This window comes from Silene latifolia, chromosome X, assembly GCF_048544455.1.
Source record: "Silene latifolia isolate original U9 population chromosome X, ASM4854445v1, whole genome shotgun sequence".
In the NCBI taxonomy this organism is placed as follows: domain Eukaryota; kingdom Viridiplantae; phylum Streptophyta; class Magnoliopsida; order Caryophyllales; family Caryophyllaceae; genus Silene; species Silene latifolia.
The window spans coordinates 223,833,257-223,905,345 of record NC_133537.1 but is presented as its reverse complement, the minus strand read 5'-3'; the positions used below and the strand labels follow the sequence as shown (position 1 = coordinate 223,905,345).

At 36.3% G+C, this 72,089-nt stretch overlaps 3 protein-coding genes and 1 pseudogene across 3 annotated transcripts; 1 reads left to right on the top strand and 3 right to left on the bottom strand.

The window, feature by feature from the left end:
- Positions 1-38,523: 38,523 nt before the first annotated feature.
- Positions 38,524-39,924, bottom strand: LOC141619419 (uncharacterized). Its single transcript, XM_074436432.1, has 4 exons — positions 39,473-39,924; positions 39,271-39,422; positions 38,925-39,160; positions 38,524-38,820 (listed from the first exon to the last, which is right to left on the bottom strand). The coding sequence occupies exons 1-4, from the start codon at positions 39,922-39,924 to the stop codon at positions 38,524-38,526; spliced, it is 1,137 nt and encodes a 378-aa protein (XP_074292533.1).
- Positions 39,925-44,620: 4,696 nt separating this feature from the next.
- Positions 44,621-45,124, bottom strand: LOC141619418 (uncharacterized). Its single transcript, XM_074436431.1, has one exon. The coding sequence runs from the start codon at positions 45,122-45,124 to the stop codon at positions 44,621-44,623; it is 504 nt and encodes a 167-aa protein (XP_074292532.1).
- Positions 45,125-48,374: 3,250 nt separating this feature from the next.
- LOC141619417 (U11/U12 small nuclear ribonucleoprotein 31 kDa protein-like) lies at positions 48,375-49,295 on the top strand (annotated as a pseudogene).
- A 9,827-nt stretch (positions 49,296-59,122) lies between these two features.
- On the bottom strand, positions 59,123-60,274 carry LOC141619416 (uncharacterized). The gene has a single exon (XM_074436430.1). It carries the CDS (start codon positions 60,272-60,274, stop codon positions 59,123-59,125), a length of 1,152 nt encoding a protein of 383 aa, XP_074292531.1.
- Between the last annotated feature and the right edge of the window lie 11,815 nt (positions 60,275-72,089).

Here is a 72,089-nt window from a genome sequence, read left to right as displayed (position 1 = left end):
TCATACAATTTATAATCAAAAACCCCCAAACCAATTCTAGGGTTACGAAAATTATCCCAATACTACTATAATTATGCTAATAATTGAATAAAGAGGTAATAGGATAGTCTACTTACGAAATAGGATGAGAATAGGCTGAGAAATCGCCTCGCAATTCCTCACGCGGCTCCCTTCACACACGGCTCCCTCTTCTGTCTTTTCTCTCTTTTCTCATGGTTAAAATGAATATGGTGATAGGGAGATTAGGGTTTGGTTAGATGGGTTATACATATAGGATAGGTGCTATTAAGACGATACGGGCCTAGCCTAGTTAGATTAATTAAAACCCGAGTCACATAATTACCCGAGTCACAAATACACTACACGACCCAGCTGGTAACTCGGCCTAATATAATATCATATTAAAATACCGGGTATTACAGTCTACCCTCCTTAAAAGAAACTTCGTCCCGAAGTTTACCCTCTCTACCAACCAACGCAAACGAATTATGAAACGCATATACAAAAGTATGTAAGGCACCCACCAAATTGAATATTAAACGCAGTATTACATTCCACCCTCCTTAAAATAAACTTCGTCCCCGAAGTTTAACCATAACAAAAACACATCATGTAACACTCCAACATAACCCACACAACGCATAACCAATATAGCCAAACCGAGAAATCACACATGAAAGTATAAAGATTTTACAATCCTACCCTCCTTAAACATGGTTACGTCCCCCGTAACCTTCATTATTATAACAAAAGTTCTCAAACTACTGCTAACAACCGAAAGAGGATAAAAGATTCACAACTCACGTTCAAGTTAACTAATCCCTACTAAAGACAATCAATATACAAGCTCTCTCAAGGAAGCTACGAGAATCGCCGCAAAGACATCGCCACGGATCGGAGCAAAAGCCACGTTGAATAACTTAAGACATTTCAGTATTAATCTAAACACTCTTCATATCAATCAATACATGCAATAACATTCACAGGATTCGCTTGTCAATCTAATTTATACATTACTACTCAGGTTACAAAGATGAAGATGCTTAGGTGCTCACATATGGTTCATGTCAAATAGCATATTTTCCAAGAAATATTGGTCGAATGACGAATGACGAATGCACATTGATTGGCAAATTTTACAAGCTTATTGGTCGAGTCAGTCAAGCGAGTAAACAACGATATTGGAAAGTTAACATACAATACTATCATACATAAAATTTCATTCTTGGTGCTAAATATATTTAAACCGCACCCAACACCATGACATAAAAGATTAAATGTATTTAACTACACCAATTTTACAAATATTCATTACATATCATGCTAATATCAACATACCATGTTAACACACAACTCACTTAAATCACCACATTACATTTCCCGTTTTGACATTCGTAACTAACCACAACCCACTAATTCACTACATGAACGAACAACATGACTAAATTAACCCACTATTTGTGACTCCGTTCTAGCTTCATTCCCCCACTAGCAAATATCATGAAACCATACAACTAGACACCGATCGAAATCTCATTCCGAATTTATACTCACACGACAAAATTTAACTTCATTTTCAAAACTTTTACTTTCATACTTTGACGGTGAATAACTTTCTTAACATAAATCTTATAACAGAGCCGTCCATAGAATCCATTTGACTCAAAATCAGATAAACTTAACTCAATTCCTTCAAACAATACAAGCTTAGGTGTCGACTCATATTTCGTAATTTACTGGGTTCATCTTATTCATTTCAATCCTATCTTTACTAATGAACGACTATTACCTCAACTTCAGGATTTTAGTTGCACTTCTTTACTCGCTTATATTCACTAACACGACTACAACATTTAATCGGAGACCTTTTAGATAGTACACATTCCCCGGTGATGTCTCAAAGAAAGCATACGATTCGTACCATGATGTAAAGCAAGTAACTACAAATTAACCGTGTTCAATCAAAATTTTACCTCTTTATTACAGATCTATTTATCACGGGTTGCATGGTCACACAAAAGTATAAGTACCAACTCAATCACATGTTAAATTTTAAAACGATTTATCACGTCATAAGAACTAGACAAGAGTCTAACCATATAGTCAATATAAGAAGATTATTAGTTTAGATCGGAGGCACATTATAAAATTTCTGTTAAACTCCTTACGGAACCATCGATCGTAAGTCATGAGTAATTAACTTAATAATGTAGAAGTCAAACAACTGAAATTACAATTGAGTATTAATGGTTATATGATTCACAATAACAACAAAATTACTTCCATATCACACATATGTTTAACATTTTAGCAACCATACTATTCAATTGTATCCATCAACTCAAGATAATTCATTTTCAAAGAAAATAAAAGATATCGCATAAACAACTTAAACATGTACATATACCATCATATAACTTGTAAAACATTATCTATGACAAAAGATTAGCAAGGTGAACAAGTTCTCTGGTTTGCACGGTTTGAACAAATAGGCAACTCGCGGCTCAATTAAACGTAACTATAACGACTATCATTTAAACATACGCATAACATGTGAATCATCAAAGGGTTATCTCATTATAATTCATAGCGACGGTTCGAGAATATATTCCAAATATCGTAACTATATCGTAACTATATCAAACTATATTTCAAATATCGTGACAATTGCAACAATCACCTTAGCATTTCATGACAATACAACTATGAACATATCCAATAAGGAGCAACAACACTATTTTATTATCATACCATAAGTTTAGGTTCAACTGAAATAAATTAATGCAATGAAAGTAATAAGTATAACTATAGGCACACAGACTCACATAAAAGACATCAGAACTCAGATGACATCCTACATGTGTGAACATTAAGACATACTCATTACTACCATCCATGTGTAAACATTTGAACATAATTATTATAAATATTCATGCGAGTATATTAGAACAATCACGTTAACATTTAACGCCACCAACTTTACCAAGATATGACAATATAGTTTTATATTTATATATATCCGACCACTATACAAATATGATGAACACACCAGAGATATTATAACATGCCAAGCATAAAATATGCAAACAACTGGACTCGTATAAAATATTTCACCCTCGATTAAGAATCAAATTAAGCTATTCAATTTCACTCATACTATCATGCCAACAATGTTATAAACTAAACTTTAATTTTTTTTTATCACTAGTTAAGATACATAACCAATGAATATGTGTGCTACTATCATCATATAAGGACACCATAATTTCACATTAATAAGGCTCATGAAATAATCGAACAACCGCATGAAAACTCAACATAGCATTCACATTTTAAAAGTTATGATTCACGTTGTAACTTCCAAAAAAATCACGAATAAATAACCGTTCAACGAAAACTTGAGTTATATTACTTTTTATAACATACAGAGAGTTAATAATTCGTGAGAAAAAGAATGAGGTCCAAAGCTCAAGAATTCAATTTTTAAAGGATTTTACAACTCAGTTGGTTCAAACAAGTATGTGACAGCAATTGGTCCGAAACTTGGGTCAGTTTACAAAACTTACCATTTAATATAGAGACATCAAGAATTTTCGTGGCTTATCAATTTGAAAACATAAGCGAATCTTCTGATCGATGGAGTTGGAATTATGCAAAAATTATTAATACAATTTAAATGAGGATTTTTACAAAATCGTTGGTCGAAACATCACTGCACAGGAACTTCCTGACCACAGACCACTAAAATATTTATTACTCCTAATCCATATATCCTATAAGCATGAAACCAACGCCAAATGAACCTAACTCATGAGGCTATCTCTCATAAAATTTTCATCCATAGGAAATAAACAGAAAATAAATGGCAGTAAGGTCAATTAAAGAGTAAAATCAAACAAAACGAGTTTCAGCACTAGGTCATTCTTTACTATGTTACAAGCTCTTATGAACATACTATGTATACTAACCCATCCCAACTTAAATCTCACACTTTGTACTTACGTAAACATCTATCCCATAGAATCCCTTCGCATCTCGATCTACTCCTTACATCTAAATCACGATTGCTATGACTAGAAACAAGCAATTCAATAGTGTTTCTCATTACTATCACAATACTATACTAGCATGGCTTCGGGATCACATAACCGCATATCACTAGACATAATAACACTATCAACACGTCATTCACATCCATCCAGATAAATATCATCAATTCGCAATTATTTTCACGCTCACGATTACCACAATCCAACACTTCATTGATTATCAATCTGAACACGAAAATTTATTTCTCATCTCCACAACATCATATGATCACGTCATCATTCATACAAAATACTTACCGTGACGTTGTCCTACAGAATGGTTAGAATATATGGGTCTCAAGGTATACATCAACTCGATTATATCCAAGGTTTTCCTTCTAACTACCCCATTCACTAAATTTTCTCTCGGGTTACCTGGTTCAAAACTGAGAGGGCAAAAGAGCACGTATTAAGGGCGCCTTCTTAACCGCACTGTGAGCTCCTAACATTTTATTCCCAGGGGTTCATTTTATTTAGACACATCCTACGTTCATTGGGTTCATTGGTTTAGGCCTGAGGATCGTTCGCTCTGATACCACTTTGTAACACCCCGATTTATGAAGGAGCCTTTAGCAAGACATTCCCTAATAAACCGGATCATTACCATCTCTCGGTTTCCCGAGGTAAGGAATAACAAATTAAACTCCAAGGCAAAATATATAATTACTTTAACTTAATTATTACAAAACCTCTTTTACATCAAATTACAAGGAACTAACATAAATGAAAGTGAAAGTCTTCTAAATGATGATCTAGCTACTAAGTTTTCTGATCCAGTGTCTCACGCCCATCAAGCTCCCACCTATCTCATAAACCCGTTAAGCCCGCTCCCAATATTTGGATCGTCACCGGTGTTCACGAATACACAGGGTCAACCACGAGGTTGAGTAGGGAATACAATGAAACAACAAAGTATGATATGCATGCTCCTCCGTCACCTCCATCTCCATCTCAACTCATATCTCATAACCCGAACACCCAAACATACCGATCCCCTTAGACTACATATCGACCGTAGCCGATCTGCGCTCCGCACTGAGGACACCAGGGCAAGTCCTGCAGAACCCGCCTGGGCCTTATCACAACATCATCTTCACCACACCACATCACCACAACATCCTCCATCTCCAATGCATATGAATTCTCAAAAGAAATTAATGCAACACAATATATATATCTTTGAACTGATCAATCATAAAATCATGCCGGTTACCAAATGTTGTGATTACATACTAAATACGATCAATTCAGTCAATCACCTTCCAGTATATGAATCATAACGTAAATCAACAGCCACGAAGCAAGTCAACGTTCACAGTTTGGTCATACGAAACACAAACAAGTCAACACAATTCAACATCAACGATAATAGGTAAAGTGTATTTCCCTACCTTTTCGCAATCCAAGCACACACAAGCAATCACTTATGATCCTTCACTTATCCATCACCTACATAATATAATTATGTATAATTACCATCTACTCAGTCAATTAATCATGCACATAACCTAGACTCATCATAACTTAATAGGAATATCAATTTAAAGAACAAACACGACTTTTCCTGATTTTCCTGCTCATGGCAGACTCGGTATAAAATGAATAACTAATTCCAGAAAATTCGAATTGATTCAAGGCCAATTGAATTGGAACCCCATGAGTCTTAGCTACAATTTATATCTAACTTGTTTTTCTCAAATCCAAACTTATCAAGGGTTTTCAGACTGATTTCCAAAAACTGACAGAAACCGTCGCATAAAAAGTATTGATTCATAAAACGAGTTTGACAAATGATTCTTAAGTAAAACCAACGCCTAACTCATCTAAACTCTTTAAATTAAATATATGAAAAAGACCCAGCACCAATTCAATATCTAAATTATGTTTTAGAAGTAATCTTTCAGCCTCTACTGATTTGCGGACTTTTTAGATAGACGTTCACAAATAATTTCTTCAGGAAAAACTACACAGTGAAATGCTACCAATTTTCACAGGCATAAACTAGGCTTGGAATAAACATGAGTCTCTTCTTTAACTTTTTGCATCCCACGGCTTTAAGACAGGTAAAACACTCAAATAACACAGACCAACGAATCTGTAAATTGCTGTAACTATTCCATTCATTTATCTCATACAATTTATAATCAAAAACCCCCAAACCAATTCTAGGGTTACGAAAATTATCCCAATACAACTATAATTATGCTAATAATTGAATAAAGAGGTAATAGGATAGTCTACTTACGAAATAGGATGAGAATAGGCTGAGAAATCGCCTCGCAATTCCTCACGCGGCTCCCTTCACACACGGCTCCCTTTTCTCTCTCTTCTCATGGTTAAAATGAATATGGTGATAGGGAGATTGGGGTTTGGTTAGATGGGTTATACATATAGGATAGGTGCTATTAAGACGATACGGGCCTAGCCTAGTTAGATTAATTAAAACCCGAGTCACATAATTACCCGAGTAACAAATACACTACACGACCCAGCTGGTAACTCGGCCTAATATAATATCATATTAAAATACCGGGTATTACACCCTGATGGTCAGGTCGGGATAGAATATCATCCTGGGATAAGTGCGAATTTCCAGGCCTAACAATTGCCCCTTATCTCCTTATTTTCGCTGGGCCAGGCCAGAAATAAGGACATAACTTCTAACTTTGGAAAACTGCTCTAAACGGTTGGATTATGACTGATTGGATCCTGTAACGGCTAATTGGCGGTTTGATGACGCGTGTTGCAATTACTGCAACTTCTTCAATAATTACTTTTGCAAGTTGCGGTTGAAACTCAAAATTCACCGAGTATAAATACTCTTTACTCCGTTGAATTGAACTTCACCAAAAATCTGATCATTTCCTCTAAAAATCTTCATCTTCAAGTTCCCTTAATTTCCAGAATTTAATCTTTAATAAATCTTCAACAAACTTTCGTTAATGGCCGCAAAGAATAAATCTTCCAGGGGAGTGATGTCTCCTGGAACTCCATTCGTTCCAAACCCTGAAGAAACCACCTCTGAAAATCTCCCTGCATCTTCTGCTACTCAACCTCTTGTGGTTGAAAAACCAATTGATCCTCCTCTTGAGATGATTTCAATTTTCCACAGTGAATTCGAATTTAAACCCACAAAAGCTCTAAAAGATGATCAGTCTCTTCCAAACCGTCTGAAACCTGAATTCGAAAAGGTGCTGATGGATAAGGGAATCATTCCTGCTGATTCCGAAGTCTGGATCCCTAAAAATTCCCCTATCAGGGCTGACTGGGCATGTCCTGGTTGGTTCTGTATTCATGATTGGGCCTCTAGGGCTGGTTGCAAGCTTCCTTTCTCTCCACTTATGGTGGATGTTATTAAAGAAATGGGTGTGCCTTACTCCAATTGATGCTCATGGTGTGGAAGGTAGTCTGTTCCGTTGAGTATCTATGCAAGAGACACAATATTTCCTTCTCCTTGGGGGACTTGAAGGCTTGTTACGCTGTTAAGACCAATAGTCATGGCCGCATTAGTTTCAAGGTCAGGCCTTCTACTACTCCTCTTCTCAGCAATCTGGACAACGGTTACGACAAGAATTGGGCTGCTGGATACATGTTTATCAGGACCAATTCTGTGGGCCCTGATCTGGCTTGTGCTGGTGATTACTCTGACTTTTCCCTTTATCCTGCATATTTATTTGTTAGTTTTAAAGAAAATAAGTAAATTAAAACGAGTGATATCTCCCTTGCTTGCAGTTGATGATTGGGTTTCTGAAATTGAGTACCCTACTGCAAATATCTCTGCCTTTCTTGCCATTCCTCAAATGTAGAGGACTTTGTTGGAGTATGTGTCCTCGACAATAATGCGATCACATGTTTAAATCTCATAATAAGAATGCATGAGGGAAATTAATTTTTATTGTCAACTGATCCACATTAATCGGTAATGATTGGCTGGCTAGAGTTTGACATTACTGTCGTATGACGGTGGTGATCAGTTGATCCCTTAAGGTCATACCTCTAGGATAACACTCTTAATTGATTAATTAATTAATTGTATGTTGATACTGTTAATTAATTCCATAAAATTGAACGGATGATTTTGTAAGTGAAAATACGTATCTTATTGTAATTGGATTAAATAAGATTCGTGCTAAGTAATTAAATTGTTTTATTACTTAGGTTTATTTATTGTTTATGAAACAATTAAAATAAGAATGAATGATTTATTATAAATACAAGTTGTTGTGATTTATAATTCTATGACCCATTTTAAGTACTTGTAATCATGAATTACAAGTTAATTTTTGTATGTGATTTATTTTGTTATATAATGATTTTTAATTAGTTAAATATGCATTATTAAACAACATGTCTAGTAACATGTCCAATATGTCACAGTATACAAATTAACAATTGACAAACTTAAAATGGACCATTTTAAGTCCCCTTGAGCCGTGTAAATGAAGAATATAGGAGTTGGTTGTGTTGTGTTCATTTAATTGAAGGGAACATAATCATACCCTACTAATCATAGGGTTTCATGCCTAAACTCTTGAGAAGAGAAACTTGAAAAAGTATTGGGCATTACTACCCACACAATCCGGCCAACCATTTTATAAAGGAGAGTTTTCTCTTCCTTTTAACATGATTCATTCTCACTAAAATTATGTAGATAATTTTTACACATTCTCTCTAGATCTTGTGAAGAACTAATAAGAAATAAAATCACAAAATCACTAATATTATTTGTAATACCCCGTATTTTTTATATAATAAATTAAATGGATATTATTATATATTAATTATTATACATTTTATATTACTAATTATATCGGGTTAATTGTTGAGTCGATAATTACGTAAATTATTTTAATTAACTCGCGTTGTATCGATATAAGTTAATTGTGACGGGTTTATAAGAATTCGAATTTGTGAGCTAACCCATGTGAGTTGGCCCAATAACTATTCAGCCCATTTAACCCTAAGCCCATTTAAACCCTAACCCTAACCCTAACCCTAAACCTAACCCTAATAGTACCTCAACCCGCCTCCCTCCTCTCAGATTCCCTCAACCCGCCTCCCTCACTTCACCAGCTTCAATCTCGGCTTTCACGCATAGAGAGAGAGAGAGTAGTCGTGGGTGATTGAGGGCACTGCAAGGAAGAGCTAGAGGTCTTTGTCGACGGCCGTGGGTGTCCCTGGTGGCGGTTGTGGTGGCGGAAAAAGGTATGAGTCAACCCTTTCCTCTGTTTTCATCTTTTCAGTCGGGTTTTGGGTGTTGTTCGTGTCTTAGGGTGGGGATGCTGGTGGTTGGTGCCCGGGTATAGGTAAAGGGTGGTTAGTGACGAGTGCTTTGGTGGTGGTTATGGTGGTTTTGGGTGGTGTTGGTGGCCGTGAAAGGCGGCTTTGACAGGGGGTAGCAAACGGGTAAACAGGGGGATTTGATGCGGGTTTAGACGGGTAGTTTTGGGGTGGCGCCACCGTGGACTTGGGGGAGGTCGAAATGGTGGTGCCACGTGTGTCAGAATCACTGTTCTACGGTGGTGTCAAGGGTGGTGGTTAGGCGAGGTGTCACGGGTGTGTCGTGGTGGCAGACGAGGAAGAAATGGGTCTGTTGTGGCGGCAGAGTTGCAGACAGGGGGTGTTGGTGGTGGTGGTTCTGACCCCCGGCGTGGGTCGACCACGTTGGTGGTGGTCGGAGGTGACCAGGCCAGACCTGGTGTCAGGCCTGGTGGTCGGCGGTGAGGGCTGGTGGTTGTTGGAGGGAGTTGTGTCGAGTTGAAGGGGGTGCGTGTGTTAGTCGGGTTTGATTCGCTTCATTATTTTTTTAAGTTATCGTATTCTAAATTAATTAATTAATTCCCGAGTGCATTAAAATATTTAAAGACGGGTTTTTGAGTCGGGATGTTGGAGTTGTTTAAAGTTTGATTCGGGTATTTCTTAATCGTATAATTCGTTTAATCTTTTATTTATCACATTAGTTATTTAATTTAATTTCCGAGTCATTTGAATAAATTATTCCCGAGTCAATTAAATAATTTATTTAATTTAATCCCCGAATCGTTTAAATAATTAGAGATGGATTTCGAGTCGGGACTGGTTAAAGTGGAAAGTTACTATATCGGGAAAGTTTCTATTTTGGGAGATTTCTATATTTAGTAGTTAGTAATTATAAATATTATAATTGTTCTAGGTGACGAATTCGTGAAGGATCGATAATCAAATGCATTGCTTTGTTTTCTGGACTGCTTAAACTGCTTTATTGGAATTGCTGACACTTTGAGGTAGGGAAATACACTTGTCCTATTATCGTCGTTGTTGAATTGTGTTGACTAGATTCCTGGTTGTTGATTTACGTTATCATTTATATTCGGGAAGGTGAATGACTGATTTGATCGTATTGAGTATGATATCACAACATCGGGTAACCGGCATGATTTTATGATTTATCAGTTCATTATATATATATATATATTGCGTTGCATTCGTTTCTTTTGAGCATTCATATGCATTGGAGATGGAGGATGTTGTGGTGACGTGGTGCAGTGATGATGATGTTGTGATAAGGCCCAGGCGGGTTCTGCAGGACTTGCCCTGGTGTCCTCAACAAGGAGCGGCGATCGGCTACGGTCGATATATATAGTCTACCGGGGATCGGTATGGCTGGGTTGTCCGGGTTATGAGAATGAGATATGAGTTGAGATGGAGATGGAGGTGACGGAGGAGCATGCATATCATATTTTATTGTTTCATTGTTTTCCCTACTCAACCTCGTGGTTGACCCTGTGTATTCGTGAACACCTGTGATGAACCTTTTAATGGGGAGCAGACTTGACAGGTTAAGAGATAGGACGGGAGCTTGATGGGCGTGAGACACTGGATCAGACGACTTAGTAGCTAGATCATCATGTAGAGGACTTTCATTTTTATTTATATTAATTCTTGTAATTTGACGTAAAAGAGATTTTGTAATAATTAAGTTAAAATAATTACATAAATTGCCTTGGAGTTTAATTTGTTATTCACTACCTCGGGAAACCGAGATGGTAACAGTCCGTTTTATTAGGGAATGTCTTGACGAAGACTTCTTTTATAAACCGGGGTGTTACAAAGTGGTATCAGAGAGAACGATCCTCAGGCCTAAACCAATGAGCCAAATGAACATAGGATGTGTCTAATTAAAATGAACCCCGGGATAGAACTGTAGAAGCACACTAAGGTAAGGTATGAGTTAGGGGCCCCCTCACACCGAACCTGTGGCCCTCTCAGATGACCGGAAACCATGAGTGTATACGAGAGAAAGGGTAGAATAGTTGCTTGAGGATGAGCATGAAATTCGAATATCGTTGCCTAAGTGTTAATTGATTGATACATTGATTATTGCAGGACAACGCTACGGTAAGTAATTTGTATGAATGATGTGTTGATAGCACTACTAGGACTAAGTAATATGCGGTTATGTGATCCCAAAGCCATGCTAGTATAGTCTTGTGATAGTAATAAGAAACGCTATTGAATTGCATGTTTATAGTCATAGCAATCATGATTAGACTTAAGGAGTAGATCGAGATGCAAAGGGATTCTATGGGATAGATGTTTACATAAGTACAGTGTTAGATTTAAGTCAGATAGATTAGTATCGATAGTATAGTTGTAAGAATTGGGACATAGAAAATGAATGACATAGTGCTCAAACTCGTTTCGTTGATGTTACTCTTTAATTGACCTTACTGCCATTTCTTTTCTGTTTATTGCCTATGGATGGAAATTTTATGAGAGATAGTCTTGGGAGTTAGTGATCGTTTGGCGTTTGTTTCACGCTTATAGGATATACAGACTAGGAGTAATAAATATTTTAGTGAGCTGTGGTTAGGAAGTTCCTGTGCAGTAATGTTCGACCAACGTTTTTGTGAAAATCCTCATTTAAATTGTATTAATAATTTTTACATAATTCCAAATACATCGATCAAAAGTGTCGCATATGTTTTCAAATTAATAAGCCACGAAAAATCTTGATGTTTCAATATTAAATAATAAATTTTGCAAACTGACCCAAGTTTTTGAACCAATAGCTGTCACATGGTTGTTTGGACCAACTGAGTTGTAAAATTCTTTAAAAATGAAATTCTTGTGCTGTAGACCTAATTATTTTCCCCTGCGTTTTTAACTCTCTGTGTTTTATAAAAATAATATGAATCAAGTTTTAATCGAACGGTTATTTATTCGTGATCTTTGAAAGTTACAACGTGAATCATGACTTCTAAAATGTGTGTTCTAGGTTGAGTTTTCATATAGTTGTTTGAGTAATTCACGAGCCTTAGTAATGTGAATTTATAATGTTTTATATAACGATAGTAACACGCATGTTCAACAGTTATGTACCTTAACAAGTGATAAAATTACAACTTAGTTGATAACATTGTTGGCATGATAGTATGAGTTAAAAAAAAAAAAAAAAAAAAAAAAAAATTGGATAGCTTAATTTGGTTTTAATCGAGGGTGAAATGTTTATACGAGTCCAGTTGTTTGCATATTTTATATACATTTGGCATGTTGTAATATCTCTGGTGTGTTCATCATATTTGCATAGTGGTCGGATATATATAAATATAAAACTATACTGTCGTATCTTGGTAAAGTGATGGCGTTAAAAATTTAATTTGATTGTTCTAATATACTCGCATGGATATTATAATAGTTATGTTTAAATGTTTACACATGGGTGGTAGTAATGAGTATGTCTAAATGTTCACACATGTAGGATGCATCTGAGTTCTAATGTCTTTCATATGAGTTGTGTGCCATAGTTATATTTATTATCTTCATCGCATTAAATGATTTCAATTGAACCTAAACCTATGACACGATAATAAACAGTGTGTTATTTCTTATTGGATATGTTCGTTATCATATTGTCATGAAATGCTAAAATGATTTTTGCAATTGTAGCACGACATTTGACATATCTATATTCTCGAGTCGTTGCTATCAAATATATTTTAATAAAGATTGTTTATGATAATTATATTAGCAATTATAATGGGATAACCCTTTGATGATTCACATGATACGCGTCGGTTTAAAGGATAGTCGTTAAGGTTACGTTTAATTGAGCCGTGAATATAACTGAATAAAGAAGTGCAACTAAAATCCTGATGATTGAGGTAATAGTCGTTTATTAATAAAGATAGGACTGAAATGAATAAGGTGAACCTGTAAATTACGATATATGAGTCGACACCTAAGCTTGTTTTGTTTAAAGGAATTGAATTAAGTTTATTTGATTTTGAGTTTCGTAGTAAGCTGTAAATGGATTCTATGACGGCCCTGTTATAAGATTATGTTAAGAAAATTATTCACCGTCCAGTATGAAAGTAAAAGTTTTGAAAATGAAGTTAAATTTTGTCGTGTGGGTATGAATTGAATGAGATTTCGAAAAAATGTCCGTTGCATGGTTTCATAATTTTGCTAGTCTGGGGGAATGAAACTAGAACGGAGTCACAAGTAGTGGGTTAATTTAGTCATGTTGTTCGTTCATGTAGCGAATTGGTGGGTTGTGGTTAGTTACGAATGTCGAAACTGGTTGTTTTCATTTTATTGGTGATTCTGTGTCTTGACCTAAATCTGTACAATTAAGTAAAGGAAAGTCAGACTGGACCTATTAGGTTATAAATTTTCATAAATCGATTTATTAAGTTTTGACCCTCATTCTTTTCTTATGTGATTGATCCCCTATGTTTCTAAGGTACGAGATTTCAATGATTGGTAAAATAAATAATTACTAATGATTTTACTGGTAACGGTAGCTTCCTTGAGAGAGTTTATATATTGATTGTCTTTGGTAAGGATTAGTTAACTTGGGCGGGAGTTGTGAATCTTTTATCCTCTTTCAGTTGTTAGCAGTAGTTTGAGAACTTTGTTATAATAATGAAGGTTACGAGGACGTAACCATGTTTTTAGTTGGGTAGGATTGTAAAATCTTAACGATTAATTTGCACTTGTTTGTAGGTTATAGTTGACCAAGTTGACGCTTAGTTGTGGGGTACCTATGCAAATGAGTTCTATATGTTTTGTTCCTACTTCGGTTAGTTGGTTGATGTGTAAAAGGAGAGTGTGATTAAACTACTGGTATGGAGTTATGAGTTGTGGGGCCTTTGTGCCGAGTTACGTTTGCGGTCCAGTGAGACCATGGTTATTGAGTTACTTGAGTTTGAGATCGGAATTTAGATGGAAGATGACGGTGTTCTCAGGTGATTATTTAGTTGTTATACAATTGTGTCTCAGGTAGTTATTAGTTATAATTAGTGGTTAAGTAATGATGAGTTAAACTTCGGGACGAAGTTTATTTTTAGGAGGGCAGAATGTAACATTTCGTGTTGTCATGTTTAATTGATGCGTCAAGGGTGTGTTAACCGTGTTAGGAATACGTGACGTCCGTAAATACGAGATACAATACCCTTCTGTTGTTTGAGTATGGGAGCGAACTTCGGGACGAAGTTCATTTTAAGGGGGGAAGACTGTAATACCCCGTATTTTTTATATAATAAATTAAATGGATATTATTATATATTAATTATTATACATTTTATATTACTAATTATATCGGGTTAATTGTTGAGTCGATAATTACGTAAATTATTTTAATTAACTCGCGTTGTATCGATATAAGTTAATTGTGACGGGTTTATAAGAATTCGAATTTGTGAGCTAACCCATGTGAGTTGGCCCAATAACTATTCAGCCCATTTAACCCTAAGCCCATTTAAACCCTAACCCTAACCCTAACCCTAAACCTAACCCTAATAGTACCTCAACCCGCCTCCCTCCTCTCAGATTCCCTCAACCCGCCTCCATCACTTCACCAGCTTCAATCTCGACTTTCACGCATAGAGAGAGAGAGAGTAGTCGTGGGTGATTGAGGGCACTGCAAGGAAGAGCTAGAGGTCTTTGTCGACGGCCGTGGGTGGCCCTGGTGGCGGTTGTGGTGGCGGAAAAAGGTATGAGTCAACCCTTTCCTCTGTTTTCATCTTTTCAGTCGGGTTTTGGGTGTTGTTCGTGTCTTAGGGTGGGGATGCTGGTGGTTGGTGCCCGGGTATAGGTAAAGGGTGGTTAGTGACGAGTGCTTTGGTGGTGGTTATGGTGGTTTTGGGTGGTTTTGGTGGCCGTGAAAGGCGGCTTTGACAGGGGGTAGCAAACGGGTAAACAGGGGGATTTGATGCGGGTTTAGACGGGTAGTTTTGGGGTGGCGCCACCGTGGACTTGGGGGAGGTCGAAATGGTGGTGCCACGTGTGTCAGAATCACTGTTCTACGGTGGTGTCAAGGGTGGTGGTTAGGCGAGGTGTCACGGGTGTGTCGTGGTGGCAGACGAGGAAGAAATGGGTCTGTTGTGGCGGCAGAGTTGCAGACAGGGGGTGTTGGTGGTGGTGGTTCTGACCACCGGCGTGGGTCGACCACGTTGGTGGTGGTCGGAGGTGACCAGGCCAGACCTGGTGTCAGGCCTGGTGGTCGGCGGTGAGGGCTGGTGGTTGTTGGAGGGAGTTGTGTCGAGTTGAAGGGGGTGCGTGTGTTAGTCGGGTTTGATTCGCTTCATTATTTTTTTAAGTTATCGTATTCTAAATTAATTAATTAATTCCCGAGTGCATTAAAATATTTAAAGACGGGTTTTTGAGTCGGGATGTTGGAGTTGTTTAAAGTTTGATTCGGGTATTTCTTAATCGTATAATTCGTTTAATCTTTTATTTATCACATTAGTTATTTAATTTAATTTCCGAGTCATTTGAATAAATTATTCCCGAGTCAATTAAATAATTTATTTAATTTAATCCCCGAATCGTTTAAATAATTAGAGATGGATTTGAGTGGATCTGGTTAAAGTGGAAAGTTACTATATCGGGAAAGTTTCTATTTTGGGAGATTTCTATATTTAGTAGTTAGTAATTATAAATATTATAATTGTTCTAGGTGACGAATTCGTGAAGGATCGATAATCAAATGCATTGCTTTGTTTTCCTCGCTTAAATCGCTTTATTGGAATTATTGACACTTTGAGGTAGGGAAATACACTTGTCCTATTATCGTCGTTGTTGAATTGTGTTGACTAGATTCCTGGTTGTTGATTTACGTTATCATTTATATTCGGGAAGGTGAATGACTGATTTGATCGTATTGAGTATGATATCACAACATCGGGTAACCGGCATGATTTTATGATTTATCAGTTCATTATATATATATATATTGCGTTGCATTCGTTTCTTTTGAGCATTCATATGCATTGGAGATGGAGGATGTTGTGGTGACGTGGTGCGGTGATGATGATGTTGTGATAAGGCCCAGGCGGGTTCTGCAGGACTTGCCCTGGTGTCCTCAACCGAGTGGTGCGGATCGGCTACGGTCGATATATATAGTCTACCGGGGATCGGTATGGCTGGGTTGTCCGGGTTATGAGAATGAGATATGAGTTGAGATGGAGATGGAGGTGACGGAGGAGCATGCATATCATATTTTATTGTTTCATTGTTTTCCCTACTCAACCTCGTGGTTGACCCTGTGTATTCGTGAACACCTGTGATGAACCTTTTAATGGGGAGCAGACTTGACAGGTTAAGAGATAGGACGGGAGCTTGATGGGCGTGAGACACTGGATCAGACGACTTAGTAGCTAGATCATCATGTAGAGGACTTTCATTTTTATTTATATTAATTCTTGTAATTTGACGTAAAAGAGATTTTGTAATAATTAAGTTAAAATAATTACATAAATTGCCTTGGAGTTTAATTTGTTATTCACTACCTCGGGAAACCGAGATGGTAACAGTCCGTTTTATTAGGGAATGTCTTGACGAAGACTTCTTTTATAAACCGGGGTGTTACATTATTCCACCATTACTAGAAGTAGTAAACTATAATATTAGTTGTTATTTTAGGGCACTTATACTAATTTCTAGTAACAAAATTAGTAAAAGTATTAAGTGGGTTTTCTTGGTACAATCCTTGAGGAGTAGATCCTAATATTGGGTTTAAATTCATCCTTGGAGCACTCGGTTTTTACGAAGACTAATTTGGTAGGAGATCAAATTAGTATACCCATTTGCCCTCAATGTTAGAACAATCGATTTCTTCTTACTTTGTATATTTATGTTATGCATGCATAAGATCCTTTTAGTTTAGGACTTAACTAATCATCACATAGTTATTAGAAGTGTCTAATATGAGATATATATATCTTTCAATTGGTATCAGAGCAAGAGTTGTTGCATGGATATTCGGTTTTGTTTTTCCGAGTTAATATGTTAACGTATAAAACTTAAAATTTGTGATTTATGAAGATAAATGCCACGAAAATTTTGCATGTTAAACCTTATGATCCTAAATTGATTTTAGGTCATTTTGATTATTTATGGTAATTAATTGCTCTTTAAAATGATTATTAGTATTTTTATTACATTTTATTGAGTAAATTGACAATTAAAATGCAAAAATAGTTAGACTATGATTCTGACCTTAAAATTTTTACACGACCTCACATGCATATTTTACAAGTTGTATGTAAAATGTCATATTAAATGGTTTTATATAACATGATTTATGATTTTTACATGTTAAAAGTCGATTAAATAGAGGTATTTATGTTAAAAATAATTAGACTTTGTTCCTACCCATGAAAATTGAGTATGTTGTCACATGAAATATTTAAACATTGTATGTATATTTTTATATCAAATGGTTTAATTTTCCATGATTTATGATTTTTTGATGTAAAAATCGAATAAATAGTGACTATTTTGGAAAAAATAGCTAAAATAAATTTTATGGCATGAAATTTTTTCCCAATGTTGTATATATGATATGAATTCACATCTAAAGTTTTATGTTAATTTTCGTATGATTTTAATGGTTAATAATTTTTATGGGATATAAGTTGATAAATAGCAACTTTAATAGTCAAAAATATAAAAAATCGATTTTGGCTTAAAATTTTTCATTTCCAGGTTCTAGAAACTTGTTAATAATATTCAAAATTTTAACTTTGATTTATTGCATAATTTTATGTTTAATTTGGAATTAAAAGGTTAAAATTATGTTTTATGCGATATATTTGTGAAATAAATTAATATAATCTAAAGGCATTTTTAATTATAATTTTGGGATGTTGGGAATTTTCCAGAATATAAAAAATTATGATTTTTGATTTTTTCGAATTTTTTATGACTTTTTGGGAATTATTTCCTTATTATTATGAATAATAGTGATTAAAGAGCAATTATTTAATATCAAGTTGAATTATTGTCAAATATTTAGTGAAAACTAAATTTTGAGTCCTAAGAGGTTGGGGTAATTAACTTGGACATATACGTTATTTATGTAATATTTTGTGATTTTAATAGGTTAATTGTCACAATAATCCATAAAACCGGACCATATATATGATATTAGCTTAAATAGGGCGATTTGGCACATAACATGGCATGTTTCATACATATATTAATGCTGAATTTCTAGTATGATTGTCATATTTTATTTTATGTAATTTTGAATTATGTAATTTGTACTTAGTATGGCCTTAGTTTTTAATTGGTATTTCCCGAAATGAATAGAGATATCGATTTGGTTGTAATTAATGTGATCTCATATCACTTTTATTTTATTTAGTTTTGTTTTATTTTATATTGTATTAAGTAGAAAAGCTATGTAATTTATTTATTTCGGAGTTCCTTGATGACGGTGCAATTCGAGAAGGTGGTCCGACAAAGACGGTGTTACCTTGAAGTGCGTGCCATATGAAGTTCAAGGGACCAAAGGAGTTGGTTCCCAAATTTGTAAATAGTTTATTTGATTTACTATTTTAGGAAGGCCATACTAGGATTTTATTGTTTTTGTTTAGCATTTGTTTTATATGTTTGCATGCATAGCCAAATTGCCATAACTACACATGCATATCATTTTATCGAGTCATCGAACGTGTCAATTATAATTATCGTAGTTCACCGCTTTAGTTCACTTAAAATGAGATAGATAATAAATTGACATGACCTCTCATAAAATAATAATTGAGAATTAGCCTTACCAAATAGTAGAACCATGAGCCCCAATTTCATAAGGAAGTAGGCTCGGCTCACTGGGGTGCTAAACTTGTTACGTTGGGTAAGTGGGTGGTAAATTGTTACTACATCAAAATTTGGATTGAGCTCAACAGAAGTATTTGTGACCGTAGTCGCATGTGTTCCGGGCTAAAGATAAATATTAAAGTAATTTTATCGACCGAGAGTTCTAGAAGTAGAATTGATTAAATAGTTAATCCACCGAATTATATTGATAAGGGATGAATCGGCTCACCGTGCCCAAGTTGATATGAATTTGGATTTCGAGATCATTTATAATAGTTGGGTAGAGGTCACTATATAAATGCTAAAACATTCTTAAATGTTCTATAATATAACGATGAATGTTTGATTTTCCAACTATTTCGTTGTTTTATATTGTTCTTTATTATCGCTCCTACTCATATATGATATCAATTCGATTGTAACATGAGTCTCCATTAAACCACTATTCCTAAACGACAAAGAATCTCTTTCTAAAACTGAACCGTATCATAGGTTGTGGACTAACTCCATAGGAATCGTTCTATTCCATAGAACTAGATAGGAGTCGTCCTATGCAAATACAAGATTAGCATCTTAAATTCCTAACATACCTATGTATGATTTCTTGTGAAGAAATATGAATACAAGTAGTACTTAGTCAAAAGATGTTTTGATAATATCTTCTATACATACATGGTTCAAAAGTCTTATTGCTCAAACCAATCACTTGTCATCAAGCACTTAAGTTGTTAAGCACATGACATTGTAAAATTGGTAAATTAATTTGTTAGATATTTTGATTAACCAAATACCACAATAGAGCTTATCCTTGTAAAGGATTAACTAGGAATTTATATGTAGATCAGTCTTCATCAAGTAGAAATTCTTGAAGTGGGTAGGAGCAATAAGAAGTAAAGTATCTATCTTAATTGTTAAGGATAGAACTAGGCTTGCAAGAGAAAGTGTTAAGACACTAAAAATAGAGACAAATTTCTAAATAAGTAAAGATTAAGGAAGTTGGTTGTGCGACACCAACATAGTCCTTCGTAAATATGTATGACATTGTCATAGCCTTCTTGCCAAATACCACATCATGAGTATTTGATATAAATTAGTGGATTTCATCATCATATTTGGCATTATCATGTGATGACTAGCAAGAATAAGTTCAAAAATTTGCATGAACAGAACTAGGGTAGTTGCCATTTCATCAATGAACATATGAATGTTGTAGTGTACACATTTTAGTTTTGTATTTAGATATATACCTCAATAATTGTTATGATGTATAATATGTCTAAATAAGAATATAATTTGGAGTTTTGCACAATAGGTAAAGGGTTTTACCATTTTACAATTAAAACAAGTGTTATGCCCTTACATACCACGATTAAGTTTATGGTGAGACCATACAAATCAAGGTAATTATATTCAAACTAAAATAAGTGTCATACATATTGTATAAGACTCAAATTGGTGAACCCCATTATTTCTCGATTCTCGATTGAAATTGCTAATAGAGACTAGTTGTGACTAGTGTCCCAAACAACTTGACTGTGAATCTCTGAAATTTTGATTAACCAAATACCACAATAGAGCTCATCCTTGTAAAGGATTAACTAGGAATTTATATGTAGATCAGTCTTCATCAAGTAGAAATTCTTGAAGTGGGTGGGAGCAATAAGAAGTAAAGTATCTATCTTAATTGTTAAGGATAGAACTACGCTTGAAAGAGAAAGTGTTAGACACTAAAAATAGTGACAAATTCCTAAATAAGTAAAGATTAAGGAAGTTGGTTGTGTGACACCAACATACTCCTTCGTAAATATGTATGACATTGTCATAGCCTTCTTGCCAAATACCACATCATGAGTATTTGATATAAATTAGTGGATTTCATCATCATATTTGGCATTATCATGTGATGACTAGCAAGAATAAGTTCAAAAATTTGCATGAACAAAACCAGGGTAGTTGCCATTTCATCAATGAACATATGAATGTTGTAGTGTACACATTTTAGTTTTGTATTTAGATATATATCTCAATAATTGTTGTGATGTATAATATGTCTAAATAAGAATATAATTTGTAGTTTTGCACAATAGGTAAAGGGTTTTACCATTTTGCAATTAAAACAAGTGTTATGCCCTTACATACAACGATTAAGTTTATGGTGAGACCATACAAATCAAGGTAATTATATTCAAACTAAAATAAATGTCATACATATTGTATAAGACTCAAATTGGTGAACCGCATTATTTCTCGATTCTCGATTGAAATTGCTAATAGAGACTAGTTGTGACTAGTGTCCCAAACCACTTGACTGTGAATCTCTTGGTATATGTGAATCTTGTATTCAAAGCAAGATTAATTCATGACTTCTTTCTAGAAAAGAATTATGAATATAGCAAGATATTCGCCCTATTTACACTTTGAAGTGTATGGTCGAATACAATTCCAATGAAAAGAGGTTATTACTTCTTCATCTCTTTTACCAACGAACTAGGTAGATACTTGGTATCCACTTAATGAGGTAAGAAGAGAAATTCTTCGAATAAGTTCAATGAATGTTTAAAAGTATCATAATCTAGAGATTATGACCAATGTATTAGTAGTTTGTTAATATTGGGAACAAAAATGTGAAGACATTTATTTGCACCAAAAGGAGTGTGATATGGTATCACAAGTTCACCTTCATAATATTAAAAGGTGGCTAAGAATCCTATACGATATGATTGTATCTTTACTATAAAATTGGAAGTTGTTTCTATCACAATTTGTCTAGTATCTATTTATTCCACTAAAACAAAACATAGTTAAAGCAATCAAGTACAATTCATATATGATATGATTAGGCATGGTACCTAATTTGTAGCTTGTTTCGAATGAATACATGTGGTCTCTCTTCCTACATGATCACGAGAACAAAGGGTTTGTGGCTAGTGATGCTGTCTATTAGAGAAAAGAGGATTATCTCTTATAGACAGAGTGGGAGAAAATGTTCAAGAGCCACAAACTGAGAATAAGACGTAGGAAGATGTTCCTTCCTGGTCAAAATCAGTAAATATTTCTTCGAAATCTAAGTGGACATGAGTTATGTTATTTTAGAAAATAACAAACCTGTAACTTATTATGATGCTTTATCTAGTTTCAACTCCGCAAAAGTCCGAAGCAAGCATAAACATGAAAATGTTTATTTAGCTTGGTTGGTTGGTGGCAAGGGTTTCGCACACAACAACAATGCTTCATTGAATTCGGATATGATTTGGTATAGTTGGATTTTAAAATCATCTTGCATGAGTTTTTTAAATCGCAACTATCCTAATGTAGGATGCGAACTTGAGAGAAAGTCTTAAGTAGATATCAAAGAGTTGAAATCATGTGATAAACATTTCTCGAATTGCCAAGTAGTTCTGTTTATACATGGAGTTTAGTGGGAGTAATGTGGTGATATTAGTCTTATATGAAAGGGACATATTGATCATTGTGAATGTTGGAAGACTTAGGAGAAGAATAATACATCTCTAAGGTATCTCTAAGGTATCCAGACCTATAAAGATAGTTCTGAGAGGATATTAGCTTTAAATGAATATTCTTATATTGATAAGAGTCTAGTCAAGTTCAAATGTATTGAACATGTAGAAATTGAATCCACTTGCTTCCGCTGCGGGATTAATTCATTACGCTTAGATGTATCACCATTCTTTAATTTCGTATACTTGGAGTATGACGAAAAGTTACAAATCGAATTTTTGAGAGAAGTCTCAATATAGCCATATAGTTCATTGGTTAGTTCTCTTGGAGCACTAAAGAAATAATGCTAAGTGATTAGAATTAATATGGATTTATGTGCAAGCAGTTACACGATAACCATATTCTAATCACACTAGGATGGTTAGAGAACCATCTTTGCTATATTAATTAAGGAGGATATCTGCTAGATACGCTCTAGGCAGTAGAACAATGATAGATTTACAACAAAAATTGAGTACACTTGCAATTATGAAAAATTCAAGTAGGAACACTACTACAAATACAGGCAACCACAACGGCCCTTTAACAACGCTTATTCACGAAAATCATCAAAACACGTTGTAGAATTGATTCCGCGAATTTTAAACTTAATTACAACGGTTCTGTGTTGTTAACCGTTGTTATTGGTTTTAAAAGACTTCACAATTTTGGAGGGAAAGTTACAACAACGGTTATACATATGACAACCGTTGTTATATTATTCCCTCCATATTTTTGAAACACTTTCCACAACGGAGAACACCTAACAACAACGGCTTTTAACAGTGGTGAATACTTTCGACAACGGTTTCATTAAATAACCAAACCATTGTAAATACCTTCTACAACGGCCGCTTTAACAACGTCCGCCTTTTGTTTTTACAACGGTTTTTACCCGTTGTTATAGCCTGTATCTGTAGTAGTGGAAGGGATGTTATTAGGATTCGGTTTTATGAATTGGAGGAACCATGGTAGTTCATTTCAACAACCGAAGGTCCTATCCCTGCACACTGTGAGGACAGTGGGAGTGATTCCAAGGCCAAGGAACCTATCTCTAGATTGGATCTGGACATGTACTCAAAAGGTTGTTATGATAAAGATTATACAAAGGGAAATGGTACAAGGTTAGGGAAAGTGCAAAGTGTTGCTAAAACTTGCTAACCAAGGCCTTTTTCAAAGGTTAAGCATGATAAGTCATGCAATTTCAATTGAGTTGAGATGTATAGTTGTATTCAATATTGAGTATGGATTATAGATTATGTAGTAATTAATATGGTATCAATTTTACATATGTGATAATGCATTCATCGTTTGAGTTTTATTAAAACTCTTTTATTACTTTGTTATATCCAAATAGGTTGTAAGGACAACGTTGAACCCTATTAAAGTGAACTGGATTAACATAGTATTGGCCCCTAATTGCTTATATGAGGTGACATCTCGAAGCAACTAGAGTGTGATGCGATTGATGGCAAGTTCAAGTGCCATAGAGTCATAAGGGATGACTAGTCGATCACATAGGCAGACTATGAGGGACACTCTGTCGGGCTTATGACCGCTTATAGAATTCTTGCAATTTTTTTATACCCTGGTCGTGGCGAGAGCTACTATGGTATTCTTATGAGTCGATTCTTTGACTAATGACCTGGTCGCCTAAGATGGCACAGTTTCAGAGTGACTTTGATTTATGTCCGGCGACCTTCGTAATTGAGGTCTAATGGGCATGTTTTGGGTCATGATGAGCTGTGGCTAATCAAAGGGAAGAGTGAAATAGGAATTGTCCATCCCCATCAGGGTTATCTTATATCTCAAGGCCACTCGAGGAGCAATGAACTGGAAATGCGTGGCCACGCTCGGAAGGTATCTACGGTAGATAATTCCGGTCAGACAGTTATTCTCCAGATCGAGGAAACCACTCATGATATGATCAAATACAAGTACGACCTGCAAGACACCTTGCATTGAGTGAGAGATAGTAATGGGACAAGAGAATTGGTGACGCACACTTGTCGCGGACAAGTGGGAGATTGTTGGAGTATGTGTCCTCGACAATAATGCGATCACATGTTTAAATCTCATAATAAGAATGCATGAGGGAAATTAATTTTTATTGTCAACTGATCCACATTAATCGGTAATGATTGGCTGGCTAGAGTTTGACATTACTGTCGTATGACGGTGGTGATCACTTGATCCCTTAAGCTCATACCTCTAGGGTAACACTCTTAATTGATTAATTAATTAATTGTATGTTGATACAAGTTAATTAATTCCTTAAAATTGAACGGATGATTTTGTGAGTGAAAATATGTATCTTATTCTAATTCGATTAAATAAGATTCGTGCTAAGTAATTAAATTGTTTTATTACTTAGGTTTATTTATTGTTTATGAAACAATTAAAATAAGAATGAATGATTTATTATAAATACAAGTTGTTGTGATTTATAATTCTATGACCCATTTTAAGTACTTGTTATCATGAATTACTAGTTAATTTTTGTATGTAATTTATTTTGTTATATAATGATTTTTAATTAGTTAAAAATGCATTATTAAACAACATGTCAAGTAACATGTCCAATATGTCACATTATACAAATTGACAATTGACAAACTTAAAATGGACCATTTTAAGTCCCCTTGAGCCGTGTAAATGAAGAATATAGGAGTTGGTTGTGTTGTGTTCATTTAATTGATGGGAACACATACAATCATACCCTACTAATCATAGGGTTGCATGCCTAAACTCTTGAGAAGAGAAACTTGAAAAAGTATTGGGCATTACTACCTACACCATTCGGCCAACCATTTCATAAAGGATAGGTTTCTCTTCCTTTTATCATGATTCATTCTCACTAAAATTATGTAGATAATTTTTACACATTCTCTCTAGATCTTGTGAAGAACTAATAAGAAAGAAAATCACAAAATCACTAATATTATTCCACCATTACTAGAAGTAGTAAACTATAATATTAGTTGTTATTTTAGGGCACTTATACTATTTTCTAGTAAAAAAATTAGTAAAAGTATTAAGTGGGTTATCTTGGTATAATCCTTGAGGAGTAGATCCTAATATTGGGTTTAAATTCATCCTTGGAGCACTCGGTTTTTACGAAGACTAATTTGGTCTCCGACCAAATTAGTATACCCATTTCGACCCTCAATGTAAGAACAATCGATTTCTTCATACTTTGTATATTTATGTTATGCATGCATAAGATCCTTTTAGTTTATGACTTAACTAATAATCACATAGTTATTAGAAGTGTCTAATAAGAGATATATGTATCTTTCAGACTTGGCCTCTTTGTTGTGGGGCTGGTCACCTCCCTCGTTGCCTGAAGACTGAAGGTACTGCTAGAGTGCCCAAGCCTTCAAAAGTTGCCAGTGCTTCTACCTCAGACAGTAAGTCTATTTTGTTTTGTTTTTGGTTTTAGTTTTCTTTCTATTTTAGCTTTTTCATAACAGTCTGTCACTATTGCTAATATAGTCTCTCGTGTTATAGCCACTAGGTCATCCACTCGCCTTGCCAGATTTGGTATGGCTGACCTTTCTGCCAGGTTGGCCAAGGTCAAGGAGGAGAGTTCCTAGGGAGGTGGTGATACTAGGCATGTCATTGATTTAACTAAGTTGCCTACTACTCCCAAGGTTTCTACTACTCCTGTTGCCCCTGCTAAAACAAGTTCAGCAGCCCAGAAGAGGAAAGTGGAAGAAATTGATCCGTCTGCCCCAATTAGGGAAGTGCGAGCTAGGGTGGATAATGTGGAGGGTGCCACGGTGAAAATTAGGGGTTATGCTACTTCCAAATCTGATGTTATGCTCACCCTTGATCCTATTGAGACTGCTACCCAGGCAGTTGCCTCAATAGATCACGCTGTCAGCCTTTTGGCAAGTGCCTTGGCTGCTGTGAGAGAGGTGTGTAGTTTGTATTATTATTATATATATTTTGTGATATGTATATATCTTTTATTTAGAAGTTTTAATTATAACATAATATTTATACTATTTCTGTTTCTGTTCAGGGTGCTGCAGCTTGTCTCCATAATGCTTATCAGGCTACTCCTTTGGTGGCCAGGATTGATCTTATGAGATCTGATTATGATAAGCTAAGGTCAGAGCTGGATTTTTCTCGGGCTGATCTGGCTGCAGGGGCTGCTAATTTGGCGAAGGTTCAGGCTGAGAGGGATGCTGCCAAGGCTGAGGCAAGCTCAAGCAAATAACTTTTGTAGGAGGCGCTGGACAGGAATGAGGAGCTTACCCTGGAGAGGGATGATTTGGAGTTCAAGCTTGATGATGCTTCCCTGTACTTCTATATCAAGGGGAAAGTGGCTGCCATGTCGGAGACTGTGGAGGCCAGGGCAAACTGGAACCCTGAAGCTGAGATGGCCTTCGCTTCTTCTAAGTATCCTAACCTGCATAATATGGGCAATGAACATGAGGTCGATTCTCCAGGGGAGCAGGATGTTGATGCTTAGGCTGATCAGGCCAAAAGTGGAAGTACTGGTACTATCTCCAAGGGGGAGCAGTAATTTTAAATTTCTTTGATGGTATTTGGCCCATCCAGGGGGGATGTCCCTGGACAAACAATTTTATTTTCTTGTTTTTGGGTGGGTCAGGGAGGTTATCCCTGGCCTTGACAAATATTTTGGTACCTTTGCCCTAGGGGTGAGGGCTTTATGATGGTAATGGCCTTTATTGGCTTATTTTGCTTATTTCCTGATGTTTTGTTGCGTTTCATTTTCTTTGAGCCTTGTTCCTTCAGTCCTGTCAGCCTGTTAAAATTTTGACCTTGTTAACCTGTCTTGCAATTAAAGCCGTCGTTAGTCGTTCAACCACGTATAGTTTTTGCCATAGTGGTTGAAGGGGTGGGAAAACCAGCCAGTCAGGAGGGCTTATGTCCCCTGCCTAACTGCAGGGCTTGGTATTCGGCCTGTCAGGAGGGCATTTAGACTGATGGTCGGGATAAAATACCCTTGCACCGTCTTGCTGCGTCCAGCCGGTTGTAGATGTGTGCAGCAAAGTAGTCAGGTCAGGCAATTATTTCATGCCTGATTGGTCCTGCTATTTCCCGTATCCGGTGATGGTTACCTACTCGTTAGGCACAGTGAAGTGCAAAAGTTTAAAAAGTACGTCAATGAGAGGTGTAATGTACAGTAGAGTAGCCCTCCATCCTGAATATTTATGCATAAAAACATTTATCATGTATAATTTTTCAGAATTCAAAAATAAGAGAAATTGGGTTAGTTGCATATATAGACATGGATTGCACATAGGACATGTGAAACACATAATTTTCCAGATAGCACGTCAGGTTGAATCATTGATAGCAAAGATATAGTTTTTACCTGGTTTAGGCTTGACATAGAATTTATATATGGAATAGTTTCAAATGTGTTACATTCCAAGATCTTGGGATCATTTCTCCTTCTAATGTTTGGAGTTTGTATGCTCCTTGTCCGACGATTGAGTCAATTAAGTAAGGGCCTTCCCACGTAGGGGCTAGATTGCCTGCTGATTTTTCCTTCTTATTTGGAAGGACTTTTCGTAGGACAAGGTCTCCTTTCCTGAAGACTCTAATCCTGACATTTTTGTTATAAGTTCTGGCTACTGCTTGTTGATATGATGCCATCCTGATTCTGGTAGCGTCTTTTAGTTCTTCTGCTAGGACCAGGTTGTCTTACATTAAACTGTTGTTTGCTTCAACATTGTTCAGGCTATATCGTGATGTTGGCACCCGGACTTCTACAGGGATGACATCTTCATAGCCATACAACAAAGAATAGGGTGTTTGGCCTGTTGACGTCTTTGGAGTTGTCCTGTCTGCCCATGCACTAACGGAAGTTCTTCAGCCCATCTACCTCGTCTTCTCTTCAATTTCTTTTTTAAGCGGCTTATGACCACCTTGTTGCTAGATTCAGCCTGGCCATTAACTTTCGGATATCTAGGGGTTGATGTGACCAGATTAATATTCCACTCTTGGCAAAATGCTTTAGTCTTTTTCCCCACAAATTGGGTTCCGTTGTCACATACTATCTCTGAAGGGACTCAATATCTGCAAATGATAGTCGTCCTGATGAAGGATATTACTTCTTTCTCGGTTACCTGCCTAAAAAAGTCAGCTTCGATCCAGTTAGAAAAGTAGTCGGTCATGGCCAACATAAATACTTTCTGTCCTGGAGCTACATGTAGTTTCCCCACGATATCCATGCCCCACTTCATGAATGGCCAGGATGCAGAAATTGAGTGAAGAAGTTCAAATGGCTGATGTATTATTGGTGCATGAACTTGACAGGCTTCGCATTTTGAACAGTATTCCAAGCAATCAGCCCTCAGTGTCGGCTAGTAGTAGCCTGTCCTGAGTACTTTACTTGCCAGGCTTTTTCCTCCTTTATGGTTGCCACAGTGTCCATCGTAAATTTCTTGGAGTACTTGTTTAGCTTCATCAGGCTCTAAGCATCTCAGGTATGGTCCAGCCTACGATCTCTTGAATAAAATGTTATTGATGATAGAATAGGTTGAAGCTCTGATTTTGAAAGCCCTTGCTTCATGTCTGCCCTGAGGTAATATTCCTTGGAGGAGCCAATCATAATAAGGTTTGGTCCAGGAATTATTATCTTGATTGACAGGGTTGACTTGTTCAGTTTTACTGATAGCCGGCTCTAATAAATGAACAATTGGTATTTTATCAAAAATTGCAGGAGTAAAATTTAAACCTAGGCTGGCCAAAGCATCTGCCTGGGTGTTCAGGTCTCTTGGTATTTGGTCTATATCAAATAAAGCAAATTTAGCGGTAAGGCTTTTTGCATGTTCTAAATACGAAATCATTTTTGCATCCTTAGCCGTATAAATTCCCTTTATTTGATTAGCAATTAAAAGTGAAACGGTTTATACCTTTAGGTTTTGAAGACTGAGGTCTAGACATACCTTTAAGCCTGCTATCAGGGCTTCATATTCTGCTTCATTGTTGGTAGCTTTGAACTCACAGCTTACAGCCTGAGCTATCACGTCTCCCTGTGGCGATTTAAGCACTAATCCTAACCCTGTCCCCTTGGCATTGGATGCCTCATCTATGAACATAGTCCATTCTTGGTCTGGGGTTTTATTTTCTAATTGGTTAACCTCTTTTTTCAGGTCAGGTTCTAGGTTAGGGCTAAAATCAGCCACAAAGTCTGCTAAGGCCAGCGATTTGATCGTTGTCCTGGGTTCAAAGGTAATATCATATGTACTGAGCTGAACTGGCCATTTGGCCATCCTACTTGACAATTCAGGCTTGCGTAGGACAAATTTTATGGGTAAGTTGGTCCTGACTATGATGGGGTGACACTCAAAATAAGGACGTAATTTAGCACATGACATAATTAAGGCTAAAACATATTTTTCAAGTAAGTCATACCTCATTTCAGCATCTAGCAGGCTTTTACTTACATAATAGACAGAATGTTGCTGACCTTCTTGTTCTTTTACTAGGATTGCACTTACTGCTGTGTCAGTGACAGATAGATATACTGACAGAGGTTCTCCTTTCTCTGGTTTAGCCAGTAAAGGTGGGGATGACAGGTACGATTTCAAGTCCTGAAAGGCAGCTTCATGCTCAGGTGTCCAATGGAACTGTTTATTTTTTCTGAGCAGGTTGTAAAATATTTTACACCATTCAGAGGATCTTGATATGAACCGATTCAAGGCAGCTACCTGGCCTGCCAGTTTCTGAATATCTTTGACAGACTTGGGTGATTGAAGGTCCAGGATGGCTTTTATCTGTTCAGGGCTGGCCTCTATGCCTCTTTTTGTCACCATATATCCAAGGAACTTACCTGCAGAGACTCCGAAGTGACACTTTGCAGGGTTGAGTTTCATGTTGTATTTTTCCAATATTTGGAATGCTAATTCCAAATGCTTCACATGATCTTCAGCATTTTTAGATATTACTACCATGTCGTCTATATAGACTTCCATGATATCACCTATTTGATCCTTGAACATCATGTTGACCAGGCACTGGTACGTTTCCCCTACATTCTTCGGCCGAAAGGCATGGCTGTGTAGCAGTATATGCCTCGTTCTGTAATGAATGCAGTACTTTCCTGGTCATCAGGGTGCATTTTTATTTGATTGAATCCACTGGAGGCATCCATGAAAGTCAGCATCTCATGCTCTGCTGTGGCATGTACCATGGCATCAATATGTGGTAGGGGAAATGGATCCTTAGAGCAACCTTTAATCAGGTCAGTGTAATCTACACAAACTCTCCATTTACCATTCTTTTTCTGCACAACAACCACGTTAGCTAACCATTCAGGGTACATTACTTCCTTGATTATTCCTGTATCCAGAAGTTTTTCCACTTCCTCGTTAATTATCGCATTTCTTTCAGGTGCAAATTTTCGTCTTTTCTGTTGCACAGGCTTAAAAGATTGATCAATGTTAAGTTTATGCGTAATTACATCAGCACTAATTCCAGTCATATCAAAATGAGACCAAGCAAACCAAGACGACTTATTTTTAAGAAATTTTACCAGTTCTGGCCTGACACAATCTGGGGCGTCAGATCCTACTAGAACATACCTGTCAACATACCTGTCAGGATACTCAGGGTCTAGGATTACCTGATATGTTTCCATCCTAGATGGTGCCACATAAGTGCTCTTGACAGGGTGCGGTAGTTGCTATGCAAGAGACTTACCTGCCTTGGAAGGCTTCAAGGCTGATGTATAACATTCTTGGGCTGCTTTATGTTCTCCTTTGATTGTAGCTATGCCCCAGTCCGCTGGAACCTTGATGCCCCGATGATAGGTTGATGGTACAGCCTTGACATTATGGATCCAGGGTCTGCCCAGAATCGCATTGTAGGATGACAAGCAATCCAGGACTCCAAATTTCTCATAGGATGAGACTCCTTCAACATAAGTTGGAAGGTGAATTTCTCCCAATGTGCTTCTAGTTTCTCCACTGAACCCTACCAAGATGCTGGATTTCTTGGTGATTTGATCTTCACCAATATTCATGGCTTTCAGTACATCAAGCATGATCAGGTTCACTGAGCTGCCTCCATCCACTAGAATCTTCCTCACTGCGGTTCCAATCTGCATAGAAATTACCAGGCCATCATGATGAACATCAAGAATTCCTACCAGGTCACAATCACTGAAAGTGATTGTCGGAATATGATCCGGTTTGCATGGTGATGTAGTCCTTGGCGTCCTGGCTATCTTTTTTGCTGCTGAACTAGTCAGGCCACAAATTTCTGATCCACCGGATATGAATTTTACTTCATAGATTGGGGGTTGTGGAGTAAGGTTGTGGTCCTGTTTATGCTCCTGGTTCTCTTTGCCCTGGTCTGCGTTTCTGCCTTTCGTCCTGATCAGGTCCTTTAGATATCCGGATTTAAACAGGTAGGCCACTTCTTTTCTCAGGGTGAAGCAATCATCCGTTGTATGTCCAATGTCCATGTGGAATTCGCACCATTTAGAGTGGTCTCTCATAGGGTTGGGATTTTCCACCTTCCTGGGCCATCTGTCTACTGCTCCCATGTTGTCAAGCCTTTGGATCAATCCTGCAATATTAACACTGAAGTTATGCTCGGAAATAGGCGGGAAAACTTTAGCCTTACCTTGATATTCATGTGCCAGGTTGACTTTTGAATGGTCTGGCCTAAAATATGGAGTAGCTCTGTAATTGTTTCCTTTGTTGCTCTTCCTATTGCTCTTTTCATAATCTTTTGGTCCATTGGATGCTCCGACTTTGTAGCTTTTGTCTTCTTCCATCCTGATATATGCAAGGGTGTTAGCCTGGACATCTTCGAAGGTATGGCAGGGATACTTAGTGAGTTCATTGTATAGGTCACTATGAGGAAGTAACCCCTGCCTGAATGCCTCCACTGTTGTTCCAACGTCACATATGGGAATAGACACTTTTTCCTTGTTGAACCTGGCAAGGAATACCCTGAGAGTCTCCTCTTGATTCTGTGTAATCCTGTAAAGATCACTGGACCACTTCTCCAACTCCCTGCTACTTGCAAACTGCTGGTTGAAGTTGTTGATCAGGTTGGCAAAAGAATGGATGCTCCCGGTTGGCAGGTTGATGTACCATTGCAGAACAGGTCCGGTCAGGGTTGTTCCAAATCCCTTACACATGCAAACTTGCCTGAACTCACTGGGGATAGATGCAGCTAACATTTTCTGTTTGTAGAGAGCTACATGATTCTGTGGGTCCGTGGTCCCATCATAAATCTTCATAGACAGAATCACAAACTTTATAGGCAGATCCACTTTTGCTATTTCGTCTATAAAAGGGAATCAGCATAGCTATCAGGGGCAGCTTCTTCTAAACTGGCAGGGACTCCAAGTATTTTTTCGAATTTTTCATTTAGCTTCTTGATTTCTTGGACTACTGCCATCATGATAGCTGCTGCAGATTCATCAGATTTTTCATTGTTATTATTTGGCTCACCATCGCCATCAACATTGATAAATTTAGAGCCACTGGGACTCCCAAAGCTGGAGAAATCAATGTTTTTGATAATTGATGCAAATGGTGTTCCTGGCTGGAATCTAGAGCCTGCTCCTTGGGTTTTTTCCAGTTTTTGTTTCAGAACCGACTCAGATTCTCTTAATTGAAGGCTTTCAGCCTCAGTTTAGGCTACTTTGTCTTTCAAGCTTTCTAACTCAGCTATTTGTTGGAGGGCTGCATTTAGTTGTTCTTCGATGGTAGGCTGGGCCATTTTTTGTAGGTTATTTGGATTTTTTAAGATAAGGAAAAAAGGTTTTAAAGAGCTAGATGCCCCACGGTGGACGCCAGTTGTTTTGTATGGATTTTGCGCAAAGCGAAATCGGGTCAGGGTAGGGTTAACTAGCTCGAACTTATCTGTGAATATGCAGGGCAGGGTACGAAATAAGAAAAGTAAAGCAAAAATAAATAAGTAAAAATAAGACAAGGAATTTGTACGTGGAAAACGCTTAAATGGGAAAAAACCACGGGCACCAAGCCAGGAGAGGATTTCACTATATTATTGAGTAATAAGCACAATGGACTGAAAAATAGCTCAAGTATTGTATGAGAGAATTGTATCTTAGAGTATGTGTTATATTGCGTTGTGTGTTGCAAATGATCTCTAAGTGCTTCTTATATAGCCATGCTGAACGGCTACATAATCTTGCAATTAATGCTTAATATTCTGTCTTGATTATCCGCCTTAATGCTCATTATTGCTCCCTTAATTGCTGTCCTTTATTGCTAAATCTTCTCCATTAATGCTCCAATTATTGCACGAATATTGTCTATAATATAGTCATCTGGTCAAATATCGTCCTGATATTTATACCGTTGTCCTCTCCGTGGCTTGACGCCTGTCTTCTTGCGTCCTGGTAGCTTGACATCCTGACACCCTGATGGTCAGGTCGGGGTAGAATATCATCCTGGGATATCTGCGAATTTTCAGGCCTAACATTTATAATCATAAGATCACCCTGCCTTATGGTAATCTTTCGATGTGGGACAATTCTAATATTTATACATAGTATATTCACCACACTTACATTAGTTTTCAATGTAGGACAAATAACATACTAAGTTCACCATTTTTTTTCGCACCTACTTTGACATCAACTCGATTTAATAATGAGAAAATACAATACAATCTACACTCTAATGATAGCAGTTTTTTGTCACAGTCTAATTATATAATTTTCATACGATACTTTTTTGTCAAATGAAATATAAAGTTTTTATATCAAAATTATAAACATCACTTTAATATAATATAGAAAATGTATATATATGGGACAGTTCTATTATTTATACATAATATATTCACCACACCTACATTATTTTTCAATGTGGAACATATAACATAAAAAGTACATATCTTTTATATCAAAAAATTTTTGGTTAATACCTAAATTTCAAGGATGCCTCCTATTTATATTTATAGAATCACCCTACCATATACTATTCTTTCGATGTGAGATACATAATTTAATTATTTAGACGTAGTATGTTCATCATGCCTACATTATTTTTCAATTTGAAAGATATAACATACCAAGAAGTACATGTCTCTTCTTAAAAAAACCACTATTGTATACATATTATTTTTCTTTGAAGGTAAAACCACTTAGTCTCGATCATTAGATATATGTTCTTAACTCTTTCCCGGATAGTTCTCAATGATTTCCACTTTATGTTTTATATCATATCGTAGATAATGATAGAAAATCTTAAGAGCTTTTTAAAATAATATTTATGATACTCAAAAATTTTTGAATAGATACATAAGTTCCAAATATGCCTCCTATTTATAATCATAGGATCACATCACCTTATACTAATCTTTTGATGTGGGACAATTATACTATTTATATGTAGTATATTCACCACACCTACGTTATTTTCCAATGTGGGACAAAATATACTAAAAATTACACAATTTTACATACTAAGAAGTTTTAATATGTGCAAATAATATGAAATCTATACTCTAATGATATCATTTTTTTACCACGAAGCTAATTATATTATTTTAATAATTTTTTTAACGATGCTTTTTTGCCAAGCGAAATGTAAAAGTTTGATATAAAAATTGGAAATATCACTTGAATACAATTTAGGAAATATACTTATTTGTCAGGACATTGTCAAGATGTATAACGGGAATGTTGTGTCACCAAGATGTTTGTTTAAAATTTACCTCCAGAAAGCTTATGACACAGTGGAGTGGGATTTTGTTGAGCAATTATTTCAGGGCCTGAAATTTCCTTCTGATTTTACTCATAAAGTTATGACTTGCATAAGATCCACATCCTTCTCTCTGTGTCTCAATGGTGGTAGTTTTGGTTATTTTAAAGGCAAAAGAGGGTTGAGGCAAGGGGACCCTATCTCTCCTCTTATTTTTACCATCTGCATGGATTACCTTACTAGAATGATTAATTATGCTGTGGCTAGATGGCCTTTCCAATACCATCCTCTTTGTAAGGCATCCAAATTGAATCACCTGATGTTTGCAGATGACCTGTTAATGTTGTGTAAGGGCAATGCTGCTTCTATAATGCTATTACTCAGGGCTTTCTCATCCTTTTCTAGAGCTTCTGGCCTGTCTATGAACAGCTCTAAATCTGAGGTCTATTACAATGGAGTTGGGCAACAGCTTAAAGAGGATATACAACAGGCTACAGGGTTTGTGGAGGGTGCTATGACATTTAGATATCTTGGAGTCCCTATCAAAGCAGGCAGACTGACTAAGACTGAATGCAATACTATAGCAGAGAAGATGGTAGGAAGAATTAGGAGCCTTGGGGCAAGAAAACTCTCCTATGCAGGTAGAGTAGTACTCATCAATTCAGTTCTTAATACTCTCTACTCATATTGGGCAAGCATATTTCTGTTACCAAAAAGCATTATCAAGACAATTGAGGGCATTTGCAGAAATTACTTATGGGATGGCAATGCTGAGTATCACAGAGTCCCACTTATTGCTTGGGATAAGGTTACACTGCCTAAAGAAGAGGGAGGTCTGGGAATTAAGAAAGCACAGCTATGGAATTATGCAACAGTGGCCAAATTGGTGGACTGGATTTATGGGAAGGCTGATAGACTGTGGATTAGATGGGTCAATCAAGTATATTTAAAAGGAAGGGATTGGCATGAGTATGTGCCTCCTGCTGATGCTGCTTGGTCTTGGAAGAACATATGCAAAGTCAAGGAAATGATGAAAAATGGATAATCTGATGGACAGTGGACTGCTGATGTTAAAGGGTATTCCATAAGAAGTGGATATGATTGGCTTAGGGTTCAACAGCCTAAGCAAGATTGGGTGCCTCTGGTTTGGAACAAATGGAACATACCCAAACATACCATTATTGCTTGGATCATCATGAATAATGGTTTGAATGTGAAGGAAAAACTATGCAAAATAAGATACTGTACAGATGATTGCTGCTTGATCTATGGCAATGATGTTGAAACACAGGAACACCTATTTTTTTATTGCAGATACAGTCATAAGGTAATACACCAGATGGAGAACTGGTGTGGATTCCCACTGCAGACTAACAGCAGCATGGGTATGCTGTCATCTAAAGGAAGCCTGAAGCAGAAAGTTCAATTCCTGATGATAACTGCATGTTATTATCAGGTTTGGATGCAAAGAAATAGTGCCAGAATGAAACAAGTGTTGCTTAAACCAGAGAAAGTAGCTGAATATATCATTGAGGAGGTCAAGAGTAGAATCAGAAGGAAGCTCACGAAGCCTGTTTCGAGTACTGAGAAGAAATGGCTGGCAAAATGGGGTGTCCTAGGAGTGTGCTAGCAGCATGTGTAGGCAAAAGAATGTGTATGCATATTTGTCTTGGTTAGCTAAGGCTTTTTGATGTTTACTGTTGCATGATATCCTCTTGTAATTAGACTTTTTTTTATATTAATATATTCTCACATTTCACCAAAAAAAAAATTAGGAAATATATATTATAATAATTAAAAGATTCTCCACTTTATTTTTTACATCAAAAATTATTATTTATGATACTTTCCTAAATTAATTTTTGATGATGTGGACACTCTCAGATCGCTCGAAAAAACTATTATATATATATATATATATATATATATATATATATATATATATATTATAATTAGAATACAATATATATTTCCTATATTATATGCAATATTTAAAATTTTTATATAAAAAATTTTACATTTCATTTGACAAAAATGTATCATAAAAAAATTACGAAAATAATATAATTAGATTGGTGGTAAGAAAATGCTATTATTAGAGTATAAATTTCATATTATTTCACATATTTTAATTATGATAAAAAATAGAAAAAAGCGTACGAATACTAATAGATGGTATATAATTATTACATATATTGAAGTAGCAATTGCCCGTATTCGGAATTTGGGTTGAATGAGGTGAATATATTGAAGATGGTGTATTTCTTAGTATGTTATTTGTCTCACCTTGAAAAATAATGCAAGTGTGGTGAATATATTACATATATATATAGTAGAATTGTCGCACATCGAAAGATTAGCATAAGATGGGGTGATTCTATTATTACAAATAGGAGGTATCGTTGGAAGCTCTTAAAAGTTTGTATAATTCTCTCCACGATAATATTTATGATTTTTATTTATATAAAAACTTATACATTTCATTTAGCAAAAAAGTATCGTAAAAAAAATTATGTAAATTATATAATTAGATTCGTGGTAAAAAAAATGTTATCATTAGAGTATAGGTTTTATATCATTTACGTACAGATATTAATAGATAGTATAATATTTGTTCACTATCAAATCGGGTTGGATGTCGAATTAGGTGCAAAAAATATGGTGTATTTCTAAGTATATTATTTGTCCCACATTGAAAAATAATGTAACCATGTAGTTGTGATGAATATATTAGGTACATAAATAATTGAATTTCCCACATTAAAAGATTATCATAAGGTGAAGTGATCTTATGACTATAAATAAGAGTATCATTGAACTTAGGTATCAATCCAAAATCTTTTGAGTCTCTCAAGTATTGTCTTAGAGCTCTTATAAGAGTTTGTATTAACGGCACGACTCGGTTACAACAATAAAATACAAATATTATGTCTTACAACTTTTTTCATTAACAAAGTAATTTATCTTTTATTTTATTTAAAAAGGATATTTTAATCATTTTTTTTTTGGTGAAATGTGAGTGTATATATATATATTTCAAAAAACTTATTCAATTACAAAAGGACCAAAAAGCTTTCTACAAATAGAAACAAACAGCATTTCTATTAACAGAAACCAACCCAAGTCCTTGCATCCAACTCAGTTTGTCCACCTCTACGATCAATAAATCTGCGAATTTATTGTTGGACCACCATCTTCATCCGTTCTGCCACTATCACATGTCTCATAACACTGAACTGAGTTCGAGCATGATTACGTTGAAACCAAACTGTGTACCTGTAGCAAGACAGCACCATAGCTAGAGCTTTCCATTTCATGTTGCTTTCGCCAAACATTCGGAGCTCACTATCAGTGGGGAAAGGACGTTCAATCCAATCTTCAACATATTTCTGAACTTGACAACTGAACTTACATTCAGTGAACAGATGCTCAATAGTTTCAGACTGTTCAACACATAGGACACACAAGTCATCCTGACAGCATCCATAAGTAAAGAGTTTAGCTTTAGTATTCATCCACCTGCATTATCGGCCCGGGAATTGAAGGAATGTTTGGGCACATTCCATTCATTCCAAACTATTTTTGTCCAATGCTGAGTAGGAGTTGTTCCCATAAGCCATTCATATCCATTGCCAATTGTATAACCTTTTTGATGAGGAGCCCAACAATTATCAATGAATCCATTCTTAAGCTGCTCCTTCACCTTACATATAGTCTTCCAAGTCCAAGTAGAGTCATTTGCAGGTGTATAATCATTCCAGTTCGTTCCTTTGAGATAAACATTATCTATCCATTTAATCCAGAGCCTGTCACCTTCACATATAACCAATTCACCAGCTTTTCCAATCAAGCAATGTTCCAAGTGCTGGCTTTTTTAATCCCAAGTCCTCCTGCAGATTTTGACATGGTTACTTTGTCCCAACCCACTAAAGGAACTCTATGGTATTCAGTGGAACTATCCCACATGAAGTTCCTGCATATAGCCTCAACTCTCTTAATAGCAGCTTTAGGAATGACAAACATTGCAGCCCAGTAGTTATACAAAGTGTTAAGCACTGAGTTTATAAGTACAACCCTACCAGCATAGGATAACTTTTTAGCACCAATACTTCTGATCCTTGTCACCATTTCTCCACAAGACTGCTGCACTCTTTCTTTGATACTTTCCCTGGCTGAATTGGAACCCCTAAATACCTAAATGGCATTTTTCCTTCCTGAAATCCAGTGACTGATAGAATATCAGTTTGCAAGTCCACATTCATACCATTAAAAAAGATTTCTGACTTTGCATTGTTCATCTGCAGACCTGATGCATTAGAAAAGGAAGTGAAAGCTTTAACAAGGAGGAGAATAGAAGGGGCATCTCCTTTGCAAAACATCAGAAGATCATCAGCAAACATGAGGTGAGTTAGCTTAATTCCTTTGCACTGTGGGTGATAATGAAATGGCCATCTGGCTGTGGCATAGGCAATGAGCCTTGTCAAATAATCCATACAAATAGTAAAAATAAGAGGAGAAACTGGATCACCCCCGCCCGAGTCCCCTCTTACCCTTGAAATACCCAAAGTTACTTCCATTCAAGACCAAGGTATAGGAAGTAGTTGTTATGCAAGCCATCGGAGATCAATAAATTTGTTAGGAAACTTCAGTCAACCAACAATTGTGCCACAAAGTCCCATTCTACAAGATATCATAGGCTTTTTGCAAATCAACTTTGAATAAGCATCTGGGAGATACATTTTTCCTAGAGTATTGATGTACTATATCCTGGCATATCAGAACATTCTCAATAATGGACCTACCTTGTACAAAAGCCCCTTGACTTTCATGGATAAGATCAGGCAATACTAGTGTAAGCCTATTGCATAGAAGTTTAGAGATAACCTTGTAAAGTACATTGCAGCAGGCAATGGGTCTGAACTGTTTCACTGATGTAGGTCTCTTACACTTAGGAATCAAGCTTATGTTTGTTGCATTCAGTTGAGTTAACAGTTGACCTGTATTGAAAAAATCTTGAACAGCCTCAACTACAACACGTCCAACCAAATCCCAGGAGTCCCTAAAAAATCCACTTGAGTATCCATCTGGACCAGGGGCTTTATCAATAGGAATGGAAAAGACCACCTGTTTGACCTCCTCATAAAGCACTGGCTTATTCAGAATAGAGATGTGTTCCTCTGTACAAAATTTCCCAAACTCAAGGACCGCAGCCTCTCACATGCTCGATTGCCTTTCTACTACCAAGTAGTCCATTATAATACTCTAAGAAGGCATCCTGAATACTCTGACTATCAGTACATACATTACCTTGCTGATCCTCAATCTGGATAATAGTATTCCTGATGCACCTTCTCCTTATGCTGGCATGAAAATAAGCTGAATTGATATCCCCATCATCAGTCCATTTAATCTTAGCTTTCTGTTGCAGAAAACTATATTTGGCCTTGGTCAAAACTCTAAGATTCTCCATAGCTTCCCTCTCCCTGGTGATAAGATAAGAATTCATAGGGTCACCCATAATTTGACTCGAATCTCGGCTAAAATCGATTCTGCCTCCTCGCTTGACTTCAATATCAGAATAGCATTCCTTGTTCAGACCTTTAAACACATTCTTTAATCCTTTCAGCTTCTTAACAATGCAAAACATTCTTGTGCCATTCACAGTACTATCCCATACTTCCTTGATCCTAGAATAAAACCACCGCACTCCCCACATATTAAAGTATTTGAAGCTCCTAAACTTTGTGGCGACCAACCGCTTATTAGAAACAACACATGGATTGTGATCAAGGAGTCCTTCAGGATGGAAATGACCCACCATTTCTGGATACACACTTAGCCAATCATTATTTACTAGAAATCTATCCAGTCTACTGTATTTTCTATGTTCAACATCTTGCTTATTCGTCCAGGTATAGAAAGCCCTTGTAGCCTGTATATCAATCATCCCACAAGCATTCATGCAGTCAACAAAAGCATCCATATCCTCATCTCTAGTCTGCCCTCCTAGTCTTTCTTCAGGATTTAGAACAGTATTAAAATCTCCAGCTAGAGCCCATAGTCCAGGTGCGGTAGTGGCAAACTTATTCAAACACCTCCACAAGTCAATTCTATCCTTCCCCTCATTAAAAGCATAAATCAAAGTTAAAAGAAAGCTTTTCCCACTGACTTTAACAGTAATCTGAGCATGAACAAACTGAGGATTATACTCCAGAACATGGACATCAAATAATTGTGGTTGCCATAACAGCCACACCCTTCCACCCTTATGAGTATGACTATTAGTGGTAACACACCAACCATCAAACAGATTGAGAGCTATATTAGTCACATTGCCACCATTTATTTTAGTCTCAAGCAGGCCAAAGAGACCTACCTTCTGATTATTCATAAAATTTTTAACTACTTTCTGTTTATTTACATTATTAAGACCCCGCACATTCCAAAAGCCAATATTATTCATGAGGCACAGGTTGGTTGGGAGGGTCACCAGTTTGCTTGATACTACTCGGTTGCTGTTCAATTGCATCCAAATCTATTATTTCATCTTCAGAGTCACTGTCCCCTTTCTCCTCAGGTTGCTGTACAGTGCAACCTGGAGTAATTGGACTTGCTAGGATAGGGAATTCAGTCTCTGAAAGTTTTGATGCAACCTATGGCACAGGTCTCCATTCCTTTCTAACCACAGGCTGTGTTGGTTTCTTTGATTGAGTCTTCCTGCATTCATTTGTTTCATGCCCCATGCCTTTGCACTTCAGACATATACTAGGCTTCCAATCATACTCCACTTTAACCTTCAGGAGATTATCATTCTCATCTTTAAACTGCACACTAGTTGGAAACTTATTCCCCACTTTCAATTCCACCATCACTCGTGCATATCCCAGTTTGGTTTTTGCTTCAGTAGGTTGATCAGTCCTAACAAAAGGCCCTACCAAAGCAGCTATTTTAGGAAAGCACTTCCCCCAAAATTTGAGAGGTAGGCCATATAATCTTATCCAAGCAGGCACCACCTTTACCTCCTCCTTGAGAAGATCCACGTCACTCTGCCATGGTTTAACCACTAATGGTTTATTATCAAACATGTGATACCCTGCTTTAAGGACTTCATCTTTCTGTTGCATTGAGTTAAATCTTACTAGAAAAATCCCATTAGGCAAAAACGAAATCTTATCAATCCCATACTTACTCCAAATTCTATGAACAAATCCCTCCAAGACCTCACATGGTGGGTTTGCACCTAAAACAAAACATACAACTGCCTGATTCCAATAGTCAACCTCCTCCTGTACATCCTCAGGAGAAAATTGCAATATGTTTTCATCCAGAACAGTCACGGGTACATCTATCTTATCAGAGGTCTCTACTATATTCTGAACATTCAAAGTATTATCAACAGGCTTCTTACCACGTGTTGTTATCCATTGAACATTCTCTGTTGGCTCCTCAGCATCATCAAAAGATAGGCCAGGAACCCCATTGACTTCATGCATGGGCTTAGTACGTAACACTTCATCATCAGAAGGCCCCTGTTTTCCTCCTCCATTACGGCTATTACTTGCTTTCTTTTTAGAACTTGGACGTTTGCTACTAGCAGATTGCTTTTTCCTTGATTTAGTTGCAGAGTTGCGAGCCATAATGAAGAGAAATCAAGCCCTAACAATGGCAGAAAGTCGTCTTTTTGATCGTCTTAAAATCGCCTGTCATTAGGGTTTTTAGTTTTTTTTTATTTTTGAATTTTTTATGACAGGATATTTTAATCATTGTAAACAAATAATTAGACATAAAATATAATATTATAACTAAGTTAATTAATCGTTGCAACGCACGGGTGTCAAACTGGTATTAGAAATATACTATACTTCCAATTCTAATGAAGCCGTTGAGTTGGCCTCAACTTAGCATGCTATCATACGGACGGACCTAACAATTGTATTGCAAGTATGTCTCTCTTTTTTCATACTCCGTATTAGATGTATATCCAATAACAACTTGGACATAATTTTTCACACATGAAACACGTAATGCCTTGTTGCATTACCAATGACTATGAGATCAAATTCCTTATTTTGTCGTACTACGCTTATATTGAAATGGTTCGGATTTCCTCTTGAACTCTACCCAAATTAACTTCGATTTGGATCAGACTAAATTACTAAAATGAACTAGGCCTTAAAGTAATAATGTGAAGTTCTTTATTCATTTATTTGACCCAAATGTATAACTCCCTATTATTAATTTACGGTTTTGTGTTGTTAATATATGATAGGTAAACATATCAGAGGTGTAGCTACCTAGTAGCATGGGGTAGCAGCCGCTACCCTAAATCCCGAAAATTTGACTAAGAAGATGAAATTTTGCTACCCCGTATCTATCGCTGATATGTGTCAAAGGATAAATAAATAATACGTTTCTAAGGTAACATCAGATTGTACATGGTCTAGTGATAAAGTATAAGTACATCTCTCAGGAGAGTTGGGTTCGACTCCTACAATAAGTAATTTTTTTACAGGTGTTGAGTTGTATATGTACCCACATTATCTTTTCACCTAAATAATATCTCTCCTAATATCCTATATATTCTCTAATCCCGAACTCCATTTTCCTCGAAAGCTCGTTTGGGCTCGTTTATAGTTTTTTTTGTATAATCTTTATATTGTAATATTATTATTATTTCAAATTATATTTTATTTAGATATTTATATAAGTGTTATAATATAATAATTTTTAATATTTTATAATTTTATTTGTTTTTCAAAAATACTTATATTTAATTAGATTTAAAAGGTGAGAAAGTGAAAATATATAATGATAAAACGAGCTCGAGCTTTTCCCGGGCCGAGTTCGAGTTTCAATTTTTTAGGCTCGACGAGCCCAAGCTTGAGCCAAAAAATGCTTAATGAAAGGTCTTAACTATCTAGGATTTGAGGCACTGTCATTTCCGTCAACAACCATATCAATTATCGCGAAAACATTTTTTTCGGATTTACAAATTGAAAGTGTAGTTCTTAATGACAAAAAAAACAAATTGTTTATAAAAAAAAATCTATGTTGTTATTGTGCTCACAGCTTCACGCTACTTTCGCTACCCCAAATTTTCAATCCTGGCTTCGCCCCTGATAACATATTACTCCCATAATCAATTAAGTGGGTTATGAACATGGCCGGTCTTGAACATTTGGAGGCCCTAGGCAAAATAGTAAAACGGGGCCCTTTTTAAAAAAATTATTCAATTAATTAATGTGTCATTGGCTACTACACGATATTAAGAAATCATAAAAAGCGCGATCTATGAGCGTTTTGAAATGCAAAGTCATTAATGATAACATCAACATCGATGTTTTCTAAAAGTTCTTTCTCGATTGATAACATTACAAGACCATTCAACCGTTCTTCCGACATTGACGACCTCAAGTAGGTTTTGATCAATTTCAACTTCGAAAAACTTCTTCCAGCTGATGCCACAGTTACCGGAACTGTTAAAAAAATTCTATATGCGATTGAAGCATTTGGATAACAATCTGCAGATTTGACAAACTCAAGAATATCAGTCACAGACAGTAATGTATTTGGCAAAGTAGATTGCAACACTTTCAATTTTGAGTAAAGATCATTTATATCAACATCGGATGTATATGTAGAGTAAAAAGTTAAGCAACATTCTCTCAATTCCTTTTCATCTAAAGACTTTATGTTTTTATAATCGAACAAAAATCCAAAAATACTTCCAAATGTTTTTAATTGCTCAAATCTGCTTTTCAACGAAGCAATTGCCATATCAACCACCACCAAAAAATATTCAAGTCTAAATACTTCTTAAGGTGATTGGTTTTGTTCATCTTCTTGATTAGTTTCATCAAAATGTCTTTTTCTAATAATGTGACGCCTTTTCGGAAGAGTAGGCTCTACATCCATATCAAGTGCAATAGTTTTAGCAATATTCATACAAGAAAGAAAGCCATTAACACTAAACTTCTCAAAATATGACCCTATACCTTCAACATGTACTATTGTGGTGTCAATACACATGGACTTAGATTGCAATTTCTTACTCACCTTATTTATAACAAATAAAATTTCATACCAAATAATCATACCAAGCAAAAAATCAAAGCTCCCAAGTGCATTATACAAACTCTCAACTTCACTCTTTGATTTTGCATCACTATCACAAGATTCATATAAAAGTGACAACGCCAATCTTAACTCAGGTGCTTGAAATCTAATGGCTTTAATACTTTTAATTCGATTCTCCCAACGAGTATTAGATAAAAATTTCAAAGTAAAGTCAGGAACATTATCACGCAAAATCTTCCATCTTTTTGAGGAACCAGAAAACAATGCATATATACGTTGAACAATACCAAAAAATGAAACAACTCTAGTACAAGAATGTGCCATATCGTTAAGAGCAAGATTCAAACTATGACAAGCACAAGGCATATATAATGCACTCGGGTTCACTTCAAGTAAATGTTTTTGTACACCTTGATGCTTCCCTTTCATATTGGAGCCATTATCATAACCTTGACCTCCTACATCTTCAATATTAAGATCAAGAGACTTTAAAACCTTTTGCAATTCAATAACAAGTCTCAATCCCGTTCTAACAGTCACCTCCAAAAATTCTAAAAAGTACTCTTCAATTTTTATTTATTCACTTGACATATTCACGCATCGTATTATCAAAGTCATTTGTTCTTGATGAGCAATATCATGAGTACAAACAAGAATAATCGAGAAATATTTTGCCTCTTTTATAGTTTTGATTATTGAACTTTTCCAATTATAAGCCAAAAGAGAGATCAATTCATTTTGAATTTTATGTTCAAGATAATGGTGATGAATGTCATGATTTTGAATCCTTCTAAAATGATCTTGCATTACCACATCAAATTCAGCAATTATTTCAATTAATCCTAAGAAATTACCATTATCACCTTTATATTATTTTTCATTAGATCCTCCAAATGTCAAGTTACGAGTAGCAAGGCATTTCACGGCTGAAAATATTCTAAGTAACACTTGCCTCCATCAATTTTTCTCTTTCATAATTGTTACCTGCAAGTTTTTATCAATTGTTTCACACGTATCTAGCCTTACTCTCGTTTCATTCCAAGTAAACATGTTACTCATATGCTCGGTACTATTTTCAAGTCGTTTTAATCTTTCAGTTATACGCTTCCAATCAAGTAAACCATCATTTGCCAACAAACTTTTATTAGTAATAGATCTAAACAACTTACAACAAAAACAAAATACTTTGTCAACATGTTTAGAATAAACCAACCATTTTCTATCACTAATCTCACTATTTTTCATCTTTCTAGAAAAATAAGCATCCTTAAAATGTCTATTATTATTATCATCAAGAGGGTAGTCAATATTCAATTATCTTATATGCCCTTTTTTAATTATAATATCTCTTGTCTTGTTATCAAGATTGGTCCAATTCATAGGATCATAAATATCAATAAAAGAATTGGATATATTTGGCACATTAGACTCATTTCCAATATTATTTTCGTTAACTTCGTTTGGCACATTATTTGGCAAATTAGACTCATCTCTAACGTTATCTTCATCAACATCAATTGGCACATCAAATTCATTTGGCGAATTAGACCCATTTCCAACATTATCTTCATCAATATCAATTGGCACATCATTTGGCAAATTAGACTCATTTCCAACATTATCTTCATCAACATCAATAGAGTCATTGTTGTGATCATTTTCATTGACAACATTTCGAACAATAAATTTGTTAATAGCACCTTGTTGTGATTTTATTAACTCCTTGGTAAGGATTTTTTTTTTTCTTTCTTTTCTCACATCCAGATAAATGCTTTTTAGGTAACATTGTAAACAAGAATTAAAAAACTGACTTAACAATCAATAATTAAAATAAATAAAAATTGAATAATAGCACAACAACAAAAACTGACTTAAACATTAATTAACATCTCAAATTCTCAACAATACATGCTGACATGCTGTAAAACGGAAAAAAATCTGAACACACATACAAGAAGTCAACAACAACACAATTAAATAATTAAAAATTAACAATCAATAATTAAAATAAATAAAAATTGAAGAACAAAAAGGAATTCGGATTTAGGAGACCCTGATTAGCGGAGAGGCGAAAGGCGGACGAAGATTAATGAAAGCGAGCAGTAGAGACACGGCCACACGGATACTTTACTCCTTATGATAATCCTAATTTTGAATAATAAAAGAGTTGATTTTTGTCTTTTTGAAGAACCCTAGAAATTTAATAAGGAAAATTGATTTGAGTTTTGGGCAAAAAAGTATCAGTTATTAAACAGACAAGGGAGAAGAAAAAGTCAATAGAAAAAGTTACCTTATTTTAATAATTTCTAAAAAGTTATAAATATATTATGTACTCTTCCTTGCTTTCCTGCGTCGTTTACAAATTTGTTATTTTTTTATTTTTTTTACATTGGGCCCCTATTAATTTTGGGCCCTTGTCAAATGCCAACCAAAACGGGCCTTAGGGCCGGCCTTGGCGTAAATTGTTATTTAGTAAGTTGAAAAATAAGAAAAACGATGCCCGATCTAAAAAAACGGTGGTGATGGAAGTGTCTACATCGAAATTCAGAAGTTAGTTGTAAAAATGCAAATAAGTGGTGGTAATTTTTATAAAAAACGTATATACGTGTTAGTTAATTTGTAATTTTCTCGGTAATTAATCCGTCCTTTAGGTTTAAAAAAAAAAATTCGAATCGATACTGAAAGAGAACAAGCACATCACTGCAAAGGTATATTTCTTGCAAAGCGTCTTGCTTGTGACGGCCACTATCCGTCATTAGCTTGATGCACTATCAAATCATGAGCATGACGGATAGTGACCCTCTCACAATATGCAAGTGGGAGGGCAAGTGGGGCGCTCCATATTCGTCCCACTTGCCCTCCCACTCGCAACTGTGTGAGAGGGCCACTATCCGTCACAAGCTTGTGACGGATAGTGTCCGTCACAAATGAGAAATTGCCTATTTCCTGATACTTAAAGGCTGAAACACAAAGGGGAGAGGGTAATAACCCTAAAGCAAGGAAGATAAGCGATAGCGATGAAGACGAGACTTTGTACTACCGTTATGCGACCCCATCAAATCCATCATTATCATCATCATCATCATCACACACCACTACCAACCACCACATGACACCACGAATCACCTTAGTCCCATCTAAATCCACCGTCTACGTCAGCAATCTTGACTTCAGCCTCACAAATTCAGATCTCTTCACTATCTTCTCCACCTTCGGCAAGGTTGCCCGCGTCACCGTCCTCAAGGATCGATCTACGCGTCGCAGCCGCGGTGTTGCCTTCGTGTTATTCGTCTCCCGTAACGACGTCGTCTCCTCTGCCAAACAGATGAACGGCAAGCTCCTCAACGGCCGACAATCACCGCTTCCATCGCTGCAGACAACGGTCGCGCGCCTGAGTTCATTCGGCGGTGTGTGTATAAGGATAAGTCGAGGTGTTATGAGTGCGGCGAGGAGGGGTATTTGAGCTACGAGTGTCTCCGAAATCAGCTTGGAAAGAGGGAATGACCTGTCCCTAAAAAGGGGCGGAGGTTCGTGCAGGGATCTAACATCAAAGATGGTGGTGTTGACGGCGGCGATGACGATGACAATGAGGATGAGGATACAAGTGTGTTTGATGAGGATAATTGGGCGTCTGTTGTTGATAATGGTGCTGATCAGAGGTTGCTAATGAAAGATGAGGTTTAAGATAAGAATAGGAAAAGGAAGAAGGTGAAGAAGGCCACTTATTTTAGCGACGAGAGCGGTGAGGATGATTGATTAATTAATTGTTCACAAATTTGCTGATTATTGGGTTCTTAACATTCAAAATTTCAAATGTGATTTGTATATTGATAATTTTGAATTCAACATTTTGTATTGATCGCCTTTCTAAGTGTTTTGATGTCCAAATTGCATTGCTACTCGTTAATTAAAGCTTATAGTTACTCGTTACTTAAAGATTGAAATGTTGACGATTAGTGTTATTATTCGCGAAATTGTTTGGTTCACGTTGCTGAGCTAATGTGCGGAGTATATGCGTCGACAATGAACAAGTTTTCACTTGTCTAAAAAAAAGACAATGAACAAGTTTTCGGCTGAGTTGGTACCATTTTTATGGATATGGATCCTCTCTATTTTGTTTCTCTTCATTTCTTCATTTCCTTTATTTTCATGCGTAAATTTAGAACCGTTAGATATTGTTAAAATGCGATCTGGACCATTAATAGAAACTTGTCTCTCCATTTCTTTTTAGGAAATGGGGAGAAAATGTACTCCATTTTTATATACCAAATTTTAGTGATGGATTTTACCATTATGAAGCCCAGCCTTTTAGGATGGAGGGATTTTAAATGAAGGGCGAGAAAGGGGAAGATCTTTTGACGGATAGATTCCTAGGAAAAGGAAGGGGACTAGAGGGGTTTTTTTTTTCGGAATTACTTTTTCACAATACGTGTTTTACTTAATCACATACATTTTCTCATAAAATTTCCATAACCCTACCCTCACTCCCAAATTATGTTCTACCCTCCTCAATTAGCCCTCTCAAATCCCAACCAAACAACCACCCTCCCTCCACCCTCAATCAAACACACACCTAACCACTGTCACTCATCGAAGACAGCATATAACTCACTGAATTGTAGAACGAAGGTGGTGGTGGTGATGTTCATCGGAGAAATTATTATTTTCCGATTTTAAACAAAATTGGGTAGAAGATAAATTAATCATCAAATGACATATAAATTTGGTGGATGATAAATACACAGCAAGTAAAAATGGTGAATGGTGATAAACAACAATCAATAGATGACGTTGAAGTCACCGGCCCTATTAGGCTTTTCGTCTTTCAAGTGGATGTATGCTAGGTTTACATTGTAATTTGTCTTTTCTCCATTTTATCTAATTCATTAATAAATTTTTCAAAATGGGGTTGAATTATGATTAAACCCTAATATAGATTATGATATTTTAGTAGAACTTTTTGCATTTATTTCTTGAAGGTGTACAGGTAAGTTTTTATGCGTTATTATCGTTCTCGATCTTTCGGTTTTGGATTGATTGATGTGATAAAATATGATGTTGGAAGATGAGGATGATAGGTTGATTCTGTTAGAAATTATTAATCTTATTATTTCGACATATTCATATTTGTGATATTTAATTTAGTCATAAAATTAAATCTTGATCTTATGCATGCAAACATAAATAAATATAGGGAAGAAATCGTCATTCTTACTATGAAGGTTTCAGATATATGGGCACAAATGAGTTCTCCTACTCACTTGTTCTTGAGCTTTCCTTACAAATGGAAGAACAAGGATTCAAGGATAGAATCCCTCCCAAAGATGAATACCCAAGATAACCTCTTAAAAATAAATATTATTTGAATCTAGAACAATATTTATCTTACTAAAAAATTAACCCAAAATATTGTTTTGGTCTCTTGTTTTTTTCGGTCAAGAGAAGAGGGAAGAAGGAGTAATTCTCTCTCTAAAAATCTATATGTTTTTAGATGTTAAGAATGAATGAATATCCTCACACATTATGTTGTAGTGTATATTAGAAAAATATAGAGCAAAAACCCTTGGCCTTGCTCTAGGAAAACCGGGTATGGGGGGGGGTGCCAAGGGCCAATGCATGACCAAGATGCTCTTCACAAAAGCAACTAGGTATACATGGCTAGAATGTGTAGTAATCATTTTGTTTCCACTTAAATAATTAACACACATTAAACATTACACTCCCTCCATTTTTTTCGGCACTTATATAAAATGGGAAGTCCATTTTATATTTTGTCATTTGTCAATTTGTCACATGTCACAAATTCCATGACATTATGTGTATAAAATGTATTTTTAACAATTAAAAATCAACATATTAATAAAATATGTCACTTATAAAATTAACCTAGTAATTAATAATTACTTGGACCAAAAAGTGTTTCCGAATTATAAACTACAACATTCTGTATTTATAATAATTTATTCATTCCATTTTAATTGTTTCCGTAAACAAAAATTTCATCTAAGTAATAAGACAATTCTATAACTTAGACCGCATCTTATTTAATCAAATTACAATGAGACACGTAAACATTACTTCCAAAATCATCCGTTAATTTTAAGTAATTTAATTAACCCGTATCGTTATACGATCAATTAAATAATCAATTAAGAGTGTCACCCTTTAGGTATGACCTAAGGGGATCAACTGATCATCACCGTCGCACGACAGTAATGTCAAACTCTAGTCAGCCAATCATTACCGATATGTGTGGACCAGTTGACTGTAAAATATTACATCCCACATGTATTCTTAAAATGAGATTTAAACATGTGATCATCATGATCAACAGTTGTGATCGCATTATTGTCGGAGGACACATATTCCAACAATCTCCCACTTGTCCTCGACAAGTGTGCGTCACCAATTATCTTGTCCTATTACTATCTTCCACTCAATGCAAGGTGTCTTTTGGGTCGTACTTGCAAGTGATCATATCGAGAGTGGTTTCCTCGATCTGGAGAATAACTGATTGACCGGATTTATCTACCATAGATGCCTTCCGAGCGTGGCCACGCATTTCTAGTTCATTACTCCTCGAGTGGCCCTGAGATATTGTTATAACCCTGACAAGGGGTGGACAATTCCTATCGCACTTATTCCCTTCGACTAGCCACAACCATCATAACCCAAAATATGCCCATTTGACCCCATTTACGAAGGTCGTAGTAACATAAATCAAAGTTAATCAAATCCGTGCCACTTTAGGCGAACAGTCTTTAGTCAAAAGAATCGACTCATTAGAATACTATAGTAGCTCTCGCCACGACCAGGCTATATAAATTTGCCAGAACTCTATAAGCGGTCATAAGGCCCGACAAAGTGTTCCTAACAGTCTGCCTATGTGATCGACTAGTCATCTCACATGACTCCATGGCACTTGAACTTGCCATCAATCGCATCACACTATAGTCACTTCGAGACGTCACCTCATGTAAGTGACTATGGGCGAATACAATGCTAATCCGTGTTCACTTTAACGGGGTTCAATTGTCTCTACAATCCGTTTGGATGTAACAAAGTATAAGGTGAGTTAATAATAACTCAAACGACGAATGTCGACATCACATCCGGGTAGTCAATACCATATTACAACCTTGTGATGTATATCGTAAGTGTGTAAACACTAGTCGATTGCAATAGAAGTTTAACATACCATATGTCCATGTGTTCATACTTCTTGTATTACACTTCCTTTATATTCATGTTATCTATCATAGCATGAACCTTACCAAGTACACATCTAGATTCCCAACCTAGGTTTAGTTTCTTTATCTTGAAAGAAATTTCTTGTTGATTATCACATAACAAACGAATTATGGTGGGTAATATAACTTGCACTGGTCAAGTGTTCTACCAACTCACAATGCACTAGGTATACGTTTTGTAGGGTCTTGCAACAATTGTCAAGATGATTAGCCTAGCACTTCTCATAAGTCCTAGCATATTAGAAAATACTAGTTTTGAGTAACTTCTTACTATAACAAGTATCTTTTTCAAACTTCTTATTTCTCCTTTCAGCTTGAATAGCTTAGGATTTTCATAAATCCTTACGTGTGTTCAAACTTCAATACGTGCAACTTCTTGTCACATAACAGAGTGTTCTGTCCAACACTGGAATAGCTCATTAGTTCTCCTCGAGAATTCATGACGATTATTCTATGGCTTGCCAATGATTCATCATGCTCTTATGCATATGATTCATTAATGGACATGTGCATGATTATTCTAATGGCGGAAACATTAGTAATTTAATCATGTGATCAACCATTTTTAGGTTCAATGAATGACCATGACTGCTTATGGTAATTCCATTTTCATTGACATGAATAACCTACGTTTCTCTATGATTTGATGTGTATATCTCAATACTTATCCAACATCCCATGATATGATTGGATTCATCATAGTCCATTTTCATCCAGAATTGAAAACTCAAACATATCTTTGTGAAAGATAGTATTAGCTCGTCATTCTCAATGAGTAATGAGTTATAAATTTTACAAGATGATTGCTCCCACTAAATTACATGTCTTCACATGATAATTCCAAACTCCCACTCAATTCCATATGTTTCGCAATTGACTACTCAATCGAAACATTTCAAGAATTGAAATACATTTTGCTTTGCCAAGTTATTAAGATAAAACCAAATATGTTCCTAACATATCTTTTCAAAATACCTATTTTGAAAAGGTTTTAATCTTAAACTTTATGGAAAGAGATTTTTAATCTTTAACTCATTCATTTTATAATGATGCGTAGTAATGTCATTATTTAAATGTGAATTTCATTTAATACACGTCCTTCTAAAAATACCCTTTTCCGGAAGGAGGTTTAACCATTTTATTTTCATAATGAGGTTAAATAATGACACTAGCATGGTTAACAATTAACTTAGCTCTTGTAGATATCGGCATATCTTTCTTTGCAACTTTTAGTCATAAATCTCATTTATTTTCAAGGATGCAACTTTGTTTCATTTAGGCTATTATGTAAATATCAATATTGAAACTCATGGTCAAGTGTTGTTCATAAACTAGCCAAATCTCTTGTTAAGACTTTTCATTAGTCATTTTCTTCCAAAACTTTCTTTTGGTCTCCTCGTGTAGTTATCTTAAGAACATATTCTTTTGATTACTTCATTTGGTCTCTTTTGTCATGTAGATCTCATCTATTCGAGACCATAGATCTCATCTATTCGTGTATACTATCTATTTGTGTCGTCATTTTTCTCCCACTTTATCTTTAGAATAAGTACACTAGATATTCAAAGATAGCTTATGAGACACAAATAATGATTTTGAAGTATAAGGAGGACTATCTCATAGATTGACTAATAGTTTTAGATTTGATGAGTGTACTTGGTAATTTACATTCCTTTAGGAGAGTTCATCAACTCAACATCACTTTATAATTGATCATACACAAGCCTTAAGCTTGTGGACATATAATGAATCCCATCATTATAGTTGTCTATTGGATCACTTTAAGTAGATGATCATATGTTTCTATGTACAAGCATATAAAGACGAATTTTTAGAACAAGGAAATATGATAAAAGGGGTGACTTGGGTTGCAAACCAAGCCACCATAATCCAAAATACAACAATTGTTTAGAAAGGATCAACTATTTCCATGTTGAACACGGAAATCAAAATAGTTCTAAAAATCCGAAACATAACTTAAAATAAGACAATAATAAAAAGCCAAGCTTCATTGGAAGCTACTCCTAGCTCCTTGATGATTTCTCAAGCTTGCTTTTCCTTTCCTTTGTCTTTGCTTGGAGGAGGCCCTATTTACAATAAAAAGGGGATACATTATCACAACTTTGTATCAAAATACCATAGTTGAATTAGAAACATAAAAGAAAGGATAGTCATTTACCTACTGGAGTGATCTTTCCAGCTTTAATGTCACCAAGATACTTGGAACAATTCCTTTTCCAATGTCCAACACCATTACAATAATGGCATTTATCAAGAGGACCCTTCTTGGTCTTGGAAGTTCTAGCTTCAAAAGTCTTAGCCTTGGTGGACATGGGAGCTTGTCTCTTACCCTTTTTCCCATTCTTCTTGAACTTCCCCTTGCTCTTGGTGCTTATGTTAAGCACATCCTTAGGTGGGTTAACATTTAACCCCATGTCTCTTTCTGCTTGCACAAGTAACTTGTGCAACTCTTCAAGAGACACGTCCTTGTCTTGCATGTTAAAATTCACCCGGAATTGAACATACGCTTTGACTTTGGATAAGGAGTGTAGAATCCTATCTACAATGAGTTCTTTGGGGATTTCAACTTTTTGAATCTTCAAAGTCTCGACTAGCTCAAACAATTTGAGCACGTGAGGGCTAACCTTTTGGCCCTCCTTGAAATCGAGATCAAAGAATGCCGAGGCCGCCTCATATTGGACGGTCCTCGGAGTTTGTGAAAACATTGTCACAAGTTTGGAATATATTTCATTAGCGGTGCCCATTTTAAAGGCTCTCCTTTGGAGATCCGCCTCCATCGCAAAAATCAACACATTTTTCATTGCGGCGGATTCTTTGTGGTAAGCCTCGTATGCTTCCCTAGTGGCGATACTCGACCTAGCATTAGCTTCGGGTAGAGAGGCCTCGGTGAGGTAACGAAGCTTGTCGTCACCTTGGGCGGCTAATTTGTGTTGGGCATCCCAATCGGAGAAATTTGACCCATTCTTTTCAAGTTTATAACGATCCATGAAGGATCGGAGCCATGAAGCATTAGTGAGAGGTGCGGCGTTGGTGTTTGATGCGGCCATTTGTTATGAGAAATAAAAGTGGTCTACAAAACGAAAAATAGAAGAAATAAAACATTTGTCGTTTTCACAATAATAATAATACTTGTAACTTTAATTTAAACAAGTTTTATTGCATTTATCTAGTGACCTCTACCCAACTTGATAAATGATTCCAAGACCCAAATTCATATCAACTTAGGGCACGGTGTGCCGAAATACCCTTTATTAACATAACTTGGTGGATTAACCTTTTAATCGATTCTACTTTTAGAACTCTTGGTCGATAAAATTACATTAATATTTATCTCTAGCCTGAAACACATCCGGAAATCGTCGTGAATACTTTCGTTGAGTTCAACCCAAATTTCGAATAAATGTGTCCATGATCCAAATTTATATTAACTTAGGGCACGGTGTGCCGAAATACCCTTAATTAACATAAATTCGGTGGATAGACATTTATCACCCACTTCCCCTACGTAACAAGGTTTGTACCCCGGTGTGGCCGAGTGCACTCCCTCACGAAATAGATTTTCATGGTTTCTACTTTTTGGTAAGGCTAAGTCTCAATTGTTTATTTTTAGCGAGAGGTCATGTCAATTTATTATCTATCACGTTTTAAGCGAACTAAAGCGGTGAACTACGATAATTGTAATTGACACGGTTGATATACTCGATTTAATGACTATGCATGTTTTAGTTATGACGATTTAGCGATGAAAGCAACATATAAATAAAATGCAAAGCATAAATAAAATCCTAGTATAGCCTTCCTAAAATAGTAAATCTAATTAACTATTACATATTCGGAAACCAACTCCTTTGGTCCCTTGAACTTCGGTCTTGGCACGCATCTCGAGGTAACACCGGTTTCTTGGAAACTCCGGGAAATTACAAAGTAATAAATAAAATTATAAATGAATTACATAATTTCCTATTATACATTTTTAAATAAAATAAATCTATTAAATTACAAAACGGTGATACGAGATCACAATAAATTACAACCGAATCGATATTCCCATACATTTTGGGTAATATTAATTAAAACTAAGGCCGTACTAAGTAAAATTACATAATTCAAAAATTACATAAAATTAAAATATGACAATCATAAATAAAATGCAGCATTATAATATGTATGAACATGCCCAATTTTATGCTAAATCGCCTTTAAGGAGCCAATATCGTATATTAATCGGTTTTTATGGATTTGCGTGATCTAACCTTTTAAAATCACAATAATTACATAAAATCATATTTATGTAGTCGTTAATTACCCTAAACATCTTAGGACTCAAAATTAGTCTCCACTAACATATTGACAATAATTAACTTATATTTCTTAAAATTGTTCATAAATGGACTCAAAAATACAATATTATATCATAAACTTCAAATAAATCATTAAAAATTTCAAATAAATTTGAAATTTGAAATTAAACTCATGAACATTCTGGAAAAATACCATGACACTCATAATGCTCAAAAACTTAGGTTAAAAATTTCAAAAATTTATTGAGAAAAAAACAATGTTGCGGTTTATCGGATTTATCAATTATTATCATAAAAATATGAAAAAAGTTATTTTTATCAACTTTTCAATTTTAGATCTGAAATACATGATAAAATGCAACATATGACGTTTTTCCTTAGTCATGAAGTATGTTTTAGCAATTTTTTACTAATTAAAGTCACTATTTATGTGATTTTTCATCAAAAACTCATAAATCATGCATAAAGACTTAATTATAGCCAAATATTTTACACACATCTTGTAAAATTGTATGTGATAACATACTAAATTTCTATGACCAGATTCGAAATATAACTCATATTAACCTAATTTACCATTTAAATATGATTTTAATTTGAAAAATCCATATTTCGAGCATAACAACTCATATTATTATGAGCATTTACATGCCATCGGTATATCATATATGTGAAAATATATCCAAAAACCACTGGAAAAAACGAAGTTTAGCTATTTTTAGTCTAAAAATGACATTTTAATTATAAAAATCACATTTTAATGCCATTATTAATAAAAATGAACAATAAAATCCATAAATAAACCAAAATATCTTAAAAAAAATTTAGGATCAGAAACTTCAAAATGCATAATAAATTTCGTGATATATCATAACAAACACAAATTTATAAGTTTTATTTGTTAATCGTATAACTCGAAAAAACAATAACCAATTTGCATGCAAACAACCTAAGGATCATGATACCGCTTGTTAGAAAATATTAATCACATTATTTCGACATATTCATATATGTGATATTTAATTTAGTCATAAAATCAAATCTTGATCTTATGCATGCAAACATAAATAAATATAGGGAAGAAATCGTCATTCTTACTATGAAGGTTTCAGATATATGGGCACAAATGAGTTCTCCTACTCACTTGTTCTAAGTAATAAGACAATTCTATTACTTAGACCGCATCTTATTTAATCAAATTACAATGAGACACGTAAATATTATTTCCAAAATCGTCCGTTAATTTTAAGTAATTTAATTAACCTGTATCGTTATACGATCAATTAAATAATTAATTAAGAGTGTTACCCTTTAGGTATGACTTAAGGGGATCAACTGATCACCACCGTCGCACGACAGTAATGTCAAACTCTAGTCAGCCAATCATTACCGATATGTGTGGACCAGTTGACTGTAAAATATTACATCCCACATGTATTCTTAAAATGAGATTTAAACATGTGATCATCATGATCAACAGTTGTGATCGCATTATTGTCGGAGGACACATATTCCAACAGATTCCTTTATGATTGGTTGTGTAAACGTGTTTATCTCATGATGAAGACTTGGTGGCTTTACGAGGGTGGTGATGGAGGCGATGTTGGGGTGGTGAATTGTTGAGTCGTTGGGCCACCGGAGTAGAGAGGGTAGACAGACGGGTAGAGAGAGATGGTGTGGCTAGTTGCTTTTGGGTGAGGGGATGAGGAAAAATGACACGGATAAGATCGTAAAAAACGTATGTGAAAAAGTAATATCCGTATGTGAAAAAGCACAACTCTTTTTTTTCTCCTCTTTTTGGTGTAAACTAGGGTGTCCACCGTTAACAATAGTGTACAATCCCTTCGTCATCGCGGGTGCTCTCACGAAGAGGTAAACGGCTGGCTAAAGAGTTTGCTCTATTCCCATGGGCAGAGATCGAACCTCTGACCTCATGGTTAAAGGGATGAGGTGAGCAACCACCACACCAAACTCATTTGGTTAAAAAGATTGTTAGTGAGGCTTGATCCATCACCTCTTGGTTGAGATGCACTTGTTATTTTTTTGGGGAAAGTTAAGTATATATTAATAAAGCCCATCAAACAATTTGACAACTAGAGGTACACACACCTCTAATTAGTTACACTTTAACATAAGCTATTGACCCATTCCTGACTTCTCCTAGAACCAATTTTCACACGACTATATCTCATTCTCCATTGTAATAATTCCTTCACCTGTTTTATAAGCATAACAGGTAGAGGAATGACAGACTCAAGCCTACATCGATTACGAGCATGCCAGATCAAGTACATTAATTGTGCAACAGCAGCTGCAACCACCTGTTTCTTCAACAATGACCGCTCCCTAATTGCTATCCACCAATCAATGACCCCCTGGTAAGGCAAGCAAATACTCAACCAGTCCTCAAGCAGCCTCACACACTGCCTACTAAAAGAACAACTAAAGAACAGATGATTCAAGTCCTCCTCTTCAGCAGCACAGAGATAGCACCTATTACTCTGTGTTATGTGCATTCTCATCAATCTATCCTGAGTGAGCAGGCGTTTATGAGCTACTAGCCAAATGAAAAAATTGTGTTTTGGCAACATAATCCTATTATGTATCCATGGATACCAGAATATATCAGGGCCTGCATCCACAAGCCAACTATAGCCAAGCTTGACTGTATAATCAGACCCACTGTCTCTCCAGGCTTCATCATACAACCACGGTTTCAACTGAGTTTTGACAGCACATAGTCTTCTCCATGCCCAGCTAGTAGTGATTGTAGGTTCATAATCTTTCCAAGTGGTATTCTTTATATAGATAGTATGCACCCACTTCACCCATAAATGATCAGTTTTTTGCTCAACCCACCATACATACTTACCCATCAAAGCTACATTCCACTGGTGTAACAGTTTCAAACCCAAACCACCCTTTCTCCTTGGTTTGCATATCTGGTTCCATGATACAAGTGCAGGGGATTCTTTTTGTTCCTGACCATGCCACAAAAAGGCTCTGCAAATAGCATCAATGCTGTTAAGAACTGTTTTGGGTAGAATGAAGATCCTGGCCCAATAATTATGAAGGGTACTTAACACAGATTTAATGAGGGTGAGTCTCCCTGCATAAGAGAGATGTTTAGTCCCAAGTCTATCAATCCTCTCAGTCACCTTGTCAACCAAACACTGGCAGTCAAGGACCCCCAGACGTTTGGGGGCAATTTTAACCCCCAAATACCTAAAAGGGATCCCCCCTCTTTTCACACCAGATGCTTCCTCAATACACTTCATGATATCCTCATTCACCCCATTACTTTAAATATTTGACTTGCCATTGTTCATTTTAAGTCCAGAAGAGGCAGAGAAGGTCTCAAATGCCCTAAGCAACAATCTAACAGAATGCAAGTCACCTCTGCTGAACATGAGAAGGTCGTCAGCAAAGCATAAGTGGGTCAACTTCAACTTAGAGCATAAAGGATGATATCTAAACCCCTGATATTTATCCAACACACCCAACAATCTACTGAGATACTCAAGACATATTGTAAAGAGCAAAGGGAAGAGGGGATCCCCTTGCCTTAAACCCCTTTGTCCTCTAAAAAAGCCAAACACCTCTCCATTCAGGGCCAAAGAAAAGGTGGGGGATGTCACACATGCCATAATCAGGTTAATGCAGCTGGGGGGAAACTCTAAAGCACTCAACATATCATTCAGAAAACTCCACTCAATGGAGTCATACGCTTTCTGTAAATCAATTTTCAGCATAACCCTTGGGGAGCAAGCTTTCCTCTTATATAGCTTGATGAGGTCTTGACAGATGAGAATATTCCCCACAATATCTCTGTCTTTTACAAAAGCCCCTTGTGAAGGATTTATAATATCAGGCAAGATCAAGCTCAATCTATTACACAGCACTTTCGTCAAGCATTTATAAACTGTATTGCAGCAAACTGTATTGCAGCAGGCAATAGGCCTGAACTGCAATACACTATCAGGCAAGTCAACTTTTGGTACCAAAGTAAGGGTAGTGGTGTTCAATTCTTTCAAGAGTTGGCCAGACTCAAAAACATTTCTAATCGCCTTACACACCTCCCTGCCCACAATATGCCAAGAGTCTTTAAAAAATTGGCTACTGAATCCGTCAGGACCAGGTGCCTTGTCACCAGGTATAGAAAACATAGCACTTTTGATCTCTTCATCAGAGACAGGCTTGAGAAGGAGATCTCCGTGGTCTGCAGTCAAAATACTTCCATGCCTGACCACACTTTTACATATAGGTTTGACCGGGTTTGAAGTGCCCAACAACTTCTGATAGTAGTTTTCAAATGCAGGTTTTATGTCTTCAGGTTTAGAGCACACAACCCCCTCCATGTCATGAATGGAATACACCCTATTCTTCATTCTTCTTCTTTTGATGCTAGAATGAAAAAAAGAAGTATTATCATCCCCATCTTTAATCCAGGCTTCTTTTGCTTTCTGAGCTAAATAGTTGTTCCTGGCCTTGACCAGTTTAATGAGATCAGTAGCACAATCTTTTTCAGCATTGCATAGAGTACCATTCTTAGGATCCTGAATGAGCTGCTGCTGGAAGTGTTTCAAGGCCAATTCAGTAACATTGGTAAGGTTTTCAATGTCACTAAACTGAGCTTTATTCAAACTTTTAAGCTCAGGTTTTAACCTCTTCATCTTCTGTACCACTCTATACATAGGTGTACCCCTCATCTCCTGCTGCCAACTATTCTTCACAGTGGACTCAAAATCATCAGAGAGAGCCCACATATTAAAGTACTTAAACCCCGTTTTCCTTTTAATAATTTCCTCAGCAGAGTTGATAAGGCATGGACAGTGATCATAAAGACCTTCAGGGAGGAAGTTTGCCACAGCCTCAGGGAAAGTTTGAAACCACTGCTCATTAATCAAAACCCTGTCAATTCTGCTGTACACTTTTGTTGTAGCCTCATGCTTGTTATTCCACGTGTAATAAGAACCAAAGCTTTTCATGTCCTGCAGCTGACAGTCAGCTATCATCTTCCTCAAAGGAGCCATCTCAGCCCAAGACACCTCAACTCCACCAATTCTTTCATTTACCTCAGTTATACTAGTGAAATACCCACACAGCAACCATGGCCCATCAATCATACAGGAGTAATCCCTTAAAGAATCCCATAAAGAGGCTCTCTCTTGAATTCTGTTAAAACCATAGACAAGAGAGATGCACTTGTTATTACCACTGTGCAACATGCATTTTTTTCTCTCGTCTAAAATAAGCTTCACACACACACACACACACACACACACACACACACACACACACACACACACACACACACACACACACAAAACACACACACACACAAATATAAAGAAATGAAAAAAATCAAATAACCACCATGTATTTGCGTATTTTTACAAATAATCACCATGTATTTGTGTTTTTACAAATAAAAGCCAAACTCTCACGAATACTCCCCAATCACTACCGTATATTTGCGTCGAGACACATTTTTCTTATTTTCCGAATCGTTGGTTACCAATTTATGTCTAATACCCAAACTACCCTTTCCATTTACTCCTAATTACTCCCAAAATCATTCGATCATTTACAAAAATCGTCAAATTACTCCCAAATCACATGAATCCATAAATCCCCCAAATCCCTAACTAAACCCCAAATCTGTCGATCAACTGATCACAAATCATCATATTCATAGTTCACACAATTAAGTTATCTACAGCCAAGCTCCTAAGACCTACCATTATCATGCCATCCTAAATTGATCTCCTTCTTTATCACCAATCCATCATAATACTCCATAATTAAATCGACACCCATCATCAATAGTTGCCATTACTTTTTCGATTCTCATTCGGTACTACCATCACCATGGCAGCAGCCCAGAAACGATGGTAAGCACCACCATCCATTGAGGTCCTCACCTTCGCCGCAACCCCGATGCCATTTGACCACCGCTAAGGGTGAGCAAAACCGGATATTCGATTGGATACGGTTTTGGAAACCGTATCGGATATTCGGTTTTTTAAATCCCTCTTTTTAGTATCCTTATACGATACGATTGTTTTGTATATACAGAAACCGTATATCCGGTTTTTCCGTATATCCGGTTTTCAGCCTTACTTATGTAATTTAATATATTTTTTTCTTTTCTATGTGTGATTGTTTATTTTTTCGTAACTTAAAAGTGTTTTAAAAAGTTATAATAGTAAACAACTTATAAAGTTTAATACACTAATAAGGTTTAATCACCACCATATTGGATATTTTGTGATTTATGTATATATTTTAATATTTTATTCTAGAAAAAGGTAACCATATCGGATACCATATATCCGGTTTCATATTTTGCCAATCCTTATTTGATACGGTTTTTTTAAAACCGTATCGGATATCCGGAAATTCGTATCGGATATCCGGATATCCGTATAATTAAATTGGTATAACATATCGGATACGTATAATAAAACCGTATTGTACAATTTTGCTCAGCCCTAACCACCGCTACTCCTTGTTCACGCCGCCATGGTCTCCCCTGCATCACTTGCATAATCGGAACCGAACCCGGCGTCCACTTTTCGCCACCACTGTACTCCACTAACCTGCCCGAGCCTTTCCGACTACCATTTGAGCCATCGTAGCTTGAACTATCATTAGAGCAGTACCAAAGTCGAGCTTGGAACCGAAACCGAGATGTACTAGTGTAACAACCCAGATATTTTGGGACCCACAAAGGAACCTTGGGATGTGTGATGAGACCTTATACTAGACAAGAGGCCACTAGGGAGTGAATTATGACTATAAAGTGGACCGAGTATAACCTATATCAGACGTAGTGGAGTTCTTATAATGTCCGCCTATAGAAGGGTCGTCTTTAAACTATCATAACTTGAGATCTAAACATGGTGTTAATATGATTCCAATTGGATGTTTTCTTACGATTCGAACGGTAGGTCACACACCCAAAATGACCAAGAAACGAATGAGATATGACTTTTTTTATAAAAACTGGTCATTGTTGAGAACTGCGTAATACTCAACTGAGTCGATTGAACACTCGATGAAGTGGAGGTCTGTAATACTCCGTATTTAATAATTATGTAATAATAATATTTTTATTGTATTTAGCGAGTTGGGTTTGAGACGAAATAATAATAATAGTAATTAATAATAATAATAATAGTAATTAATAATAATAATAATGGTAATAATAATAATAAGTGGTAATGATAATAATAATACGCAATACGATATACTATACATGTATTATATACATATACCGCACTCACCTTATATACCCTCCACCCTACCTTAGCCACCCACCCTTATCCATTTGTAATCCCACAAAATTCTAGAGAGAAAGAAGAGAGAAGGAGACAAAAGGAAGATGGAGATTTTGTCCCTCTGCCTCGAGTTCGTAAGGTAAGACCGTCTCACTAACTTATATATTATTTTATTAGACCCGCCTTGACCTTGACTCACGCTAGACCTGCCGTTTACCACCCTTGGACCACCGTTGACCGCCCAAAAATGGGTTTGACCAAGTATATAATAGGTTATAGCTGTTTTGTGCGACCGTCTTAAGACGGATTTTTGACCCACCTTTCGTGGTTGTTATGAGCTGACCTTGGGTGGGTTGTGTCGAGGATAGTGAGAAGAAGCTACTGGTGGTATTGAGTGGTGGGTAGGGTGGATGTGGTGGTCGGAAAATAAGTCTAAAAGGGGGATGTACGGACTATTTTGGGTAAGTGGTGTTTGTATTATTGTTGGGTGTTGGTGTCAACCGTGGTGTGGTTATTATCGTGGCTGGTGGTTGCTGGTGGTGACGTGGGACAGGGACACGTTAGGGGTAGCCATCATGGCCGGCCATGGCCGGTGGTGGCCATGATTGGTACGTTTGTGGTTGTGGTTGTACGGTGGTGTTATTTGGTCGTGTGGGTGTGGGTTGTTAATGGCAGCGCGGTTGGCGTCGTGGCTGCTACCTTGGGCGGCTGTGGTGGAGGTCGGCTACCATGGTCGAAGGTGGGGGAAGGTGGCCCACAGTGGTGGGCTATGGTGGTGGTTTGGGGGCAGTTTTTACGGGTTATTTGGATGGGTTATGAGTTGTTTAATTATGACGGGATTTGAATAGTTTAATACGAGTTTTATTTAATTAATTAATTCGTATTTAATTAGATTAGATTAGTTAGTAATTAATTAATTATATTTAATTAATTATATTTAGGTGACGGTTTTTGTGGAAGATTATTTTATTCGGGTTGCTTACGGAGATTTGCTAAAAGGTAGGTTTATCCTACTCAGTTTCAATAATTTGTCTAATTGTTAAATGAGTCATATGCCATTCATTTGCATTGAATGAGTCGGTAATTGACATGTTATACGTCATCTTGCATTTATTGTATTGTCTTGTATGTCGGAGGACTTGGTGGCTTAATTGTTGTTATGGAGACGTGGGGCGGTTGGGAGACCATCTCACGCTCGGGTCGCCACTTGGAGCTTCCACTCCAAGAGGGATGTGCAAATTAATGGCTTGAGTTACGGAGGGACTCGTGTGGTTGAGATACGATGTCTGGCAAGGGATCCGGTTGGCTTCCGGACCCGGTACGTCTGGGCGTGTCCCGGTACCTGTCTGTGGTTGTTGGTATGTCTGGGTGTGTCCCGGTACCAGTGTGGTTGTCGGTATGTCTGGGCGTGTGCCGGTACCGTGGTGGTGGTTATTTGATAGCATGTCATTCATATTATAGTCTTGTTTTATACTCACATACTTTGAGTTGTGTCACACTTTATTTATTGAAACTGACGTTTGCCTGTCTGTGTAATTATCAGCTATTTTCGGGATGGCCTGTGGCGATTCATATGATATTTCTGATCATATGGGGAGCAGGTTAAGTACAGGTTTTGCTTGTTAACGTGATCGGGATTTGGGACGAGCCTTGATGACACCTGAGTCGAGTATAGTTGTCTAGAAGAGTATAGTAGTCACGAGTTGTATTCTTTCATTTATTCATTCATGGCTATGAATTAATTAATCTCTTTATTCATATAAGATGTTTTTTTATTGTATCTTCGATTTACCGCCTCGGGAAACCGAGATGGTAACATCTCCTTATTACCCTGGCCGGGTAAGAAGGGGGTGTTACAGAGTGGTATCAGAGCGACGCTTTTAGAACCTAAACCAATGAACCAAAATGAATCTAGGAGTCTCTAATAAAATGAACCCGACATGAGTACAATAGGAGGTCGGCTTTGGGTGAGAAGGATCCCTCATTTCAAAACTAGATCCTATTGTTTCGGTTGGTCACTACGTGGGTGGTTATGAGTCGGGAAGCGTGAAGTGAAATGTTGCATGATTATACTTGTGTTATAATTTTGTTGGGCATCGTACATGAATTACTCACTCAAATGAAATGTGACTGTAACACCCCCATACCCCAAGGTGCCTTACCAAGACCACCCAATGCATGAAGGTGCTACCATCTCGGTCACCCGAGGCCATGAATATCAAATAGACCATAAAGGAATGTACTTTAATAGATAGGTTTAAGTGATTACATAACAAAATCAATTTTAAAGTAAAGTACTACTTTTCTAAAACCAAACTACAACTAAAGTAACAAATGTATTATGATTACCCAGTGGAAGACTACTATCAGACTCGTGGCAACTCCATCCCTTGCTAATCCCGCGCGCATCCATAGTATACCTGCTAGACAACTGCTCACCACCCCCGAATGGATCACCACAGGTTTTAAAACATTTAAACGGGGTCAGTTATTGATTACACAAAAACAATACACAAATCACCCAATCTCCATCACAACTCCACACACCTGACTACACGCTAAAGTGTGTAGTCCTGCCAGAATATCCATCACAACAGATATTCCTCACCGCCAGTGGGGGACCGCAGTCGTTCCCACCTAAGCCCCATTCATCTCATCCGAGCGATAACCCATGTTCCTTAATGTGCACATCCCCTCTGTGGTGGGTTCCACAGAGGGCGAATCAAGGGCTTGAAGCAACTCCCGCAAGTGACTCCACTCAGCCGAGGACGCACCTCGAGAACCACAGACAATTATACAACAAACCACTTTATACAACAACAATTACCAATTACCAATTACAATACAATATGAATCAACAACATTAATCAACCATCAACAACAACTACGTAATCAATAACCGAGTAGGGAAACCTGATCACGTAAGTTACCACCTGATAAAGTTTACCTCTCGCCCGAGCTTAACTCGTATGCCCCTCATAAAACATTCTCCCATTCGCATAACCATCACCTCCTGCCAAATATAACCTTACCGCTAATACTCAACCACTAGAAACCGCCTCCTATAACCACATCTTATACTCCCTCACAACCATACATATCAATCCGGCCTCTACAAAATCAACCTCTTTAGAATGGCTATCTTTCCTATTTATCATCACCCTTAACCACTAGTGACAACACCTCGACACTACCATTGTTCGTATATCAAACCTCTTACACTCATCTTTAAATATCACGATTTCTTTCCCATCTTCGGTTAACATCCCAAATATCGAACATCAAATCCATCAACAAAAATTACCTGAGCATTCATCCCAATTCTGTCTTTAATTGTATCGTCACCCAACTCACCACCAAATCCTTATATCGTGTGCATACTTTACCAACTTTTTACTCTCCTTAATTCCTCACAACTCATGGCTAACATGTTGTCCTGAAACTCCTATATAACTATTAACTCACATCCTCTCATGATGATGTCACACATTTCCATGATTCCTTACTTTCATGTTCCTTAACTCTGGTCGATGTTTTCTCAGCTTACTTTCATCCTTCTCTTCCCTTTACACTCAACAAGACCAATTATTAGTTCATCTCCTTACTCCGTGTACCTAACTCTCTGGTAATCCGGTTACTCTTTTCGTTGCTCCAAAAGTCAAATTCCATTACTCCATATCGGTACCTTCTCACTCTTTCTTACCATGGGTCCTCTCTCATCATTCTACTCACTCACACTTGCCACTAATCAATCCACAAAATCAACGTTTACCGTTCAACTTATACTTCTCATTTTTTTTGCCTCTAGAAACCAAAACTCATTTCATACCGTTAATTGCTCAAAGAAATTACACACTAGGCTCACCTCTTGATAATCCAAATTCCCAAACTAAATCTCTATCTACAAGTCCACATCGCTGCATAACTCAGTCTAAGCTCTTTATACACCATTCTTTTCCATCTATCTACAACGACCTTTCCATTACATATATTCTTAACCAATCTGATTATAATTATCTCCCTTCATAATCCTTAAACATCTCAAGTTACCACCATTCGCATCCCTCATTTCAATCTTTTCATTCTCATGTTCCAAAAACTTACATCACCCCCTTACCCATATTCACTTACTTTTACATTACTCAACACGCGGCTATATCACTCACCACATCTCACAAAACATGCTCCCTGCCTCGATAAGCTCATCAATATCCCTTTCCTTTTTCCACTATCCATCACAACCACATATAACTCATGTCCTCCCCACCGAACTCATATCCATCATAAGGTGGTACTCATTACATCATAAGATTTGGTAACTTATACATCAGAACCAACATATACGTAAAACAATGCATAAAGAAGTAAAGGAACACCTTTGAATTAAACATGATATGCGACGAAGTCAAAAGATAAGCATATAACCCAAAACAGGGGTCACTAGATCGAGTACATCCTACTCGATCGAGTAGGTGAAGGTCAGAAGCATGTACAACAAATTACCAGGGTTACTCGATCGAGTAAGGGACACTCGATCGATTAACAAGAGGTACACTCGATCGAGTAAGGGCTACTCGATCAAGTACCCTACGCATTTCGCAGCACTGTCCAATTTTCGTAAAACGGTCGTATCTCACTCGTTTCTTGGTTATTTTGGGCGTGTGACCTATCGTTAGAATCGTAAAAGAACAAGCTACCACCTCCAAGTGGAATCACATAAAAATCATATATGAATCTCAAGTTATATCAGTTTAAAGACAACTTCGCTGTAATCGGACAACGTCATAACTATTTGATTCTTACTTCCAAACAACTTAAATAACAACAAAGTAAACAAAAACAACTCAATGCTCATAAACCAGTATCCCTAACAACATGTTACTATTTTCAAAAGCCAAGCCACAACATCCATCATGCATGTATATTATTCAACTTACCAATCATGTACTGCCCGCACACTTTTATTCCATAACTTTTCGCAAATATATATATATATATATATATATATATATATATATATATATATATATATATATATATATATATATATATATATAGAGGCCGGATCCGGTGAGGCCGCTAATTATGGCGAGGCGGCCGGCCTCACCCTATTCCTTCATGGACTGATTTTCAATGTTTATTGGGCTGGAAACTTAGGGTCATTCATAACTTTTCTTTTGGCCCAAATATTTTCTCACACACAAAAGCCCAAATACTTTACTTTATGTCTCTAAAATATAACAAACAAAATTCTTAAGCTACAACTTGTGAAACTACTTGATTTATCTAAGCTTGGACCTGATTTTGTGAACCCTATGCATGTTTTTGTGAATCTTGGACCTTATTTTGTAAATCTAAGACTTGAATAAGTGACTTTAGACATACATTGGCAATGTTAATTATTATATAATAATCGTATATTTTTATTTGTTCATCTATGTGGGTCTCGAACCCACACCTTGCGCAATAGCACAATGCTCTACCATTTGAGCTAATAGATGATATTGTACCAAAATTAAATTATGCATTAATAAGTAACAAAGACATGAAAACATTAGTAACTTCATGTACATGTGAAACATGACACATTGGCCTATAAATGTATTTCTTACTATGAAATTGACCAATTTAAGTCCTAGCTTCACAAAATCAGGTCCAGGTTTCACAAAAACAAGTTTCACAAAATTAGGTCTAAAGTTCACATAATCATGTCTAGGTTTCACAAAATAAAATCCAGGTTTCACAAAATGAAGTTTCACAAAATCAAGTCGAGATTTCACATAATAAGGTACAAAGTTCACAAATCAGGTCCAGATTTCACATAAATAAGTTTCACAAAATTAGGTCTAGAGTTCACATAATCATGTATAGGTTTCACAAAATCAGATCTAGGTTTCACAAAATGAAATCCAGGTTTCACAAATTCATTCTTCACAAATCAAGTCGAGATTTCACATTATCAGGTACTAAGTTCACAAAACTAGCTTCAAGGTTCATAATATTAGCTCCAATATTCACAAACACTGAAAATACAAGATCTATGATTCACAAAATAATAAAAAGAGCAAAATAGGTGATTTCACAATATAAGGCCTAGGATTAACGAAACAAGGACAATGATTCACAAAATAATAAAAAGAGCAAAATAGGTGATTTCGACCATTTTGTGACCAAATTTCACAATATTACCTTCTATTTTCACAAAACAAGCTCTAAGATTCACAAAATAAGGTATAAGATTCACAAAATAATAAAAGGAGCAAAATAGGTGATTTTGACCATTTATGACCAAGTTTCACAATATAAGGCTTAGGATTCACGAAACAAGGTCTATGATTCACAAAATAAGAAAAAGAGCAAAATAGGTGATTTCGACCATTTTATGACCAATTTTCACAATATTACCTTCTAGTTTCACAAAACAAGCTCTAAGATTCACAAAATAAGGTATAGGATTCACAAAATAATAAAAGGAGCAAAATAGGTGATTTTGACCATTTATGACCAAGTTTCACAATATAAGACCTAGGATTCACGAAATAAGGACTATGATTCACAAAATAATAAAATGAAAATATGAAATGAAATCCCTCAACCCGATTGTATGCATTAAATCAGAGAATGAAAATATGAAATGAAATCCCTCAACCCGACTGTATGCATTAAATCAGAGAATGAAATAACGCGATAAGATTTAGGAAAACGGATGTGAATTGTGCATTACCTTGGTCAAGTGATTTGCTGCATACTCCCTCAACCCGGTATCAAAAGACGATTGGATTTCATTAGCCTGATCAATTCGGGAAATTAGGCGTGACCAGTGAAATATAATAGTTGCAGGACGTTTCACAAACATTCCGGTTAATAGAATCCATACCTCAATAAGGGTGACCTGAATGTCGTCTTTCACATGAGCATACCGCTTACTAACATCTGTTTTTATGAAATCGCTCAATTCACCACTAAATTCTACTCCTGTTGGTCCGCCTCCAACTATCACACAATGTAACAGACGCTTCCTTTCATCTTCAGATATGCCTGATCAGTAAAAACAAAAAAAATATACATTCAAACGGAATTTTGCTGTCGCAATTGTATCTTGGTTAGAACAATTTGGATTAGAAATAACCTGGACTCTCTGAGAGCATGAGATTTGACAGAAGATTCTTTCTGATCTCCTGAGCATGAGTTACTTCGCGCAGAAATGTTGCATGTTCCTTAACACCCTTAATGTTAAATGTCAAGGGCTCAGCTCCGACTGCAATTATAAGTTTGTCATATGCGACCTTGAATTGGTGTCACTTGATTGATTGTCCAACATTCTCAACTGTTTCACAGTAGACCTAATTTCAAGGAAAACCGTTATTTTACATCATGACGCAGAATCAGCAGAAATGTTTTAAACCGTTTTGCAAAGATAACATACTTCATGTTTGGCAGTATCAATGCCAGTGCAGAAGGCTAAATAGAAGTAACAATTAGGATCCTTAGAAAGAGCAGACTGTAGCATATATTTTAGTGTCTAGTCCTTTCATGAACCGACATGCAGCCCAACCCGTACCTAGGACTACAACTCTCGGCTTTTCCTCAGGCTTTGTTGGTCCGAGTCCTGGGTATTTCATGCTTTGATGCTCTGAACTTGATTTTTCAGTAGCATTCTCAGACAAATCTAATCCTTCCGACCCCATCACGCCCAAAACACATGGAGAAGGAATCGGATGTGAAACCTTCTCTAGATAGTATGCTGGGTACTGATATGTTCTCCATACCAAGTCCAAATAAACCATTAGGAGCTGCCACATCCAGGAAT

Bases quoted from the DNA above. Each gene is read 5' to 3' on its own strand.
- LOC141619419 (XM_074436432.1), bottom strand. From the start codon at position 39,924: ATGGAAGTAACTTTGGGTATTTCAAGGGTAAGAGGGGACTCGGGCGGG. The intron at 39,423-39,472 runs GTGACAAGGATC...CTATGCTGGTAG, and splicing joins AGCAGTCTTGTGGAGAAATG to GGTTGTACTTATAAACTCAG. The intron at 38,821-38,924 runs GTTTGGAATGAA...GGATGCTGTCAG, and splicing joins CTCAGCATTGGACAAAAATA to GATGACTTGTGTGTCCTATG.
- LOC141619418 (XM_074436431.1), bottom strand. From the start codon at position 45,124: ATGGCAATTGCTTCGTTGAAAAGCAGATTTGAGCAATTAAAAACATTT.
- LOC141619416 (XM_074436430.1), bottom strand. From the start codon at position 60,274: ATGAAGTGTATTGAGGAAGCATCTGGTGTGAAAAGAGGGGGGATCCCT.